The sequence below is a fragment of the Trachypithecus francoisi genome, unplaced genomic scaffold, assembly GCF_009764315.1.
Source record: "Trachypithecus francoisi isolate TF-2019V2 unplaced genomic scaffold, Tfra_2.0 Lachesis_group21, whole genome shotgun sequence".
In the NCBI taxonomy this organism is placed as follows: domain Eukaryota; kingdom Metazoa; phylum Chordata; class Mammalia; order Primates; family Cercopithecidae; genus Trachypithecus; species Trachypithecus francoisi.
The window spans coordinates 51,799,317-51,871,405 of record NW_022681467.1 but is presented as its reverse complement, the minus strand read 5'-3'; the positions used below and the strand labels follow the sequence as shown (position 1 = coordinate 51,871,405).

Sequence of the window (72,089 nt, the reverse complement as noted above, 5' to 3'; positions counted from 1 at the left end):
GAACGAGCCAAGTGATTCTTTGGACCAAAAAGTCAAACAAAATATTGGTGAGCAATACAGCACCTCTTCAGGGCTTTGTTGCATGAAAAATGGGTTAGGTGATATCTCTGTGGATGCTTCTGGCATCCTCTGTGTGTCTGCCTATCGAGTTTAAGTGATTACCGTAACACCCAGGGCTGCTGACAACACAAAATGGCATTTTGATTCTAGTTGGTTTAGCAAAATGAGATATTTTTGCTGATGGAGTTGTAGCAGTGATGACGGAGTTGTAGCAGTGATGACGGAGTTGTAGCGGTGATGACGGAGTTGTAGCGGTGATGACGGAGTTGTAGCGGTGATGACGGAGTTGTAGCGGTGATGACGGAGTTGTAGCGGTGATGACGGAGTTGTAGCGGTGATGACGGAGTTGTAGCGGTGATGACGGAGTTGTAGCGGTGATGACGGAGTTGTAGCGGTGATGACGGAGTTGTAGCGGTGATGACGGAGTTGTAGCGGTGATGACGGAGTTGTGTAGTGATGACGGAGTTGTAGTGATGACGGAGTTGTAGTAGTGATGACGGAGTTGTGTAGTGATGACGGAGTTGTAGCGGTGATGACGGAGTTGTAGCGGTGATGGCGGAGTTGTAGCGGTGATGACGGAGTTGTAGCGGTGATGACGGAGTTGTGTAGTGATGACGGAGTTGTAGTGGTGATGCCGGAGTTGTAGCGGTGATGACGGAGTTGTAGTAGTGATGATTTAGCGGGCCCTTACTATGTATCATGTGTCTTTCATAAGTAAGCTTACATAAGTTTATGATCATTGTATTTAAAAAAAATTTTTTTTGAGTTGGAGTCTCACTGTATTGTCCAGGCTAGAGTGCAGTGGCATGATCTTGACTCACTACAACTTCTGCCTCCCGGGTTCATGTGATTCGCATGTCTCAGCCTTTTGAGTAGCTGGAATTATAAGCATGTGCCACCGCATCCAGCTAATTTTTGTATTTTTAGTAGAGACACAGTTTTGCCTTGTTGTCCACGCTGATCTTGAACTCCTGACCTCAAATGATCCACCTGCCTTGGCCTCCCAAAGTAGTGCTGGGATTATAGGGATGAGCTACTGTATCCAGCCCTATCATTGCAATTTTATGTTGTGCGTGGTATTTTTCCCACTTTGCAGATGAAGAAATTGAGACTCAAAGAGATTCAGTCACTTTCCACAGGGTTTGTAAGTAGCACAGCTGATCTTTGGCTCCATTTTGACCTGAGCTGTTTACTCTGACCATGTGAGGGCACATCTCTAACCTCTGTGCTTATGCTATCTGAGAGGAGGAGCAATTGCTCCATTAAAATAAGTAATTTCAAGGTCCTGAAACTTAATGTGCCAGAATTGTGTCTGTTAGCACACTGGCTGGAATGAGATGGAACACTCAAAGGGGATGAATTAAAAAGAGTCAAAGGAAAGAACTGTTTATAAAGGTGTGGGCAGAATTAAGGAATATTAACTTGGTGCAAAAGTTATTGTGGTTTTTGCCCTTAATTTTAATACAAGCTGGGAAGCACCCCAGGGCCAGCAACAGCAGGAGGCAATGTATGCCTCTAGGCCTGACAGGTGGGGTGTGGAGGGGGGAGAGAGAGAGAGAGAGAGAGAGAGAGAGAGAGAGAAAGAGAGAGAAAGAGAGAGAAAGAGAGAGAAAGAGAGAGAGAGAGAGAGAGAGAGAGAGAGAGAGAAGAGAGAGAGAAAGAGAAAGAGAAAGAGAGAGGGAGAGGGAGAAGAGAAATGAATGAGAATGAGAGAGAATTCTGGGACCCAGAGAGACCTGAAGCTATAACAAAGGGATCAATTGCTTGGAGTTGTGGCCTTGGGTAGAGAAATGCAGTCAGTGTCAAACTACATCCTAGCAGGGAGAGCTGAGATATGCTGACACCTGTTTCTTTCTGTGCTCTGACTTTCTCCTGGTGCCAGCCATTGGCCAAACCAGACACCTGAGCACAAGGAGGCTGGTTGAGTGGCTCATATAATTCACTTCCAGGGCAAATAGAGATAGTGGAGATGGAATCTGGAGGGGTAAAGGGAGAACATACAGCACAGAAGCCTTAACCTTTCTGAGCCTTAATGACTTGCATTTGTCATCTATAGGCAGTGCAGCCCATTAGCACAACACTCAGAGGCTTGAAACAATAGTATTTATAATCTCACAGTTTCTTTGAGTCATGAATCCAGGCATAGCGCAGCCAAGTCCTTTGCTGCAGAGTCTCTTAGAGGCTGCAATTAAGGTGTTGGCTAGGGTGCAGTCATCTCTAGGTACAACTAGGGAAGGATGTATCTCCAAGCTCACATACTTGTTCACAGGACTCAGTTTCTTGCACACTGTTGTTCAGAGGCAGCCCTCAGTTCCTTGCCACGTGGGCCTATCTGATACGCATCTTGCCTCATTAAAGCATGTAAGCCAAGAAGGCAATAGATAGGATCTGCTAGCAAGACTGAAGTCATAACCTTTTGTATCCTAATCATGAAAGTGACAGTCTTTGCCATATTCTGTTGGTTAGAAGTGAAGGGATGGGCTTATACAAAGGCATGAATACCTTTGTTGGGGTGGTGGGGGCACCTTAGATGCAGCCTATGACAGTGACCTCATCTGAAAATGAAGACAATCATATAGTGTAACATAACCCAACAGATTTTCCTTAGAGGTATGTATGAGCCATTGAAAACAGAACCACACACGCAGGATACCCTCTGAAAATTCAATTCCCAGAAGCATTTTGGTGAGGGTCATGTAACATTGTTTATACGAAAGTGCTTTGCAAACAAACAATTCTCAGTAGTTACCAGTGACCTCTGTGTTACAAAATCAAAGGGCATATTTTGAACCTAAGCTTATTTTGTTTCTCTGCATAGCTTGGGACTCTTGAATACTTCTTATCTTCTTTACTGTGTCATTATATGTAGAGAAACCAAACCCTTGGCCCTATGCCCTTTTCTCTAGACAATTGTATTTGTGTGGATGGCTTCAATATGCACAATTTGCAATTTTTCACCCACAGATCCCTAGTCCCCAAGCATCACACTCATATGTCCAACTGCCTACTTGATATTTCCTCTTAGATTTTTCAAAGACACTTCAGTTTCAGCTTGTCCCCAATTCACCCCGATATTCTTCCCCAAAATGGTCCCTCTCAGTGATTTTATTCTCAGGGAATAATTTTACTTTCGTTTTGTTATATAAGGGAGAAATCTGGAGAGAAATCTTCCGTGACGTCTCTGTCCCTCACCGATGCTCATCTATTACCAGGTCCTGTTGATTTCCCTTCTAAAATAACTTTCAAAGCTGTACTCTTTTTTTCTCATTCTTAATTTTTTATTTTTGAAATAATCTTAGATTTATAAAAGAGTTGCAAAAGTGGTGCCCTCACCCAGCTTTTCCATAGTACATAACCAGAATGTCATTAGGGAAACTGGGAAATTAACATTGATACAATACTATTATCCAATCTACAGATCATTTCCATCATTTGGCCATTTACACTTCGTCTCACTAATGCTTTTATTTATTTATTTTTGAGACGAAGTTTCACTCTTGTCGCCCAGGCTGGAATGCAATGGCGCAATCTTGGCTCACTGCAACCTCCGCCTTCCGAGTTTAAGAAATTTTCCTGCCTCAGCCTCCTGAATAGCTGGGATTATGGACACATGCCACCATGCCCGGCTAATTTTTGTATTTTTAGTAGAGATGTGGTTTCACCATGTTGACCAGGCTGGTCTCGAACTCCTGATCTCAGGTGATCCGCCCGCCTCAGCCTCCCAAAGTGCTGGGATTACAGGTGTGAGCCACTGCATGCAGCCTACTAATGCTCTTTACTGTGTTCTAGGATTCAATTCAGAAGACTGCTTTGTGTTTTGTTGTCACATCTCCTCAGTCTACTCCAATCTGGAATAGTTCCTCAGTCTGTTGTTCATGACCTTGAATATTTTCAAGTGTCAAGAGTGCTGGTCAGTTACCTTATAGAAGGTCCCTCTATTTGGGTTTCTTTAACTTTTTCTTTATGGTTAGATTTAGGCTATGCATTTTTAATAAGAATGCCACAGAAGTGCTGTTGGACCCCATTGCCAGTGCTTGACATCAAGAGTTACACAAAGCCGGTATGGCTCGTTCCTGGTGATGTTAGCTTTGGTCACTTGGTAAAGGCGTTGTCTGCCAAGTGTCTCTACTATAAAGTTACTATTTTTTCTCTTTGTAGTTAATAGGTGTCTTGTGGGGAGATATTTGGAGACTTTTATTTTCTTTGAGACAGGGTTTCTCTCTGTTGCCCAGGCTGGAGTACAGTGGCGCTATCTTGGCTCACTGCAACCTCTGTCTCCTGGGCTCAAGCAATCCTCCCACCTCAGCCTCCTGAGTAGCTGGGACCACAGGCGTGTGCCACCATGCCTGGCTAATTTTTTGTATTTCTTGTAGAGATGGGGTTTTGTCATGTTGCCCAGGCTGGTCTTGAACTTTTGAGCTCAAGTGATCCACCTGTCTTGGCCTCCCAAAGTGCTGGGATTACAGGTGTACACCACTGTGCCTGGCTGAGATTTTTCTAATATCCTTTCTCATGAGACTAATTTTCTCACTAATTTTAGCATCTTCTGAGGATTTGTGCCTATAACAATCACTACTTTGGTATTTGCCAATCATTAATTTGGTATTTGGTGTATGCCAGAAGGATCTAACAGGAGATGTCAAGTGATTTTCTATTTCCATCATTCCTTCTACAATTGTTAATTAGAATTCTCTGTAAGAAAAAGCTGCATTTTTGGACATTTATTTGTTTCTTCGATTCTTTATATTAGTACGGATTTATGGATATTTATTCTGGGTTATAATCCATTACTATCATTATAACCCAATTACAAAGGGTTATAATCCATTACTATAGTTATTTATTTTTTGGCTCAAGTTGTTCTGGAATTGATCATTGGCCAAATGGCTCCTTCAAATGGTTCCTTTGTCCTTCTCACATACTTGCATTGCTTTTTGAACGTGTTGTTACTCTCTACCACCAAAAGATGTTCCAGGTTCATCTTTCCCTGCCTGAGCTGTGGGATCTCCTGTGGGCTGAACTGTGTTCCCCAAAACAATATATCTAAGTTCTAATCCCTGGCCCCTATGCATGTGGTCTTATTTGGTAATAAAATCATGCAGACATAATAAAGTTATAATGACGTTGTCCTGGATTACAGTGGTCCTTAGTGAAAGACTAGTGTCCTTATAAGACGAGGACAGTTGAGACACATCCAGAGAGAGGAGAATAGCCCATGAAGGGACAGAAGAGATATCAGGGGAGAGGCGATGTGATGACAGGGGCAGAGACTGGAGTCATGCAGCCACAAGTCGAGGAAGGCCCAGGATTGTCAGCAACCACCAGAAGCTCAAAGAAAAGGGAAAGATTTTCCCCTAACACCTTCAGGGAGAACATGGACCTGTTCACACCTTGGCTTCAGACTTCCAATATCCAGGACTGTGAGAGAATAAACTTCTGTTCTAAGCCACCCAGTTTGTGGTACTCTGTTTGCAGTAGCCCTAGGAAACTCATACAGAATCTGTCATTTCTCCCATTCATGTAAGCAACGTTACATGACCCTCACTATAATACTTCTGGGAATCAAATTTTTGGAGGGTATGCTATGTATGTGGCTCTGTTTTCAATGCCTTAAACATACCTCTAAGGAAAATCTCTGAGAAATGGCTCTTTGTGTTGGAAAATGGTCTTTGGATGCCAAAATCTGGGTACCAGGATGTTTTTCTCTGTCTTCTTTGCAGAATCATCTCATTTATTGCATTCTTATAATGTATGGGTTACTCAACTCTTGGTCCTAGGCATTCTTCTCTTCTAGCTTCATACCCTTCTAGATAACGGCATAGTGTTCTTTTTCCCAAGTTTATTTCCACTACCACAGCCCAAGCCACCATCTTTTTCTGTCTAGGCAACTGCAACACCTTCCTAACTGGCCCCTGCCTCACCAGCCCCATCCACTCTAGTCCTTCCTATGTGGATCTTGATTGAAAATATTGTCAAAACAATCTTGTTTGAAAGTGGCTTTTTTTTTTTTGAGGCAGAGTCTCGCTTTTGTCACCCAGGCTGGAGTACAATGGCATGATGTCGGCTCACTGCAACCTCCCCGCCTCCCGGGTTCAGGTGATTCTCCTGCCTCAGCCTCCTGAGTCGCTGGGATTACAGGTACCCACCACTATGCCCAGATAATTTTTGTACTATTAGTAGAGATGGGGTTTCACCATGTTGGCCAGGCTGGTCTCGAACTCCTGACCTCAGGTGATCTGCCCACCTCGGCCTCCCAAAGAAAAGTAGCTTTTTATGATAAAACAGTTTTAGATTTACAGGAAAATTGCAAAGGTGTACAAAGTATTCCCATATACCTCACACCCAGTTTTCTCTATTATTAACATATGGTACATTTTTCACAATTAATGAACCATTATTCATACATTATTATTAACTAAAGTCCACACTTTATTCAAGTTTCCTTAATTGTCACCTGGTTTCCCTTTTCTGTTCCTGAATCCCATCCAGAACACCGCATTACATTTAGTAGTCACATCACTTTCGGTTCTTCTCAGCTGTGTTAGTTTCTCTGACTTTCCTTGTTTTGATGACCTTGACATTTTCCAGAAGTACTGGTCATGTATTTTTTAGAATGTCCCTCAGTTGGGATTTGTCTGATGTTTTCTCATGAACAGACTGTGGCTATGAGTTTTTGCGTGGAAGAGCACAGAGGTAAAGAGCGCTGTTCTCATCACACAATAGCGAAGGTACATCCAGCTGACGTGATTCATGACTATTGATGTGAATCTTGATCACCCGGCTGAGGTAGTGTTTGTCAGGTTTCTCCGCTGTGAAGTTACTCGTTTTTTCTTCCTTCCCATCCTGTACTCTTTGGACAAAAGTCACTATGATCTCACACGTAAATAGTGGGGAGTTATGCTATGCTCCTCGAAGACAAAGTATCTACATAAATTATTTGGAATTCTACACAGCACGTTTCTCTGTTCTCCCGTTTGTTATTTATGTATTTATTCAATCATTTGCTTATATCAGTATGGACTCATGGACATCTATTTTCTACTTTGGTTTATAATTTAATACCACTTTATTTATTTTGTTGCTGAAATTGTTCTAACTTTGGTCATTGGGAGGTGTTTCAGTTGCCTCCTGCACTGGACAGATCCTGCCTCTGTGTGTGTGTGTGTGTGTGTGTGTGTGTGTGTGTGTGTTGAACACTTCCTTACTTTCTGTACTACAAGATGCTCTGGGCTACACTTGTACCTTCTCGATGTCAATTCTATTAGATTAGTGCAAAAGTAATTGCAATTTGGGCCATGACTTTTAACTGCAATCACTACTTTCACACCAACCTAATAGAATAGGCAATTTCTCCATAAACTGATTTTTTCAAGTGCGTCTCTGATAGTTACCCAGCTGCTTCAAAGTCCTTACCTTGGCATTCAGTGCCCGGTATACCTTGGGTCCCGTTTACCTTCTCAGATTCAACTTGTCTCCCCTGTGCAACCCTTCCTCTCAGCCACGTTAGCCTCATTTCAGTGTGTGTCACGCTCTCTCCTGCAATAGGATTTTAACTTATTCCCTTTGTTGGGCCACTTTTCCAGCAGTTTCCCCATCTGTTTTGCCATATTAATTCCTCCTCATGCTTTAGTTCTCAACTGCTTGGTTAGCTTTCCCTGACCTCCTTGACCAGGCTGTTTGCATTATTACATCTTCTCCAAATACTACTTCATGTTAACTTTTTTTTTTCAATTTTCTTTTAAGTTCTGGGATACATGTATAGGGCCCGCAGGTTTGTTACATAGGTAAACATGTGCCTTGGTGGTTTGCTGCACCTGTCAACCCCTCCCCTAGGTATGAAGCCCCGCATGGATTAGCTGTTTATCCTGATGCTCTCCCTCCCTCCGCTGCCTCCCTTCGCTGCCTCCCTTCATTGTAATTTTACACTTCTTTGTGAAACTATTGGAATATTGTCTGTCTTCTACCACACTATACCCTCCATGAAAGCAGAGTCTCTGTTCATTTTTGCTCTGATTATACCCTGGCTCAGTGTCTGTAATGTGGTGGGTGCTGAATGCATACCTGTGAAATGAATGCATATGAGTGAAGTACTCTATGATGGTTTTATTCATGTTATTATCTTACTGAGTGCCTAATAACAGCTGTGCTAAATTCTAGGAAGAGAAAAGTGCATGGTATCCATTCTCCCACAGTCAAGAAATCTGTTTAATTTCCCTAAGTGAGCATTTCTCAAAAAGTTTTTTTGAGTATAGAAGAACTTTTAACACCATGGCACAGCTATTGACATCATATGGTATTAGAGTCTGAGAAAAAAAATTAGAGATTTTTGTGTTATAATTCCCGTGACAGCATGGATCACATATCATCAGTTCATTTGTTCACCCATGCCAGTGTCCATCTGCCCAACCATCCAGCATTCTACCCAACACATATTTCATGAAGCTTGTGATGTGTCTGGTACTAGAGACTCAGAGCTGAACTAGATGAGCTCCCTGCCACATGGTGCTTACATTCAGGTGGAAATGATAGGCAAGACAGAATTAATGTTTGCGGGTAGACCACAAGGTCAGGAGTTCAAGACCAGCCTGGCCAAGATGGCGAAACCCTGCATCTCCTAAAACTACAAAAAATTAGCCAGGCATGATGACAGGTGGCTGTAATCCCAGCTACTTGGGAGGCTGAGACAGAGAATTGCTTGAACCTGGAAGTTGCAGTGAGCTAAGATCGCACCACTGCACTCCAGCCTGAGCAGCAGAGCAAGACTTCGTCAAAAAAAAAAAAAAAAAAAGAATTATATATATATGTATATATACATATTTTAACTAATGTAGATCCATATTCAAATAACAGTATACTGCTTCATGTGCCTTATAACAGAAGGCCTGTTTCTTCCCTACTGTCTCTGTGATGTTACTATAATTCATTTCTCTTTCCCATATGCTATAATCACCAAATACATTGTTGTTATTATTACTTTAGGTGGAGGCTAATCTGCTAGATCAATTAAACATAAGGAAACTGATATAGTTTGAATATTTGTCCCCACCCAAATCTCACATTGAAATGTAATCCCAACGTTGGTGGTGGGGCCTAGTGGGAGGTGATTGGATCATGGGGATACATTTTTCATGAATTGTTTAGCATCATCACCCTTGGAACTGTTGTCACAATAGTGAGTGAGTTCTTGTGAGATCTGGTCATTTAAAACTGTGCAGTACCTCCCCACTCTGTCTCTTGCTCCTGCTCTGGCCACGTGACATGTCTGCTTCCCCTTCCGCTTCCACCACGATTGGAAGCTTCCTGAGTTCTCCTGGGAAGCTGAGGAAATGTCAGCATCATGCTTCCTGTACAGCCTGCCTAACTGTGAGCCAATTAAACCTCTTTTCTTTATAAATTACCCAGTCTCAGGTATTTCTTTATAGCAATGGGAGCACTGACTTACACAAAAACCAAGAGATTTTCATTTATTTCTTTTTTATTTCATTTATTTCTTTTTTATTTCATTTATGTCTTTTATGATACTCTTCCTTTCTTTATGTGGATTCGGGTTTCTGACCTGTATCATTTTCCTTATGCCTGAAGAACTTTTAACATTTCTTCCAGGGCAGGTCTGTTGAAGATAAAGTCTTTCAATTTTTATTAGTTTGATAAAGCTTATTTCTCTTTGCTTTTGAAAGATAATTTCACTGGGTATAGAATTTTAGAATTCCACCCCCAACACTTTAAATATTTTATTCTACTCTTTTCTGGCTTGCATGATTTCTGAAGTGAAGTCTACTGTAATTCATATATTTGTTCCTTTATACATGAGATACTTTCTCCCTCTATGGCTTTTTTGAGATTTCTCTCTGTTTCTCATTTTCTGCCATTTGAATATGATATGCCTGTGTGTGTGTGTATTTGTGTGTGCATGTGTGTGTATATTTTGGTATTTATTCCAATTGTTTTCAGAGCTTCCTCTATAAGTGGTTTGGTGTCTATCATTAATTTTGTGAAGTTCTCAGCCATAATTCAATTATTTCTTCTCCTCCTTTTTCTCTTTCTTTTCCTTTTGGTATCCAATTACAAATACGTTACACCTTTCGTCATTGTCCCACAGTATTTACTCTGTTTTCTACCTTTTTTTTTTCCTTCAATTTTCTTTTGTCTTTGCATTTAAGTTTGGGAAGTTTCTTTGAACTATCTTCAAGCTTGCTGATTTTTTTTCTTTGTCTGTGTCCAGTTTACTGATGAGCTTGTCAAAGGCCTTCTTCATTTCTGGTGTTGTGTTTTTAATTTCCATTTGATTCTTGCACGTTGTCTTCTTTCTTTCTTTTTTTTTTTTTTTGAGAATAACGGGTTAACACATTAATTACAGTTATTTAACATTTTGTGTCTGATAATTCCAACATCTGTGTCATATCTGAGTCTAGTTCTGATACTTGCTTTGACTCTTCAGACCATGCTTTTCTTGGTATTAGGAGCTGACGTGAATAGGCCTTTACTGTGTGGATTTGTCATAATCTGGCTAAGAATCTGAATGTTTTGTGTTTAATGTTTGCTGTAGCTGTAGATACCAGAGGCTTCAAATTTGTTCTTGTTTTCTTCTCTTCTCTTAAGCTTATACTCCTCAGAGCGAGTCCTTGTTTTGGAGCTCTTATCTGTAACTCACTACCATTACACTGGAGTCCTGTTGGCATAGTAGTAAGTAATAGGGGAGGGGGAAAGTTCTAAAATCTTCCACTTAAATCCCAGTCCCAGACAGTGCACCTGTCTCCCTGGGCTGTGGCCTTCACAAGTTTTTCTCCATAATTTTACTCACCCAGCCCCCACTCTTTTCCCTGATTTCAGCACTCTCAGTCCATATGCTTGTAGACCTGACCCTTCATAACTGTGTTTTTCTCCTCTTAGGTGAGGCAGGAAGCTGGAGTGGGAGAATGCCCTTCTACCAGCTGGGATAAAGCTCTGGCAACATCTTTATCCTGGAGAGGAGTCCCCGCTCCCCCACTTTTTATTCCTATGTGCTCAGTTAGGATTTTATTTATTTATCTTTCCATCTTTACTGAGCTATAATTAACAAATAAGAATTGTATATATTTAGGGTGCACAATGTATGTTAATTAGCTTGACTGGGGCAGTCATTTCAAAATGTGGGCCTTTGTTTTGAGGAGGGCTCTGGATTTACTGCACAAGGATTACAGTTCTTCTCCTGCCAGAGTCACGTGGGGATGTTACTTGGATCTTCATGAGAACCTGGTGGGGTTTCCGGAGGTAAAGTCCATGGAATCGTGGGGTTCCCCTAGGATAGCAGCACCCAATCTAGATCCTACTTAGCCTCCAGCAATTCATCGAGATTACCATCTAAGTGTTCCTGTCAGTTATAGTCCCAGTGGCTTTTTTTTCTTTCTGGATTTTGGGGCTACAGTTTGCCCTGCGACTTTACTTCTTTGATGGGTCCAAGAAAAGTCTTTGATTTTCAGTTCGTCTACCTTTTTCTTGTGAGGATGGGAGTGACAGCCTCAGCTTCCCAACTCTTTCCTTGTGGTAGCAGAAACCAGAAGTTTTCACACTGACAGTGCACACTTAAACAAAGGCACTGTCCAATTTTGTTACCTCTCCACCCTCAATAGACCTCATTGTTACCAGGACTTCCTAGATGCCCCTGAAAACTTGATAAATGCTGACTAGATCGAAAGAAGCTTGTCTAACAAATTTAATCTCATACCCTGAGCCCTAGGCTCAACCAGGCTCAAACATTGCCAATGTTAGGAGGTGAGAGGGAGTCAGCATTGAACCAACTTTCCCTTGGTAACAGGGACCCAGAGAAAAAACTCAGCGAGAAATACAGCAGAATAAGTTGATTTGCATCAAAATTAGACCTTCTTAAATCTGCCCAGCCCTTCAGCTGCAGAGTGAGTATGAATTTCTACCCTCTAAACTAAGAGCTAGTTTATTGTTAAACGGGTCGACTTGGACGCACACAGCAGAACACCATGAGTGCAGAGAATGAAGAGAACTCTTTGTGTTAACATCTGTGCGGTGGCGAATGATTCATCAGTCAGCTACATGCTGGCCTCCTCCACACTCCCGGAAATCATTCACGAAGTTCTCTGAACTAGTCTTAAAGGCCCCACACTACCACGTCTCAGGGTCATGATGTATCCTAGATGTACCCCTTCCCCTCAGCCAGCCACAAAATGGGCCTGCCCTTATCCCACTTCCCATTGTTGTGTGCACATCTGGATTTTAGGCTGTTGTAAGAGCGAACACCCAGGCCTGAATCTTTTCAAAGAGCAAATTGGCAGAAGTCTCATCCTGAGGCCTCTCTTGAGTGAGGAACTACTTACCAGTCACATGAAAGCACAAAAGAGGGCTTGCACCGAGCTGAACTTCCCAGCTAAATAAAATGAATCAATGGCGCCATGTTGACCTGGTATGTTAGATGATGAGAAACCCTTTCAATTATTCTGAGAGTGGCTGTAAAGAGGATGAGAAATCATCTGTGTTCAAAGTTGGCTTTAATTTCTCTAAACGAGATGATTTGCCAAAGAACCTTGTCTATAAGACTGTTACCTGAGAAAGACATTTGGGTAATTGGGCATTTGATGTTGACTTGGTGTCACTTTTATGCATATTGATGATCATGTGACTCTAAAGACCTTGTTTTACTTTAATTGGAATTCCTGCATCGGAGGGGCTATGATGAGCTCTGGCTGGTAGCAGAGTTCTCTTAGAAGGACCAGTGTGGATAAAGAAATATCTCTGGCATTTTTCCTTTTGTGTTTTAGTGAAGACACTCCTGGTTGTAAGGAAGAAAAACAAATTTGTGATGTATTTAGCAAAAAAAAAAAAAAAAAAAAAAAAAAAGCTTGAAAAGTTTTATTCTTTTTTAAAATGAGGCTATAGTAATGTCTTCAGCAAGTTAAATGTGGGAATGCAGTCACACCTCAGAACCAGAGCTAGGAGGTGGGCTGTCATCAGGAATCCTGGTAGTTTACTCTGTCCCATCCCCTGATTTCTATGCATACCCAACTCATTTCTTTATCTCTCCCAACTGGCTTTCATGCTTCTTTACAACATGTCACAGGATGGCTGTCCCTGAAGTTTGCAAGTTTATATTACCTTATTTTGAGTCACCCTCGGCAATATGACTGGTTATGTCTGAATGCCAGTTCCAAATTCTTGAGACCATCTGATCTGAAAAGGTACCCAGTCTAATAGAAGAAGGTGCCCTGTGGGTGGCTACTTTTCAGAGAAAAGGGACATCTTCTCGAAAGACCGCCTGTAATACACTTCACATGTAGTATTGTCCCCATTTTATAGATGAGAAAGCTTAGAAAAATGAGAAAACTTGCTCAAGACCACATAGCTGCACCTATCTTTTCTTCCTGAATGGCGATTATCATGAGAAGATAATTTTATTTTGGATGAAAATTGGTGATATTCATGTTGCAGCTATTTTTGAAGGAAGGGAGTTATCTTTTGTTAAACAAGATGCATTGTTTAGCAAAAATCATTTTACTTTGTAATTTTGTTGAAAGGAAACGCTCTTTCTGAAAATAAAATGAGAGTAAATGAGAGTAAAATTTTAGTAGCAAAGAGGATTCCTAAAATAATCCAGGACAGTTATGCAATCGCAAAATTCTCCGATATTTCCGCATTCAAGAAAAATTAAATGCAGGAAATGAATAAGAAGGGGATAAAAATTCTTTACAAAAGTCAAAGCCACCCCATTGGCCAGAAGTTTGAGGCATCCTCAGACTTTTTAGAAGAGACAAGTTACTTTGCAAACCAAAACATGAGGTAAACATGGGAATTGAGCCATTAGAGAGAAAGTGAAAGAGAGAAAAATCGAGTTCTGATCTGACTTTTCTTATTCTCCAGTTTTCTTATTAGATTTTTTTTTCCTCCCAGAGGTGCAGTGTTGGGAGTTTCAAAAATAAAATCAAGTCAAATTTAGAAAAATAATTATATCAGATCAAATTTTTAAAAATTAAAAGTATATTATGTTTACAAAGGAACAGTTGGCCGATCTTGAACCAGAAAACTTCAAATGAAGATAGTAAGAAGCTCACCTTATAGCAGTTACAGCATAGCTTATAAAGCATCAAGGGAGAAGTATTTTGACCTTTTTTATGGTTGGCTGTTATGCATTAATGTTCTTGTTAAGGCAAGCAGAGTTGTTTAAGCTGATTTGTCTATAGCTGTTTGGCTTAATTTCACTGAATCATGTTGACAAGGATGTAAAGCTTACATGCTGTGTTTCACTGTGATTTGAGATAGCATCTCAGAGAAATCAGGATAACTAAGGTTTGGTTATGTGGCTACAGGTGGTTGGCCTTGAGGTACCTCTCAACTTTGGCTTCTATTTTAATATTTTGTAACGAGGACTTTCAAATTTGAGGATGCTTCCCTGTTATAGGCTAAATCATACAGTGATTTGTTGAAATCCAAAGGAAACTACTAATGGAATGGTAATTTCCAGACAGCATGAGACCAGGAGGGTTTAAATGGCTTCATTTATCTTTTCATTCCTACCAAAAGAATGCCTGAACAACATTCACACGTTGCCATCTGCCTGGAATCCTCTCCGTGGTCCCTCATTCCCTGCCCCTTCATGTCTCCATGGTCCCATGCTCCCTGGTCTGTCTTGTCTCTGTGTTCCCTGGTCCATCTCGTCTCTGTGTTCCCTGGTCCGTCTCGTCTCCATGGTCTTGTGCTTCCTGGTCCGTCTCATCTCCATGGTCCTGTGCTCCCTGCTCCATCTCATCTCAATGGCACTGTGCTCCCTGGTACATCTCGTCTCCATGGTCCCATGCTCCTTGGTCTGTCTTGTCTCCATGATCCCGTGCTCCCTGCTCTGTCTCACCTCAATGGTCCTGTGCTCCCTGGTCCACCTCATCCCAATAGTCCTGTGCTCTTTGGTTGATTGGTTCGACAATGGAGAAGTCACTTGTGATCTTCTGGTCCATTCTTTGTAGGCTCTACCAGCTTACCCTTCCAGCAAATGGTAAAGGGTGACTTATATGACTTTTCCTGGGGCAGATGGGACTACGGAAAAATCCGTCAAAACAATGGCTTATTTGCTGATAGCTCATGAGCTGTCAATAACAAAGGGTGTGCAGGAGCTTGGCCAGTGCTGGGTTTGTGCTTCAGTACTCCTCTGTTCCAAGCCACTGCTGCCCCTCGGGCTGTCCTCCTGGCCTGGACACCACCCTCCTGGCTCTGTGCCTGACTAAGGGGAAGAGTTACAAAATAGACTAGAATGTACATATCCCTTGAATATATAGGCTCCCTCGAAGTGACTGGGAGCACCTACTATCCCACAGTGTGTTGCTGTCCATATAGTCCTGCCATGGAGCTGGTTTCAGAGAAAATGAGGTGAAACACTGGTCACGGTGGAATTGGATGAGACCGACCTATATGGGGGTCCACAACACAAAGCAGAGACTAAAGAAAGGCATTTAAAAAAATTGTTGTTCCTAGCAAAATAATATTGGTAATCTTTATTCAGAGGGTGGTAATATTAATTCATTCATCAAATATTTATTGAGCATTTATTGTGTGTAGAATCTCACTGGGCAGGTTCGTAGAAATGCCAGGTTCTAGTCATTGTGTGAACTCCAAAAGTTTCTTTTAACAAAAATGAAAATTTTAGTGAATCTTTCCAATTCAGATGAAAATATTGCTTTCAAAGTTTAAATAATTTGGTTCTTTCTCCCTTTTCTTTCTATGGTTCACTATGCTCTGAATCTACAAGCTCTAAGAAATATGAGAAAAGAATTTGACTTTGGTTAGGATTTGCATTTTTAAGATGCTAGGAGCTACCCAGCTTATTTTTTTTTTAAGTATTGATTAAAATAAAGACAGGAAAGACATCTCCATCACAGTACATTGTAGTTTGCTTTTGTCTCACTTTAATCCTTTGCTCTTGAACATATTTTTATTACCTAAGTTATTGTTCTGTGCTCATTTTTCATAAATTAGAACTACCATAAGGATTTTGTTTCTAATGAATACATACTGACAGCACTTTTTGCTTAGCAGCCTGTTTCAATCTACCATACAATGCAAAGCGTACTCAAAATAACCTTTTTTGAGGAGCATGACGATTAGAGCTTTGAAGTCAATTAAAAATATGCAACGTATAAATACAGAAGAAAGAGCAATCTACTAACTGAACAAGGACCCCAGAAAATTTTCATATAAACACTGTAGATTTCAGTTCTCAGTGCACTGAAAATGGACAAAAAATAATCTTAAAAAAGGTTTAAAATTATTAGCACTTTGTGCCGGCCATGGTAGCTCACGCCTGTAATCCCAGCACTTTGGGAGGTCGAGGCGGGCAGAACACCTGAGGTCAGGAGTTCGAGACAAGCCTGACCAACATGGTAAAAACCCCATCTCCACTAAATATACAAAAATTAGCTGGGAATTGTGGTGCATGCCTGTAATCCCAGCTACTCAGGAGGGTGAGGCAGGAGAATCACTGAACCCAGGAGGCAGAGGTTGCAGTGAGCTGAGATCACGCTGCTGTACTCCAGCCTGGGCAACAGAGTGAGACTCTGTCTCAAAAAAAATTATTAGCACTTTGTATGTATTTATGAAGTGATTAAGAAAGCTTACCTTCATCAAGATCTAAAAATGCCAGTGAGACTTCCATTTTACATAAATAGACAAGTTTCTCTTTGGTCAATTTGTGGAGACATATGTATATAAAAGAGTTGAGAGAAAATGATCTCACAACAGCTGATATATGCAGATAGAATGACTGCAGTTTATATTGTTTAAGGTTAATGATGTTTGTCTAGTAGTCTCTTTTTTCATATGAGAAGAGAAAACCTTCACACGTTGGTACCAGGGATTTCTGGTCTTATTTTGATATTTTCCCGTATGTATTCCTTAAACAAATACCTACTTTACTTTTGTTGTTTGAGATTCCTCATATGAGTAATTATTTAGATTAACCTCCTGTCTTGACTGACTTAGGCAAGACCTTTGGAAATGCTCTTCCCACTATTTAATGCTTCTGGTATAACTTAAAACTTGATGGAAAATATTTTCTGAGTGATTGGGGAAAGCATAAGTAGAAACCTACAAATCTCTATGAATTGTAGAAATTGGCCAGTTATGCTACTCTAAACATCAGCCTCCAAATCTCAGTGGCTTAACTCAATAGAAGTGGTTATTTTTTCTCATGCAGACCTCACATCCCATTATCAGTTGCCAGAGGACTCTCCTCCATAGAGTCTCTCAGGGTCTTAGGCTGATAGCTTTGCTGTCAGTTTTAGCTGTAGCTGCACCATCTGGAATACGTGGCATCCCCTGTTGCTGCAGAGAGGAGGAGAATTGAATCTGGGCTTTTTGCTGTCTCAGCCAGAAGTGGCACACATCACTTCTGCCCACTTGTCACTGGCTATAACTGGTTAATGGCTCGTTGCTAGTAGGCTGGGAGATGGGGAGGAGGAAATGGGAAGAAAATAAAACATAAGAGAGTTTGTCTTTGGATCCGAAGCCTAGATAGAATTATAAATTCTGGTATGCAGACAGCTTACGTACAATTCATCATAGTATTCTTAGGCCATTGGGGTATCATTTTCAAGCATTCAAGGCTAATGATAAAGATGCAAACATAGACCCTGGAGCTTGAAATGTCCAATCTCCAGCCTTTATTTAATGCTAAAGAATTACAATAAAAAAGGCTCCAGGTCTTGCTGACCTTCCTAGTGAAGTGTGCTCTACTAGTTGGACTTATACATAGGAATAGGAAAAGTCCAAGGGTAAAACTGGCTCGTTGGTTCAAGCTATTTCAGCAGTAACTAGTGTCTTTCTGCATTTTGGCTTTCCTTGGTGTGTTGGCTTCATTCTGATGGTCCCTATAGTGGCATAACAGCTCCAGTGACTCCAGCTTTCTATTCAAGTTCAATAGGAAAGAGCAAGTGTCTTTTCCAGTAATTTTTGAAGAAGTCCTGAGATTCATTCTTGCTGGGCTGACTTAACTTATGTGCCCACTCCTGAACCACTGACCAGGGCCATGGGACATTCTGATTTTCTCTGGCCAGGATCACATGTTCCATGCTTGGGTCCACTAAGTGTGAGGACAGGGTCCTGGAGCCTCACTGTTGTCAGAAGAGGGGAATTTGCAAGTTAGGGAGGAACACAAGAAATGTCACTGCATACAAACTTCCCAGACCTTCTTTCCTGAAGACATTTCCAGGCCCATATGCTCTAGGAATAACCCTACACACTCTGAGACCTGCCCCATAGCCAATCTGCCCTGTCATTCAATTCAGGCAATTGGCATGTATTTAGGACACCCATTGATGTCTTTTATGAGCCAGACACTGCTCCAGTGTCTAAGAATGCAGACATGAGTTAGTCTCAGGCTCTGCCCTCACACAGTTTATAATCCAGTTGTGAGTAGGTAGAAGATAACTTCATGGTGTTCTGAAAGGAGAGGGTGAGAATCGGTTGTCATGGGAACTCTCTAATACATATTCACGACTGTTGGAATGCTTTTTCAAGGTTAGAGATTAGATAAGAGGGAGAAGTGCTCCCTTCTGTTGCCTCCTGTTTTCACCTAGGAAGTCAGACCAAAATGATCCATATATTACTGGATCAAAGAGACTTAAAAGCAAGTAATCCTATTTCTTCCTGAAACTGGCTTTTCTTACATTTGGTTTGAGATAATTAAAAGCCACAAAAACCACCTGATTGATAATCTGAGCCATTTAGCTGGATCTAGACAGACTCCAAGTAGATACATTATATATTTAGGTGGGTACGGTATGTTCTGTTAGTCAAATATATGTTACACAAATAGCTTTTAAATAAAGCCAGGGTGCATAATGGTATTGACTTCAGTTTTTGTTCATTCTAAGAAAAGATTAATTATCACAAAATATATGAAAATTCTCTGATTCTCACTCATATTAGCTGTGGTAGAGAATTCTTGGCTTAGGTATATCCTGCTTTCCTTTTCTTCTTGGGCATATGGGAAAATTAAACTTCCCAGCCTGCCTTGCAGTTTGTCAGGATCATGTGATGAATCCTAGCCAAAGTAATGAGAGTGGAGACATTTAAGAGTCATTGTGACACATCCATAAGAAATGAGCCCAAATTTCCAACAAGTTGGATGCCCATAGAACAGAAGCTTGAGAAACTTACATTTGTACATTGAGATGCGTGTGCTGCCTGTCAACCACGTCCTCTCTCTCACCCCTCCCTAATTCCTTTTTCCTTCACGTGGTTACAGTGAGATGCTAGACCTCTCATTTAACTACCTGCTGCCTGTTGACCAACTCCTCTTCCTTCCCTATCCTGTTTTCCTTCCCTGCTATATAAACCCCTAGCTTTGGTCAGGCAAGAGAGAAGGGTTTGAGGTTTGCCTATCATCTCTTTGGCTGATGTCACCCATAATAAAGCCTTTTTCCCTGGCATTACTCATTGTCTCAGTGACTGGCTTTCTGTGTGGGAAGCAATGGGATATAGGCTGAATGCCTGGCCTTTGTTAACACATATTCATTCTATCCTGGAAGTCATATGTTGAGATGGTAAAGTCAGAAGGTGGAGGGATCCTAGGTCCCTGAGTCACTACGTGGAGAAGAGTTTCACAGTAGAGTTGCCAGACCTGTGTTGGAATACGTTTGAGAGAGAAATCAACTTATGTTAAGCTGCTGGGATTTTGAGTGTTTATTTGTTATTGTGGCATTGCCTAATTTAACTTGACAGTATAATTCCACTTCTTGAAGGCTGTGAGAATCTTCTCTTTGTCTTCTTTTTGGAAATCCTCCTCAAATATTTCCAGAAAGAATCTGGATGGCTTAGATACAAGTTTTGGTTATACAGAAGCAGGTTAGAACAGGAGTTGGCAAACCATGGTGCATGGGCCAAATTTGACTCACTACTGTCTGTTTTTGCCTCACCATGGCAGAGTTGAGTCATTGAAATAGAGACTTCATGGCCCCCAAAGTCCAAATATTCACCATGTGACCCTTTACAGAAAAAGTTTAGCATCTCCTGGTTTTGAACAAAATTTTTAGAGTAAGACAGACCTGGGTTTGAATCTCTGGGCAAGTTACTCAATATCTCTGAGTTCTAGTTTCTTCCCGGGGTTATTAGAAGGATCACATGAGCTAGCATCTGTAGTAACTTTCACCCCATGCCTAACTCACAATAAGCACTTAATATATGGCTACTAAAATTATTGTTAGAATTACCCCTGATGTTGGACGTTTAAGCCTTTCTAGTTTTTCACAGGATGCTATGATTAAGTGACTCGTTTCTTCTGCTGCATTCATAAAGGTGGAATTCCTAGGTTGAAAGGCATATACATGTAAAGGATTTTGTTACAAAAGTTGGTAAATTAACATCTGGAAAGTTAGTAACAATAGGATCTCTCTTACCCCAGCCACCACTAGTTATCACCATGGTCATAGGTAATGGACTTGCAATTGCAACTTTACTGATTCCTACTCATTCATTAGGTAGAATGAGGCTCTCCAGTGTTCTATGGCATCCTGCTGACCCAGGCCTTCTTCCAGAACACTCTCAGCAACCCCCACTTCCATCTTCCTAGGAGACCACCAGGACTAGGTCTGCCACCCACATCCCTGGTTTTGTCAGTCACCACAAGAAGCCCGAAGCTCCCAAGAGCTACCATGTGGTTCTCATCCTCATATAAACCCATATACCTGCTTTTCTGACCCCATCCTGACTCCCCTCTGCACTGCGCCCTCTGGAGCTTAGGGTCCATCAACATCTCCTTCTTGAAGTATTGCAAGAGCTGCTTAACTAGTGACCCTGCTTCTATCTGTTCCCCTACAGCCAATTTCTTAGCAGCTAGAGAGATTTTGTAAAAATGTAAATCAAGTCAGGCCATTCCTTTTCAAATCCTTCATCTTTCCATTTCATGTGGAAGAACATCCAAAGCTGTTGTCAAGGCAGGATGAAGTTCTAAGAACATGGCCCTGAGCTCACTTTCTGGTCTCTCCTGCCCTACTAGCTCAGCCTCCTTGCTTCTTCTTGAACAAGACAAATACATTCCCACCCCAGGGCCTTGGCGCTTGCTGTGGGCTCCGCCTGGTGTGCTCTCTCTCTAGCCATCTGCACATCTGACCTTCTCCCTTCCTCTTGTCTTTGATACAATGTCGTCTCATCAGCGATACCTTCTCTGACCATCCTATAAAAGTGACAACCTCATGAAACTAGCACTTTCTATCATTCTCACTTACTTAATTATTCCTGTAGTATTCATCACCATCTGGCAGAATGCATATTAATGTGATTATTCGTTTATTGTTAGCCTCTTCCCACTAGAATAGAAGGCCTAGGAAAGTAGAGACTCTTTAATTCACGCTGAGTCTCTACCATCCAGTGCTTACATGGAGTGAATGTTTACTAGATGACCAAATAAATCTACAAAATAATACATAGCTCCTTTATTTAGTGTAACTGAGCTAATCTTTCTAATAAGTGCCAGTTACTGATATTGTTGTCTTTCTGATCTGCAGAGCCTCTATTTTTTTTTTTTTTTTTTTGAGACAGAGTCTCTGCTGCCCAGGCTGGAGTGCAGTGGTGCGATCTTGACTCACTGCAACCTCTGCCTCCTGGATTCAAGTGATTCTCCTGCCTCAGTATCCTGAGTAGCTGGGATTACAGGTGCCCACCACCATGCCTGTAGTGTAAATAATTTTTGTATTTTTAGTAGAGATGAGGTTTCACCATGTTGGCCAGGCTGGTCTCAAACTCCTGACCTCAAGTGATCTGCCCACGTCAGCCACCCTACGTGCTGGAATTACAGGCATGAGCCACTGCACCCAGCCCACAGCCTCTTTTGGATCAATGCACAGTGTTCTGATTTCCAACTCCTCCCTTCAGCACAAGTGGCTTTTTTGGCACTTGGTCAGTGAGTGGGAGGGATGGGTAGGGTTACATAACCTAGCTGGGACTGGAGGTAATGGAGCCTCAAGTCCATGGCTGCTGGAACATTTACTGGCCTCTTCTATTGAAGTCTGCAGCTGCTAGACTCATGGTCAGCTTCCTTACCTAGTTAAGTTTAGACTTGGTGGTTTCCCTTGCTGAGTCAGCCATGCTCTGGTTTTCTCTGACACTGACCTTGGTTATATTTTCCATCCAGGTCCTTGCCTGAGTCATCTATGCCATGATCTTCATGTTAAGGTAACTTGGTGGCCACCCATGGTGGTTCCAAGTAGGGTCAACTGGCTCCCACCTTCATGAAACTCACCAGGTGCACAGAATTTTTGGGTTCTTTCCATGCTACATCGGAACTGAAGGGTGTTGGACGGGTTCCTGTGGTCTCCTCTCTACTTAACTGCCTTTCCATTTTCACTGGCTCCAGCCCTCTAATATTAGTGATAGACAATTTTTCCATGGCATTCTTCTCTAAGAATTACAATTGGTGATGTAGGGTTAAAGGATTATCCATTTTCAGCATTCCTCTCAGTCCCCTCTCCAACTTTAGGATTTCATTCCCTAGGAGCCCCCTTTAAGTTCAGGATATATGTATCTCATGTCTCCTCCTCTGAGTACTCCCAAAGGGGAAGGCTTTGCCTCCTGTTAGAGCCCAAGTTCTGTCTTCAATACCACTTTAGAACCTGGATGCAGAGCTCACGTTTAGTGGATATGTTTATGGCAACTTTAGAAATTTCAAAGACAATTTCTTCTTGAGTCAATAAACTTTGAGACCATTTTCTTGAGGCCAGAGTCTCAAAAAAACAAAAGGAAACAATTCTGATAGTCAGAGGCTAAACATGGATAGCTGTCTTTGTTTTTCCTAATTCATTTGTAGAATTCCTAAACTTCCATGAAGCAAATGGGTGATGTTAGCAGAATGGGTGTGGAAGGGGGGACTGAGGTGGGGAAAAGCAACAGGAGAACATGTCACTGATATGTTTCAAATACAATTAATCTCTGTACATCATTGAAAGAGAATAAACATCTCATTGCCACTGGTGAAAAATGAATGGCTTCATGCTCTACATTTCTTGGATTACTAGCATGAGTGTGTACATTTTTGCACTTCCCTTACTCTTTATTGTGAATTGCTTTTTCATGTCCTTTGTCTTTTTTTTTTCCAATAGAGTGTTCTCTTACTAATTCATGTGTGATTTATGCACAGTAAGGGGCTAGTCCTTCCTCACTTCTTTCTTAGATGAGAAATGTCTTTCAATCTTGATCATTGTGTTTTTTGACATACAAATGTTTACAATTTTTACCTAGTCAAATCTTTCAGATTTCCCTTACACTGTCACCCTTAGATGCCAGCTTAGAGAGTCCTTCTCCACTCCAAGTTAGGTAAATATTGACCATAATAGTGAACCACAGATACAAGCACAAGGTGCTTTCCAACTCAACCCTCTCCCAGCCGTGTGACCTTGCGTAAGTCACTTCAGCCTTCCTGAACCTCCACTTCCTTAGAAGTAAATAGGATACAAATTGCACTTACTTCAAAGAGTGGTGGCGAAGAGTACATGAGAACATGCATAGAAAGCATTTAACTCGGCAGCTGGCTGAAAGCAAGGATTTGTTGGAGACAAGAAAGGTTCTAAGTGGCTGACTTGTGTTCAACTGTGTTTTAGGAAAAAATAGGAATATATGAGAACTAGAATCACTTTTAGTAAAGTGAAGGACCCTGAGGGAACACAGATGAAGGTTCTCGGCTGAGTTCTGCATTAGGCATAGAAAGCACAGTGCCTAAGGCAGGTGTGTACCTTTAGGAAACTGAAAATGTATGTGTATATATATATTTTTAACCAGAAGATAAAAGTGAACATAGTAACAATGCATATTTATTTAGAGACAGGGTCCTCTCTGTTGCCCAGGTTGAAGTGCAATGGCACAATCTCAGCTCACTGCAACCTCTGCCTCCCAGGTATAAGTGATTCTCATTCCTCAGCCACCTGGGTAGCTGGGATTACAGGTGCACGCCACCATGCCTGGCTAATTTTTTTGTATTTTTAATAGAGACACAGTTTCACTATGTTGACCAGGCTGGTCTTGAACTCCTGGCTTCGGGTGATCTGCCTGCCTTGGCCTTTCAAAATGCTGGGATTGCAGGCATGAGCCACCGTGCTTGGCCTAGTAACAATGCATGTTTAATAATGAACCCAGCCTAGATGATATTTGTCTTTATATCAGTGAATGATAAAACACAACTATTAATATGTTTTTTATGAAAGAAGGGGCCTGTGAAGGCTAAAGAGGCCAGGGCCCATGGCAGTCACAGTGCAGGCCTGGGTGGCACAGCTACGCTACTCTCACTTAGGATCACAAGCTCATTGGTGAAAGTGGCAGGTGGAATCACGCTGAAGGTTTGCAATGTTATTTCCTCTGCCCACACCTTAGCTGAGTATGTTTAAGCCTATGTAGGTTAAATGATGCAATTATTGGAATATGACATACTATTCTCTGGTATTTTGTTTTATTAGTTAATTTACTTATAGGCACAAAATCTTCTCTTGTCCCTCAGGGTAAAGTGCAGCCACATGATCATAGCTCACCGCAGCCTCCAACTCCTGGGCTGAAGCAGTCCTCCTGCCTCAGCCTCCTGAGTAGCTGGGACTACAGGTAGGTGCCATCACATCTAACTGTTTAGAAATTTTTTTTCTTAGTGACATGGTCTTGCTGTGTTGCTCAGGCTAGTCTCAAACTTCTGACCTCAAGGAATCCTCCTGCCCCGGCTTCCCAAAGTGCTGGGATTACAGGCATGAGCTTTCACTCCCAGCCTGGCATTTTGTATACGAGGAAGATTGATGCAAAACCTCTTCCTGTATAAAAGAGGGACTGGCTAAGGATGTGATGGAAATGAGGAAGAATGATTTATAAAGTTTTGGGCAAGCATAATTGTTTTCTTACAAAGATACATGCAAACAATGACTAATGTTATAATAAGATGCTAATTTTATAATAAGATGCCAAAGCACAATAAGATGCTTTGGCATCTTATTATAAAATCAGCACCCTTTGTGGTTTTGTTGTATTTCATAACTTACATTTTTCCTAATTCAGACTGGTTATCTCCTGCAATCCAATTAATATAAATTGTTTCATTAACATTGAAACATGTTATTTATTAGAAAAGCAAAAGTTGGGGAGGGGTGGAATTAGCCTGGAGAAATTAAAACTATGTTCACACAAAAACGTGTATATAGTTGTTTATAGTAGCTTCATTCATTATCATCAAATGTGGGAAGCAAACCCAAAATCCTTCAGAGAGTAAATGGACAAACAAACTGCGGTGTATTAATGCAATGGAATACTACTCAGCAATAAGAAAACAAACTATTGAGACATGCAAGAACATGAGTAATTTCAAAGGCATTGTGCTGAATGAAAGAAACAAGTCTCAAAGGTTTGATACATGGTATAACTTCAATTATATGATATTCTGGAAAAAGTATTAACTAGAACTGGTATAGATCAGTGGTTGTCAGTGGCTAGGTATAACTGAAACAGGGCAGCATAAGGGAGTTCTTAGGGGAATACAAACTTTCTGCATCCTGATCGAGCATGTGGTTATACAAATCTATATGTGTATTAAAACTCAAGGAACTGTGTACCCATATAGGTCCATCTTACTGTATGTAACTAAAAACAGTATCCTATGTGTTTTAGAAAGCGTGTGTGTGTGTGTATGTGGTATGATATAGTTTGGCTGTGTCCCCACCCAAATCTCACCTTGAATTGTAATAGTCCCCATGTGTCAAGGGCTGAACCAAATGGAGATAACTGAATCATGGGGGTGGTTCCCCCATACTATTCTCGTGGTAGTGAATAGTTCTCATGAGATCTGATGGTTTTATAAATGGGAGTTCCCCTGCATAAACTCTCTTGCCTGCCACCATGTAAGATGTGCCTTTACTTCTCCTTTGCTTTCTGCCATGATTGTGAGGCCTCCCCCGCTATGTGGAACTGTGAGTCCATTAAACATTGTTTTCTTTATAGATTACCCAGTCTCAGATGTGTCTTTATTAGCAGTGTAAGAACACACTAATACAGTAAATTGGTACCAGTAGAGTGGGGTGCTACAGTAAAGATACCTGAAAATGTGGAAGCAAATTTGGAACTGGGTAACAGACAGAGGTTGGAACAGTTTGAAGGGCTCAGAAGAAGATAGGAAGATGTGGGCAAGTTTGGAACTTCCTAGAGACCTCTTGAATGGCTTTGATAAAAATGCTGTTAGTGATATGAACAATAAAGTCTGAGCTGAGGTGGTCTCGGGTGGAGATGAGGAACTTGAGAACTGGAGCAAAGGTGACTCTTGGTATGTTTTAGCAAAGAGACTGGTGACATTTTGCCCTAGAGATTTGTGGAACTTTGAACCTGAGAGAGATGATTTAGGATATCTGGCAGAAGAAATTTCTAAGCAGCAAAGCATTCAAGAGGTGATTTGGGTACTGTTGAAAGCATTCAGTTTTATGTAGGTTTGGAATGGGAACTTACGTTTAAAAGGGAAGCAGAGCATAAAAGTTCAGGACATTTGCAGCCTGATGATGCAGTAGAAAAGAAAACCCATTTTCTGGGGAGAAATTCAAGCTGGCTGCAGAAATTAGCTTAAGTAATGGGGAGCCAAATGTTAATTGCCAAGACAATGAGGAAAATGTCTCCAGGACATGACAGAGGTCTTCGTGGCAGCCCCTCCCATCACAATCCAGGAGGCCTAGGAGGGAAACATGGATTCATGGGCCAGGCCCAGGGCCTTGCTGCTTTATGCAGTCTTGGGACTTGGTGTCCTGCATCCCAGCTGTGGCTAATAGGGGCTGATGTACAACTTAGGCCATTGCTTCATGGGGTACAAGCTCTAAGACTTGGCAGCTTCCACATGGTTTTGAACCTGTGGGTACACAGGAGTAAAGAATTGAGGTTTGGGAACCTCCACCTAGATTTGAGTGGATGTGTGGAAATGCCTGGATGTACAGGCAGAAATTTGCTGCAGGGGTGGAGCCCTCATGGAGAACCTTTGCTAGGGCAGTGCAGAAGGGTTGGACCACCCACACAGGGTCCCTACTGAGGCACTGCCTACTGGAGCTGTGAGAAGAGGGTCACTGTCCTCCAGACCCCAGAAATGGTAGATCCACTGACAGCTTGCACTGTGCACCTGGAAAAGCTGCAGACACTCAACGCCAGCCCATGACAGCAGCCAGGAGAGGGGCTGTACCCTGCAAAGCCACAGGGGTGGAGCTGCCAAAGGCCATGGGAGCCTATCTTTTGCATCAGCATGCCCTGGATGTGAGACAGGGAGTCAAAGGAGATCATTTGGACCTTTATAGTTTGACTGCCTCACTGGATTTTGGACTTGCTTGGGGCCTGTAGCCCCTTCATTTTGACCAATTTCTCCCATTGGAGTGAGTGTTTTTTCCCAATGCCTGTACCCCATTGTATCTAGGATGCAACTAACTTGCTTTTGATTTTACAGGCAGAAGGGACTTGCCTTGTCTCAGATGAGACTTTGGACTGTGGACTTTTGAGTTAATGCTGAAATGAGTTAAGACTTTGGGGGACTGTTGGGAAGGCGTGATTGGTTTTGAAATGTGAGGACATGAGATTTGGGAGGGGCCAGGAGTGGAGTGATATGGTTTGGCTGTGTCCCCACCCAAATCTCATCCTGTATTGTAATAATCCCCACATGTCAAGGGTAGGGCCAGGTGGAGATAATTGAATCATGGGGGTGGTTTCCCCCATACTGTTCTTGTGGTAGTGTGTAAGTCTCATGAGATCTGATGATTTTATAAATGGGAGTTCCCTTCCACAAGGTCTCTTGACTGCCACCATGTAAGACAAACCTTTGCTTCTACTTTGCCTTCCACCATGATCGTGAGGCCTCCCCAGCCATGTGGAACTGTGAGTTCATTAAACCTCTTTTTCTTTATAAATTACCCAGTCTCAGGTATATCTTTATTAGCAGTGTGATAACAGACTAATACAGTGTGTGTGTCTGTGTGTGTGTTTGGGGGGGCATTATAAAAATTTTCCTGACACTTAAATATATGTAATATAGTAGTAGTTAGATTTAGTTTCCTCTTTGGCTACCATGTAGCTTTCTGGCAAGCTTTTTAACACTACAAATGTTGGGATATGTGGCCAAATCCTCTGTTTTAGGAGGCTTAGGGTGATGTCCTAATTCTACATGTTTTGATTTCAAAGGAACATCCAGGGCTAAGGATGACAGACCTGAGGACCCATAAAGTTGAGGAGACCTCAGATCAGAGCCTTGTATTAACCTCAAATCAAAGGATTGTTCATTGCTGCACCATGTATGATAATAAAATACCAGAAACAACCTAAAGACCAATGAGTAGGTGACTGGTAAAATTAATTATGGCCCATCTGTACAGAGCGTTATTATACAACCAACTAAAAATGAGGAAGTAGAACCAGGTACTGTGCAAGCTTTTTACATTCATGATTTTATTTAATCCTTAACAAACCTGTAAGGTAGGCACTATTATTATCATCTCCAGTTTTTGTATGAAGAAACTGAGAATCAGAGAAGTTACTTGTTCAAAGTCACAGTACTTGATAATGTCAGAATTTTAATGCAGGACCTTGGACCCTGAGTGGGTGGGGATTTTAGTAACCACGCCCTGCTTCTCTCTGAACCAAACATGTCATCTAGTTTACTCTTCCTGGAATGGTTTTCCCTTCTCTGTCCTTTGCTTTTTCATCTCCTGTTTATCCTTAAGATCTTATCTCCAATGCCACATCCTCAGGCATGAGTTCCTGACTTTTCTGAGTAGCTTACGTACCTTTATTATTTTCTCCTAGTATGTGTACTTCTAATTACAGCCTGGATATTTCTGATGACTTACCTGATCATTGGATTATTGTCTTTCTCCCACTATGCAGGAAGCTCCCTGAGGGTAGGGTTCTTACACATTCCTATACTCTCTTCTCTCAGCACAGTGTCTGATGCATAGCTGTCACTCAATAATATTTGTTGAATAAATTAAAGAGGAACAGAGAAGTACTCAAGCCAGCTCCAGAAATGAGTAGCTTGTTGTAAGGCCGTGACTCATGAGCATCCTGGACAGGGACTGCAGAGGTCCAGGAGATGTAGTTACTCTTCCTGCCTTTCCACGGCTGAAGAGTCACAAGGCTCCTGCTTTTTCCCTTTGCATTTGCTCCAATTGTTCTTGTTCCTTATGAACAGCTTCCTTTGCTTCAGCTTGTTCATGTCCAGTAATAATTGCCCCATCTTTTCTAAACCAGGCTTTCTGCTTCTGAAGCTGCTAATGATCAACCCTTATTCCCAAGGCAGTAAACCCAGCTCACCATCTCAAGCTGAGCCACGTCAGTCATAGGCACAGCCAGCCTATGAATGAGTCACACTGGTCCGGATTGAGGTAGGTGAGGGAATGAGTCATGCAGAGAGAAATGTAGACATCCAGCAAAGCAGAGTCTGTGGCCAGGATAGCCCTCTGCCTGAAGGAGGTGTGTGTTGTTCAGATACCCTGAAATGCGGTTTATATCACCTGCTAAAAATCTCAGTCTCTTAAAATTTCTCATCCCTGTTTTGAATATGCCTATCCATTTTACTGTTCAGAGAGGAAAATAAAAGGGCATCTGAACTCAAAAGATGACGTGAGAAAGATATACATTTTCTCTTCAGTATCTTTTGGTTATTTTTGTTGTGGCTATTATTCTTTTACAAGGGTCTCTTCATATTGTGCCATCTCACTTTGCACCTGGGCTTAGAAGAAATTCATCGTGGTTGTCAGTGTTATCTTGGGGTTTCTTGAGCTCAAAAGATGATGCAAACCAAGTTACCTTTTAAGGAGAATCATGGTCTCAAGTCTCATCCTGGTAAGCTTTCCTTCTGAATGAGGCTTAAACAGGGGGATCTGTAGGGAGCTCTCTGGGCAACTATCCGGGTCAAGAGTGAAATAGTCACGAGACCTTCGTAGTGAAGTTGCAATATCAAAATGACTAGTTTGTGTAATTGACTATGCAAATTGGTCAATTCAATTAAAAATAGTCAGTGATTCTAGGTTGCATAATTGGAATCTTATTCTGCAAGACATGGGCTTCTTTAAGAATATTGAGTAACAGTTTTTTTTTTTTTGTTTTTTTTTTTTTGAGACGGAGTCTCGCTCTGTCGCCCAGGCTGGAGTGCAGTGGCCAGATCTCAGCTCACTGCAAGCTCCCCCTCCCGGGTTTACGCCATTCTCCTGCCTCAGCCTCCCGAGTAGCTGGGACTACAGGCGCCCGCCACCTCGCCCGGCTAGTTTTCGTATTTTTAGTAGAGACGGGGTTTCACCGTGTTAGCCAGGATGGTCTCGATCTCCTGACCTCGTGGTCCGCCCGTCTCGGCCTCCCAAAGTGCTGGGATTACAGGCTTGAGCCACCGCGCCCGGCTGAGTAACAGTTTTTCTGAGCGTTACTAGTTCCTTCAGCACCTCATGAAGTGGGGTGTGTGCACACATTTGTGTGTGTTGGGGCTTGAGGATAGGAAGGGTGAAGAGGAAATACCTTGTCAGTGCCATCCTGCTCCCTTGCAACTATCAGGCTATTCCTGTAATTTTTTGACTCTTTAAAATAAATTTTAGCTCATTTAAAAAAATTAAAATGTTTAAATATATTTTATAGTTGCAAAAATAATACATGCCTCTTGTAATTTCAGGCCCAAGTCCACTTCCTAGGTGTCACTTGTAACAGTTTGACACGTCCTTAAAGAACTTTTCAATGCACATATAAACATATACTAATGACATTTATTTAAAAAATAACTATACTATAGCTTTTATTGCCATATCAATATAGCATCTTCCTATCTAAGAATGTCATTCTACCTCATTCTTTTCAATGCTACATAAAATTCAATAAATTCTCCAATTTATTTACTCATTTTTCTATGGTTGCACACTTAAGATGATGATTCTTCGCAAAAAGAGAAAAAAAACCAGGTTACAACAAATGACTGGGGTGTGTGTGTGTTTACATAGACTTTTAAATTCTTCCTCATGCTTCTTATAAATGAAAAATTTCACTTTCTTATGAAAACCCCAAGAATAGGGCCAATAGTTCTTTATAGAAATTGACGCTTTCTGAATGGTTTCTTTTTCCTTTTTTGCCAGTTAATTCAACGTGTAGAGTTTATTCCTTAAGTGAAGTGGGCATTGTGTGAAACATTCCATTGCTTAATTACCTCTGAATCACTTGTCATAGACCTAATAAAAATGCACACCCATGGCCGTGAATGCTTAAACACATTTGCTGCAAGGAGAGTAAGCTGTTGAGAGAGAAGAACGGGAGGATGTTAAATGTCGGGTCTTGTTTAGAATTTAAAACACTTTCTCCACACTGGCAATGAAGTGCCTCACCTGAGACCTGTGGGTTGGGAGTTACAGAGCTGGTACTGGTGGTCTCCAGAGAATCCCAGGCCCTTGTCTGAACATGTAGGGCTTGGGGGCTGGAGACTGGAAGAGGGGAGTGTTTAATTTTATTTATAAAATATTTATAAAATATCAGCCTCTGGCCTTCTTTCAGAAAACTTGTTTGTATTAAGTTCAACAAATAGTTACTGAAACCCTACAATATGCATATTCTTGGTACTGAGATCAAGTGGTGATCAAAGTAGATAAGAAACCCACCTTCATGGAGTTTACATGTGAGCAGCAGGGCACAGATATGAACAAAGCCACTAATAAAGATACAGCATCAGTGAGGCCAAGAAATACAGTGTGTAGAGGCGAGTGACAGAGAGGGGTGGGATGGTCCATTGTCAGGGGAAGGTCCTCTTCAGAGGAACCAGAGAGTAGGGTTTAAATGAGGTGAGTAAATGGGCCAAGCAGTATCTTGGGATAGATCATCTGTTTAGGACCAAGGATCATCCATTAGTTCTCCTGGTAAAGATGCTGCCTTCACAGACTTGATCTTGGGAGTTTCTTCACTTTATGAGGAACAAAATTTTTGAGAGATTTCCCCATAAGTAATCCTTGTTGTAGCTTTGCTATCCAACGTAAGTACTCAATATCTACGTGAGGCTAGTAGATACCGTATTAGACAGCAAATATGAACCTTTCTATCTTTGTCAAAAATGGACAGTGTTGTACTAGAGAATTTTTAATGGTTAGGTGCATTATTGACAATAACAACATACTGATGATGATATGTAATGGTAATTAATGATACTGATATTATTTATCATTTACTAGGCATGTAATATATGCACTTTACATATATTATCTTATGCCAACCTCATCAAAACCCCTTTTAAACAGGTAGATTTACTCTCATTCTACAAATGAGAATTCTCAGAGTTGAGTAAGTTACCCAAGGTAGTACTGCTAATAAATGGGAGACCTGGGGTTACAACACATTTTGGCTGAAATGAATGCTCATGTTCTCAGTCACTGTAGTACGTGGCTTATGCTGCTTTTAGATCTGTGGGATAGTTCCCAGAGCTGAAAAAAATTCCCAGAAGGGACGGCCAGGATGGCTTTTAGTAGGGAGACGACTCTTCATTCTATTATGGAATAACTGGAATACTCAGTTAACATATCAACACTTTAAACTTCTCTTTAGCCGTAAGTCTAATGAAAATTTCAACTGGTGTCCCCCTTCTCAATATACTTTGCTGTTATCTGCTGATATATGTTTTATATCATATGCATGAAAACTTGTAACTGTACAAATGTACAGTGTCTATAGAGTAATAGGAGTCCCTGGAGTTGTGCAAGAAGCAATCTGAACAATGCTAGGTAGTGGCTAAGTTCTATGTGGTCTTTTGTTAAGTGTAGGGAGACTTTAAGTCTTCCTAAAAGTAAGTGACTGAAGCTTGTCTAAGAAAAAGTAAAATATTTAACAGGTGCTCGTCAGTGATTCCTGCAGAAACCACCCACACACGCTGATATTTCAGGGCTGGGACTCATTCCCACTCTACAGGCTCTTGATGGCATGACTCAGCTGTCATGAGGCCCGAGACATAACTTAAAGCATAATTTGTCACTGCAGCCCACAGTCAAGAAATATTAGGGCTGAGCAGATCCGGAGTAAGGAAGGTGGAGGCAGGGAAGAAGAGGAGGAAGAGAGAATAAGCTAGAACAAGAAATCTAGTAATAGTAATGACAACCACCATTCATTGAGTCCCTGTTGTTTACCAGTCACTGGAGAAGTTACTTTACAACAATCTCATAAGGTAGGTTTTGTTACTTCAATTACAAATGGCAAAGTAAACTAACAGAGTTAGCACAACAGCAAGCAAGTGAACCTAGGTATTCCTGATCCCAAGATTATAGTATTTCTTTGAGTCAAATCAGAGAGACAGAGGGTCCTAGAAAGTGAGTGGTCAAAGTATAGAGTTCAGTTGTTGGGAAAACCAATCAGGCGCCCTTGTTAGAAATGAGTAGAATAGGTAAAGTTGAGACAAGGACCTCTACTTCCAACTAAGATGAAAGACTTTTCTTCTTGCTTGAAATAAGCAAAAAGGAAACAAAATATATAAAACAATGGATGTTCAAGACACTGGACATCAGACAATGAAGGACAGTGATCCCTGACATACGGGAAACAAAAACCGTGAGCCCTACATTTGCTTCAGAAACCTGCAAACCTGAGAGAGTTTCCAGATTGTGGCACAAAAAAGGAACCGAGGGTGGAGCCCAGCAAACTCCTTGAATTGAGGAGATGGAAATGAAAGTTTAGAGAAATCAGGGTGGGAGAATTTGTAAGAAGTGGGAGAGCACTGAATAGAAAAGAACTGCAGAGTATTCAGCTGAATACTGATTGGCATATGCACATGATTAAACTACCCAAGGTCATGGAAAAGACCACCACCACCAAAAAAAAAAAAAAAAAAATGGTGAGAGATAACAGAGATAACAGGACCTGATATTTATATAGGGCCAGAGATGGTGCTTGCTCCCACCAGTGAGACTGGAAAACTTCATGATTTAATGAACATGGGTAGAGAATACAGAAGGGTCTCACTTCAGTACTGGGGAATAATCATCTCAAGACTGAGCATTTCTTGCATCTCATTTAACAAATCTTAAAATCCAGACGTGAAAGGATCAAACTGTTTCCAAGTAACTAACTGCATCTCAGGACAAAGCTTGAGAATATCAGAAAGAATACAAGAATAGCCAGCATTCCACAATAGAAAATTCGTAATATTTGCATCTAATAAAAATTGCCAAGCATGCAAAGAAGCAAAAACGCCTATAACCCAGAATAAAATTTAATTAATCAAAGTGGATCCAGAACTGACATAGAATTATCAGAATTAGAATGATCAGAGAAAGGTATATTAAAATAGTTATTATAACTGTAATGTATATATTCAAAAAGTTAAGTAGAGGCATGGAAGATAGTTTTTAAAACATACAAAATATATATTTTTTAGCTGTGTAATTATACTCTGTAAGTTGAAATTAGTGACCTGGAAGACATAAAAGTAGAAATTATACAAAATGAAATACAAAGAGAAAAGAAAATTTAAAAAATAAAGCATAAATGAACCATGGAACAACTTCACATGGCCTAATATATATGCAACTGGAGTGCTGGAAGAAGACAGAAATGGACAGAGAAAGTATTGGAAGTAATGATGGATGAAAATGGCTAAAAACTATAAATTCACAAATCTAATCATTTCAACAAACTCCAAACACAAGAAACTTAAAGAAAACTACACCAAGTTATATCATCATCAAATTGCTGAAAACTATTGTTAAAGAAATCTTAAAAGCAGCCAGAGAAAAAGAGCATAATGTAGAGAGGAACAAGTATAGGAATGACAGCAGATTTCCTGCTGAACAATACAAGTGACAAGGCAGTGCAGAAATATTATTAAAGTCCTGAAGAGGGAAACTGTCAATCCAGAATACTATACCTAGAGGAAATATATTTCAAAAAAAGGGCAAAATAAAGATGTTTTTAGACATGCAAAAGCTGAGAGAATTTGTTACCGGCAGACTACTAAAAATGTAAAAGGAAATTCTTTAGGCAAAAGGAATATAATAGCAGTTGAAAATATGAATGCACACAGAAAAATGAAGAGCACCAGAAATGGTAACTATATGAGCAAATACCTAGGGTTTTAAAAAATTATTTAAATGTCTTAAAAGACAATGGACTCTACAAAAATAGTAACAATGTAGCATGGGTTTTATATCATATGCATGATTAAATGTGTCATGACAATGCAAAGGTTGGGAGGGGAGGAATAGAATTATACTATTGTAAAGTTTTTATACTGTATGTAACATGCTATGATATCATTTGAAGGTAGACTGTGAGAAGATGTATACTATAAACCCTACAATAACCACTAAAATAACAAAACAAAGAATTATAGCTAATAAAATGATAAAAGAGATAATATGAAATATTCAATTAACCTAAAAAGGCATAAAAAGAGAAAAAAACCCAAGTAATATGTGGGACAACTAGAATGCACATAGAAAGATAGATTTAAATTTAGCCATATAAATTATCACATTAAATACAAATGGCCTAAATCTCCCAATTAAAAGACAGAGGTTATCAGATTGGATAAAAAAGCAATGCCCAATTGCATTCTGCCTACAGAATTGCACTTTTAATATAAAAATACAAGCAGGTTAAATGTAAAAGGATGGAAAAAGATACACAATTCTCATTTGAGGATTCCATATTTGTGAATTAGCTTACTTGGTAAGATTGACTTGTAACTTCAAAATCAATACTCTTGGTGCTTTTGGGGCCATTTGTGGAGATGAACAGAATAGCAAAAAATTTGAGTCACCTAACACCCCATTACTGGCTAAAAACAAATAAGGCAACACTTTGTGTTCTTGTTTTAGCTTTTAAAAAGAGATAACCAGAGGATAAAGAAAGTAGGGCATAGTACAGTGTAGTGCAAGAACACTCTTGGGTCAGTTGAATGAAATTTGAATCCTAACTCTGTCACTCGTTAGTGAGACAACCTCAGTTAAATCACTTAACACTTTTTAACCTTATTTTCTTTTTTTAAATATCAAGCAAATAGAATACATCATGATGAACTGCTTTTAGGATTTAAGATTATAATTTATGTGAGATATGTATATACATATTTCTTTTAGGTGCAATGGTTCAATATTTGCAGTGTTCACAGTGACTTTATAAAACACAGTTACCACAAATGATAAGAATAGACTGTAGTTTACTAACACCAGTCAAAAGAAAGCTGGAACAGTTATATTAATGCCAGAAAGGTAAGTCTCAGGTCAAAGAACATTACTAGAAAGAAAGGTTGTAATTTCATAGTCATAATGGAGTCAATTCTTTAAGAGAATATAATGGTCCTGAGGGTTTGTGTCCTTAATAACAGAACTTCAAAATACTTGGGCAATAACTGATAACATTATTTAAAAAGTACACATATGCAACTATAGTCAAATATAGTAAATAACTATTTCTCAGTAATTTCTAGAATAACTAGACAGAAAATCGTTAAGAATATAAATATCTGAACAACACTATCAACCCACTTGACCTAATTAAGTTTTATAAAATGCTCCACTGAGTGAAGGTAGAATATACATTGAACATTTATCAAGTTAGACTGTATTCTGGACTACAAAACAAGATTTAATACGTTTATGAAAGATTTAAATCATGCAAAAATATGAAACTAATTTATAAATCAATAACATAAAAATTTGTGGAAAATCTCCAAACAAAGTAACACACTTTTAGACAACCCACAGGTCAAATAAGAAAACAAATGAAAGCTAGAAAGCATTTTGAACTAAATAAAAATAAAATGCAACACATTAAATTTACAACATACTGCTAAATAATACTTAGGGTGAATTTTACAGTACTAAATGCTGATATTAGAAGAGAGGGAACGTCTTGAATTAATGACTACAGCTTCCAGGATAAGAAACGAGGGAAAAAACCCAAATTAAACTCAAGATATGTAGAAAAAAACATTAGAATAGAAATCAATAAAGTAGAAAGCAGAAAATAAATAGGAAAAATAAAAATAAAAGGTGTTTTTTAGAGAAGATTAAAAAATTGATATGTGTCTAGTGAGGCTGACTAGAAAATAAAGATAGAAGACACAAATTACCAATATCAGATGTCAGAGGTGACATTAATGTAGATAATACAATTTTAAAAGGTTAATAAGGGAATATTATAAACAACTTTGTATAAATAAGCTCAACAACTTAGATAAAATGGTCATATTCTATGAAAGACATGAACTACCAAAGTTTACTCACGAAGAAATATATAACCTGAGTATCCCTATCTCTATTAAAGGAATTTAATTTTTTGTTTAAAAACCTTCCATCAAAGAAAACTTTAGGTCCAGATGGTTTTATTGAAGAATTCTACCGAACACTTAAGGGGGCAATGATAACAATTTTATACAAACTCTTGTAGAAAATCAAAAAGGGAGAACTATGTCCCGATTCGTTAGATGAGCTCAACATTAGCCTATATCAAAACCTAACTAAAATATTACAAGAATAAAAAATTATAGATAAAAATATTTCATGAGCATGAATAAAAAATTATAAACAAGATTTTGACAAGTGAAATTCAACTAATATACACATATACACACATGTATGTGCATACACACATATACACACACATCATGATTAATTGGGATTTTTCCCAGAAATGCAATGTTGTTTCAATACTCAAACTTAATTGATGTAATTCACCATATTATAAAATAAAAAATAAAATGTGAATATCTCAATAGATGCAGCAAAAAGCATTAAAAATATTCAACATTCATTCTTGATTTAACCTCTCAGCAAACTCGTAGTATTAATAGAAAGAAACTTCCTCAGCCTAATAAAGGACGGTACAAAAAACCTACAGCTAACATCATACTTAATGTTGAAAGATCAAATGCTTTTCCCTAAGATTAGAAACAAAGCAAAGATGTGTACTCCCAGCACTTTTATTCCACATTGTACTAGAGCTTCTAGCCAATAGAATAAGGCAAGAAAAAGAAAGAAAAAAACATCCAGATTGGAAATGAAGAAGCAAAATTTTCTTTGTTTGCAGAAGACATGATTATTTATGCAGAATCTAGAAAAAAGCATCTTGAACTGGTAAATAAATTTCGTGTACTTCAGATTTGAGATTAATATAAAAAGTCAATTTGCCACAGACAATTGGAAATCTCAATTAAAAAATACAATTTACAACAGTATCACAAATATTAAGTACTTGGGAATAAATCTGACAAAAATGTAAAGGACCTATGATTTAAAACCACAAAAATAAAGGACCTATGTATGAAAACTATAACACATTTCTGAAAGAAACTAAGCTCTAAGTAAATGGAGAGAGATGTTCATGGGTTGAAAGATTCACTTTTGTATAAGATGTGAATTCTCCCAAAATTTATCTATATATCCAATCTGATCTCAATTGAAATCCCAGTGAGAATTTTTTTCAACTTTTATTTTAAATTCTGGGGCTACCTGTGCAGGTTTATTACCTGTGTATATTGTGTGATGCTGAGGTTGGGGTGTGAATGATCTTGTCAACCAGTTACTGAGCATGGTATGCAACAGTAAGTTTTTCAACCCCTGCACCTTCTTTCTCTCCCCCGCCCCACCAGTAGTCCCCAGTCTAGCTCTCCCCTATAAGTGAGAACATGTGGTATTTGGTTTTCTGTTCCTACATTAATTTGCTTAGGATAATAGCCTCCAACTGCATTCATGTTGCTACAAAGGATGTGATTTCATTTTTTTAATGGTTGCATAGTATCCCATGATGTATATGTAACACATTTTATTTTTCCAGTCCACCATTGACAGGCACTTAGATTGATTCCATGACTTTGCTCTTGTGAATAGTGCTGCAGTGAACATGCAAGTGCATGTTTCTTTCTGGTAGAAGGATTTGTTTTCTGTTGTATATATACCCAGTGATGGGATTGCTGGGTTTTGAACGGTAGTTCTGTTTTCATTTTTTTGAGAAATCTCCAAACTGCTTTTCACAGTGGCTGAAAAAATTTACATTCCACCAACAGTGTATAAGCATTTCCTTTTCTCCACATCTGTTTTTTTTTTTGTGACTTTTTAATGTAACCATTCTGATGGGCATGAAATGGTATCTCATTGTGGTTCTGATTTGCATTTCTATAATGATTAGTGACGATAAAAATTTCTTCATATGTTTGTTGGCTGTTTGTATGTCTTCTTTTGAGAAGTCTCGGTTCATGACTTTTGCCCATTTTTTAAATTTGGGTTTTTTTTTTTCTTGTTCTGTTGTTTAAGTTTCTTATAGATTCTGGATATTAGACCTTTGTCAGATACAGAGTTTGTGAATATTTTTTCCCATTCTGTAGGTTATCTGTTTACTCTATTGACAGTTTCTTTGGATGTGCAGAAGTCCTTTAGTTTACTTAGGTCCCACTTGTGAATTTTTGTTTTTGTTGCAGTTGCTTTTGAGGACTTAGTCTTAAATTCTTTCCTAAGGGCCATATCCAGAATGGTGTTTCCTAGGTTTTCTTCTAGAATTTTTACAGTTCCCAACAAGAATTTGGATAGACATCAATAAGCTGATTCTAAAATTCATATGGAAATACAAAGGATCTAGAATAGCCAAAACTACTTTGAAAAAGAAGAGCAAAGTTGGTAGACAGATTTTACTTGATTTTAAGGCTTATTACAGACCTATAATAATCAAGACAGTGTGGTACTGGTTTAAAAGATAGATAAATATGTAAACAAAAGAGACTAGAGAGTCCAGAAATGGACCCATACATATGTAGACAACTGCTTTTGACAAAGGTGCAAAGCCAATTCAGTGTAGAAAGGATATTCTTTTCAACAAATGGTGCTGAAACCATTGGCTATCCACCTGTAAAGAAATGAACTTTGGTTCATATCCCTAATTATATAAAAAATTACCTCAAACAGAATCTTAGACCTAAATATGATGCCTAAAACCATAAAAAGTCTAGGAAAAAAGCCATAGGAGAAATTCTTTGAGACCTGGATTGGGTAAAGATTTCTTAGACACTAAATCAAAAGCATGATCCATACAAAACAAATTGATAAAGTTCATCAAAATTAACATGTCTCCTTTTTAAAAGACACTGTAGAAGAATAAAAAGACAAGAAGCACATTCAAAGAAAATATTTGCATATCATACATCTGATAAAGAACTTATATCCAGATTATATCAAAAACCCTCAAAACTCATTAATGAGAAATCAAACAACCCAACTAAAAAATAGGCAAAAGATTTGAAAGGGGGTTTCATCAAAGAAAAAATACATGTGACAAATAAGCATCTGAAAAGATGCTCAGCATCATTATTCATTAGGGAAATTCAAATTAAAATTATATTGAGATACCACTGCGTCCCTAGTTGAATGGGCAAAATTAAAAAGACTGACCAAGCCAAGGATTGGTGAGGATGTGGAGAAACTGAAAATAAACACACACTACTGAAGGGAGGGTAAAATGGTATAACCATGTGGAAAGCAGTTTGGGAGTTTCTCAAAAGTTAAACCTACAGGAACTATATTTAGCCATTTGCTCAAGATAAATGAGGGCATGTGTTCATACAAAGATGAACATATGAATGTTCATAGCAGCTTAGTTTTAATAGCCCCAAACTGAAGCAACCCAAAGTCAGGCATCAGGTGAATGGATGAACAATCTGTTTCATTCACATAATGAAATACTGCTCCTCAATAACGAAGAATGAACCATTGATACATGCTACAACATAGATGAATCTCAAAATGGTTATGCTGCATGAAAAAAGCCAGACCAAGAAAGAGTACACACTGGGTGGTTCCATTTATATAAAATTCTGTAAAATGCAAATGAATCTATAATGACAAAGCAGATTAGTGGTTGCATAAGGATGAGATAGGGAAGGAGGTGACCTGTGGTAGGGATTACAAAGGAAATTTATCTTAATTGTGGTGATGGTTTTTTTTTTTTTTAAAGATATACACGTTTCAAAAGTTATCAAATTTTATACACTAAATGTCTACAAGGTATTTATGTCAAATATAACTCCTAAAGCTGTTGAAGAAAAAGACTTGAGTTGGTCAACAGGATTCTACAGCCTAAGACTGCTACTTCTGATCCTGGGAAAATTGTTATTTTTAAAAAAGTAGCAGTGATCATCATCTCTATTCATATAGTACTTATAATATGCTAGGTATTGTTCTAAATGCTTCACATGTGTTATTTAATCCTCATAACCACCCAGAGGTAGGCACTATTATGGTCCCCATTTTACCTATGAGGAAATGGAATCATCATAAGGTTAAGTAACTTGTCTAAGGTTTCAGAGCCAGGAGTGGCAAAACTGGAATTTGACCCCCAGCAATCTTGCATCCGTTTCCAGGTTCTTAATTACTGGCAGTAGGTGATACCTACCAGAAGTGCAGAGGCCTGCAGAAAGAGACATGATACTCTTTGGTGAAGCTGGAGCAGGAAGAATTTCCTTATGTAAATATGATAATAAGCTTTAGCTTTGAGAAAAGAAATGGATTGTAGAGAAAAGCCCCATTCTTAAAGCAGAAGTGGAAATTTGTACAGGCTATTGGTTATGTTTTTGTTTTCTTTCAAAAAATTTTGGTTAGGTTTCATCTCTTATTGAAAATCTTTCCTTATTTCAGTCGAACTCCCCTCCTTCCCATTTAGGCCTTCCTCTGTACTCTCAAAGGTCTAGGGATAATCAATATCATAGCATTTATCCCATAAGGTTGGAATTACTGGTTTTGTTTCTTTTCCTAGTGTGAAGCCTCCTACAAAATAATAGTAAAGCTAACATAATATGGCACTGCCACTCTTCTAAGTATTTTATAAATATTAACACATAATATTTGTCCAACTCTGTGATGGGTATTATTGTTATCCACATTTTGCAAATGTGGAAAGTTAAGTGATGTCACAGAGCAGTGAGTGGCCAAATGAGAACTTTACTGTCTGGCTCCAGGGATGAATTTCTAGTAGTAGTTTGGAGTTGTCTCTTCCTGTCTTCATATTTCAGAGCCTAGCACACAACAGGCACTCAACATGTACTTAGTAAACGCAACAGAGTAATGGGTCACCATTCATGTGAGGCTACCAGTTTTCACTGGTGTCTAGACACACAGCACCATTCAGTTGAACAGAACACAGGGTTGTGGAAATGGAAAGATAAGATCAATGAGGAAATGAAATATTGATGAATATTCAGAATAGAAGGGTTGGGGTTTTGAGAGAACATGGGCTCTTCGGGCAGTGTTTTTATTCTTCTTTTGCTGCTGTCTGGCTTTCCCTTTCCTATGAATAAAGTCTCTACAGCTGAGAATAATTCATACTTTATTTAAAATCTATTCTCTATGTATTGGCTGCGGCAGTAATTCTCTCATTACGTTCCAGGTTTCTTTTTAATCATCTTCTAGGTAAATGAGTAAAGTTCTTCACTGGGGCCAAAGGTTGGATTCCCTATCTAAGGATAAGATTTCCAGGTTACATGACTGATCTCCAGCCTGTAAGCGGTGGCCACACTTACTTTTTGTTCCTGTATAATTGAAATCTATCAATTAGATACTATTAAAGAGCCCAATGCAAATTGTAAAATTTTTTTACAGAAAATGAGCCTTTTCTCTGAAATAAAGAGTCTCCTCCTTTAATACTGCTGCTTTGTACTGTAATGATCCAGCCTTAGCTGCAAGAAGCCATTTGCTGCATTACTTAGAGGCAGTTTACAAAAGGGTTTTGATCTCTGCCTTACAGCTTTTAAAGCCGAGGGAAATCTCAGTAGAATGGAACCAACTTAGAGATAGGGTGGTTTGAAACACAGTCCCCCTCTCCTCTCAGATTCAAAATCTGCCCCAACGTAGGCTTGTTTATTTTTATCACACAGGACCTCAGTTAGACTCCTCTGGTTGTGTTGCAATATTCCCTCATCTTCTGTTACCACCAAGCAGAAGCACCTAGATATCTTCAGACTTCCTTGAAACTCCATTAAATGCAAATTCATTATAAATGGTCTCAGGAACAAGAAGGAGGCAGAAACCCAACAGACAGAGCAACCAATCAACCAAAAGCCAAACAAATAAAATCAACAGAAGTATTTGAGGGGCAGGATCTGACCTGAAAAGGCTTTGCTATTTACTTCCCACAGTGCAGTTTGATAGTCTCAGACATCATGATTTTAGACTGCGGTAGCGCTGAAATGATGAATTATGCAGGTGTTCTAATGCAATTAAGCCTCATTTACTTTGTACTTTACATTCATTCACTGGAGCTGAGGCTCTCTAAGCTCTCTAAGATACAGGATTATTTTAGATATGTATAATTTCTATACATGTCTCCTTTGAGAATATTGCAAAACCCTAGATATGTAGAATTGTTTAAAACCTTCTTGTTTATTTCAACTGGGGAATTTTCTTCATGATGAAATGATTCATTTTATTCAAGGCTTATGACCAAACTTAACTAAGATTTCTATGTTCCAGTTATTAAAGCAGAAAATTCAAGCATGCAAACAGCTAAAACCCAGCCAGGTATTTGCAGTGGTATTAGAATATCTTGTAGCCATCAGTAACTAAAATGAGAAGCTGGGAAAGAGAAAGCCAAAGGACTCTGATTATCTTTTCCTTGCAGATTGAGGTAAAATTTTCTGCCTCTGTACCAGGAAGTTGTACCGGTTTCCCAGAATGCATCACTTAGAGATACTATCTTTGTTTCCATTTCTGACATAACAGCTATTAGAGGGAAAGGTCTGTTTTTGGAAGCCAGGAAAGGATATCCCATCACAATAGAAGAGGATACAGACCCTGAGACCCTCTCTGAGACCCTTGCAGCTCAGCAGCAGCAATTAATGATGCTTCTTATTAGGGTGGCTGCCTTTTTTCTTCTTTCTTTCATCCTTCTCTCTCTTTTTTTTCACTCCCTTCTTCCCCTCTCTTCCCCATCTCCTTCATTCCTTTTGCTCCCTTCTCCTCCTCTTCTCTAATTTCCATTCATTGCATACATAATTAAGCTCCTATTACATCCCAAGAACTCTTTAAATGCTGGGATATAGTTAGTGAATGAAACAAAGTCCCTGCCCTCGTGGAGCTGACAGTCTGGTTAGGGAAACAGATAATAAGCAAACAAACAAGTCAACACATAATAGAATGGCAGGTACTATGAAGAGTGAATTAAAAAAGTACGATAAAGTGGGAGAGGGACGAGGTGCTCTTTTAGATTAGTGTTTGCAGAAGGCATCTCTGATGAGGTGAAATTTGGATAGAAAGACGTGTTAGTCCATTCTTGCATTGCTAAAAAGAAATACCTGAGACTGGGTAATTTATAAAGAAAAGGTTTAATCGATTCACAGTTTCCCAGGTTGTACAGGAAGCATGGTGGCTTCTGCTTCTGAGGAGGCCTCAGGAAACTTACAATCATGGTGGAAGATGAAGGGGAAGCAGCATGTCTTAAATGGTAGGAGCAGGAGGAAGAGAGATGGGGGAGAGGTGACACACACTTTTAAACAATCATATTTATGAGAATTCACTCACTATCATGAGAACAGCACCAAAGGGATGGTGCTAAACCATTCATGAGAAACCTGTCCCCATGATCCAGTCACCTCCCACCAGGTCCCATCTCCAACATGGGATTACAATTCGACATGAGGTTTGGATGGGGATACAGATCCAAATCATATCAAATGGAATGAGACATTTTGCTGTCTAAGGGAAGGACATGGGAAGTAGGGAGCAAGGACATAAATGGGAGGAGAACAGAGTCAGGGCTCAGATTATGTGAGTCCTTGGAGGCCTTAGGAAGAGCTTAGGCTTGTATTCTAAGCATGATAGAAAGTCATCTAAGAGTTGAGGGAAGAGAAGTGAAATGACTGGATTCATGTTTTAAAAGGAACAGTTGGGGTGTTGACTATCAAGGGTGCATTATAAGCATGGTGCCCCATGCCATTCAGTCATTCAATCCTCCAGCCTTTACTGGGTGTGATGCTACTTCCAGTCAGGCACTTGGCTAACACAGGGGCTGTAAAGTAGACAGAACATGATCTCTTCCTTCACGAAGTTCAGAATAGGAAAGATCTCTCAACTATTTAAGTGTATCCTCAAGGTCTACTGTCCACTGTCCACATGGTGATGTCTCTGATTTTTTAATGTATCAATCTAGACACTGACTCTGGAACCTCTTTGCATTCTCCCAAAACAAGCCATCTACAACAGAAACATCGGCAAACCATGCAAAACTTACTTAAGATTTCATAGACTAGATTTAAGAAAGTGTTTATATCACGCACTTTCAAGATCTTTGGATCTCATTATACTTTTGTGTGGCCTGCCACAGTTTCGTGGATGCTAGCAGAAGACATGAAACTCCTGGGTCAGAGACAAAGGGCATTTTGTTATTCACAGCAATAATAATTGTCAGAGTATCAGCATTTGCTTTGGTTCCCTGAGCCAAATCCCACAGGGTGACACAAAGAGAGCCAGATGACATCTGCACATGCAGCACATTGATTATAAGAGAAGAACCCCAAATTTAGGAAACTTGAATTTTTTAGAATTTAATTTTTAAATATTTTTTTAGAGATGAAGTCTCACTTGTCACCCAGGCAGGAGGTGGTGGTGTGATCATAGTTCACTATAGCCTTGAAGTGATCCTTCCACATCAGCCTGCCTAGTAGCTGGGACTACAGGCTTCACCATGCCACCATGCCTGGCTATTTTTTTTTTCAGTTTTTAAGAGAGGAGGTTTCCCTGTGTTGCCCAGGCTAGTCTCGAAGTCCTGGTCTCAAGTGATCCTCTTGCTTCAACCTCCTGATTAGCTGGGATTATAGGCCCAAGACACCATGCTCAGCTGAAACTTGAATATTTTCTAATGGGCAATAAGCCTGCCAGATATTTGCTCTGGGGGAAACATTGTCTTTTTTATATTAGAAATGAACAAATCTGCCATTTGCTCTGGAAGGAGACACTGCCTCTAACTTCCAAAGCTCTTTGCTATACAAGTGTCCTTGGAAAGACAGTCTGAGACAAAGGTCAGTGCAGAAACACAGGAGACCAGTGGAGAGCTAGCCTTCCATCACATGCTTGATAATAAGTTCCTCAAAACCTTCACTGCATTTCATTGAGTTCCATAATTTCTCTCTCCTACATCCTCACTGGCCTTTTTCTTTCTTTCTCCTTCCTACTTCCTCTACAGAGCATTCGGCCTTTTTTCCTATTATCTGAGCAATTCAGCTTTACTACCAAACTTGAATGGCCATATTTATATGAATCCAAAGTCTCCCATTTTCCTCAGAAGGTGGTTTCACAGTCTTTTCTTAGTAACCTAGAATGCTCTTTGGGGTTCATTGTTTATTCAAGTGGCTTATGAAAGTATCTCATCCAAATCTGTCCGGAGCCATGAGGCCCGGAATTAGCCGACCTCTGTTGCTTGATCTCCGCAAAGCGGAGACAAGATGGCACATTTCCGGGTTCTTCATTACAAATCTTTCCCGCGCGCGCCTAAACCTTTCCCGCGCGTGCCCAAACCTTTCCCGCGCGCGCGCAAACCTTTCCCGCGCGCGCGCAAACTTTTTCGCACCCAGGAAGATATGCAGCCTACGGCGCATGCGCGATTGTAATTTGAGTAAACCCAGCCTCCTGTCACCGCCCTGGCCCAACCTCTTCCTCTGCCAGCCTATATAAGGCATTGCACCGCCACCATTAAACGAGACTTGATCAGGCTATTTGTCTTGTCTCCATTTCTCGTGTTTTCTTATCTCCTCCATTCCCACTCCCCCTTCCAGGGTCCGTTCGACTGTCCTGCGGGTCGGGACACAAATCTATACTTCTCCCCATAAGAACATAATTTTAGTGTGCTGTGAATGCTCTTATAAAAAGTCTGTCCTGGGTATAGTGAGGATGTGAGTTGAGAGAAGTCAGTTTTTCCAGAGTGAAGAGTATGGGAATTGGTGTGAATGATTTGCAAGAGGAGAAGGAGCCATAGTGTTTGTAATGATTGCTTACATGCTTCCTAATTTTCTGCTTCTTGATGTATCTTAATCTACTTTACCATTCTTCTTCAGTGGTTGGGCTTTGGATGAGTTCCAGTGTCTTATAGTTGTAGAGAGCAAAGTAATCATGTCTTCAATATTACTGTGTTCTGAACATTATTGAAAATGTGCTGGGTGCCTGACCTGGTGTTATTCTGGAGTTAATGAGGTAAATAAGGCATACTTTTATTTTCAAAGAACTTATAGTCTAGTGGAGCAGACAAACTTATGTGTGCAAACAGATCACTGACTATCATAGAGAGAACTTAGTACTTGTTGAATTAATAGTTGCTCAATGAATGGGCCAAACTTCTGTTCAGTGTCTATTGGATTCACTGGGGTGAGCTCCCATGGAATGATGGGCTTCAGATAAGTGCTGAGTCTGGAGGATGAAGGAGGGAAAGGGGAGGCCCACTAGGCAGGATAAATGGAGAGAGTCAGATGAAGAGGTGAGAATATGTGGGGTGGCTTTGAGAAACAAATTAGTAGTTTGGTTGGGTTGTGGAGAGAAAAGTTGGGGAGTGTGGTTTGAGATCGAATAGTGGTGGACTTTGAATAATAGGCTTTGGTCTTTTGAACGATGTGAGGAGACCCTGAAAATTATTTTTTTCAAAGAGGCATGACATATTTTCTCAGATGTGGTGCATATTTGATATCAAAAACTATTTATCTAATGGTTTAAAATACCAAATGGTAAATTCTTGGGGGCGTGATTGAAACGACATAGAGGAAGTTCAAATTGTATGTGTTTTAAATCTTTCTGGAAAGCAGAGTAAATAATAATTTAAAATAAATAAAAAACCCTTAAAATAATTTAAGGATTCTCTTAAATAATCAGAGAACCCTTTTTGGGGGGTGAAATCACAAAATAATTTCCCTTCACATAATGTAAATCAAACCTCTGTGCTCTTGGGAAACACTGGCAGAGAAGATATCTGGGAAGAGTCAGAGAGCAGCTCTTCTCTCATTGGCTTTGTGCTTCCATCATAGTGTTTGTCTGTGTGTATTTGTGTGCTTCTGTTCAGGTGCAATCTAGAATTGATGAAGATGTGCTCATTAATCAACGAGTCTCTTTGGATTTCATAACCACGTTTGACTTTTACCAAATTTGTTATTTCAAAGCAGTAAGCCCAGTCTGTCACCACTTTCCGCATTGGCTTCTGTGATCAAGAATGAGTTAAGCATAGGAACGATTCTCTAATGTGGCATCTTATGGTGTGACAAAGCTAAAAAAAAAAAAAAAAAAAGGAATTTATATTCAGACAGACTGGGTCCAAATTCCAGCTCTTTTATTTACTAGGGATGGGACTTGGGCCAAGTTACCTAATAGCTTTGAACTTCATGTTTTCCTTGGTACAAATTACACAAAACACAACCCAATTACAGGATTTTGAGAGTTAACTGGGACAAAGTTTTAGTATGCAATGGCCTCCATCCCTCCCTTCTTTGTATTCTTTTTCCATTCTTTCTCCTTCAGTAATTGTGTTAGTAACACAGTTACAGAGAATTTTCTGGGACACTTACAGACTGGCCTGAGCCTTTGCACCATCCTATGATAGTTTTTCTTCTCAGGAGTGGAACGTACGTTCTTCAAACAGAGCATAACGCTGTTGTGCTCCACATTGTTTCCTACAGGACAGTCAAAGGTCTGCATTGAGGAAAATGAATGCCCCAATTCCTCTGGTGAAAGCCTCTTTTGTTTAGAAATATAACGTTCTTGCATCTCTGTAAATAGTAGAACCAGGTCCCAAATAATCAAAATGAAGTTGGAATCACAATCCACCCTGGGCTCACAGTTACTTTCCTTAAAAGACTAATCAAAAAAGATCAGATCATCACAACCCTCTTGGCTGGAGGGTTTGCCTGGTTAACCCTAGACCAGTTTCTCAGCCTCAGCACTGTGACATTGTGGGCCAGATAAAGCTTTGTTGTGGGGACTATTCTGTGCATTGTAGGATGTTTACCAGAATCCATGGCCTTTACTTGTCAGATGTCGGTGGAACCCTTTCTAATTCTGACAATGAAAAATGCCTCCAGACATTGGCAATGTCCCCTGGCAGGCAAAATAACCTCCCTGTTGAGAACTACTGGCTCAGAGGTTTAGCTGCAGATTATGGGGAAATCCCCTTGGTCCTTGTCCCCACCCTACCTCCACCAATTAGCAACTGGATTTCAGACCACTGTGATCATAAGGAATCTCACCTATGTGAGGAGGGCTAAAAGCAGTGTACACTATACAGAAAAATGAGCAAGTGTACTTCTGTGATCAGTCTTTGCCTCTCTGTTTTTTTTTTTTCTCCCATACTGTGTTTAAATTATTCAAATTCCAATATGGTTTAGAGAGAGGGATACTTAAATTTGGAATACCTCAAATTAGTATCTTCTTTGCTCAACTCAATCTTATAGTATAGAGTTATGTATTTTGGTTGTCTACAAAGACAGAAAGACCAACATGTACACATACTTCCATTGTATAAAATAAATTGCGTTGGTGGCGCACGATTGCTTCTAATGTATACAATTTATTCATCTTAATTAATTATCTCCTAGCTTATCTTGTAAATGGCAATGGACTTCTCTGTCCCCAGTCTCTTGGAAGCACATACTTACTTTACCTTCACATCAGGATTTATGGCAGAAAATATTAACTCACTGTGTGGATGGTTCCTTCCGAACTCAGCAGTAATGGAATGTGATCTCCTGATCCTCACATAAGCACTGAATACAGATTCTCTAAGCTGCCTTGAACCTTTAAGAATAATGCCAAATTATACCTAGTCTGTACATAGAAGATGAGAGTTGTTTTCTCCCTCCAGTTGCTTTCCACAGACTTTAATATACGAGTGAGTGATTTATAACACTAGTGACAAAGCTGCAACACAGCTTGAAATTTTATATAACGGCTGTAATACCACATCTATCATAATGAAAAATGTCTATGAAATCATTTTCTGCCAAAGAACATCTTCCTAGATTCTATTAACAACTTGCTATCTGCATGAACACCACATAGTGCTGAAATACATTGCTTTAAAATGGCCCTTGGGGGCGGGGCCAAGTGTAGCCTTTGGAGTGACTAAAGTTCCAATCAGTCGTAATCAATTAAGATGTTGTTGGTGGAACTCTCCATAGAAGGAAAACTAGGAGGGTAGAGAATATGGTGGGGAAATGCATTCTTTTGTAAAAAAAAAACCTAATTTTGTCAGGATATTACTGTTCGGCAGTTGGATGGATTTAGATTCTATTGTGCTTTCAATTCTTGTCACATTTACCTAGGAGCTATCAACTTCTTGCTGTGCCCAATTTTTAAAAGAATATAATAGTCCCGCCTGCCTATTATTACTGTGTTCTATTTGTAGTCATCTCTGCTTCAAGGAAAGGAGAAGAACTTCACCTTGATTTACACCCTTGTTCAAGAAAATATTTTGCAATAGCCAGAGTGAGCCACGTTTCCTCAGGAACCAAGAGAGTTTGAAGCCGTTCCTCATCATTAGATGATCAGAAATTCCTTTCCATTCATGGAAGCCTCTCACACCATTGTGTAGAAACTTCTATAAAGTCTGTTTTCTTTGCCGCCACCTGCCATCAAAGAGCTCTGTATAGAAGCTAGTGGTATGCAGACACATCTTCTAAAAAATCACAGCAAAAACGTTCATGGACTGGCTATTGTTTGACACAAGTTTCCATTCTCTTCTAGTTTATGATGCAAACTAGTTTTAAAGTACTGATTTTAGATTGTTTTCTTGGTAATTTTTAATCAGATACATTTGAAAGAAGGAATTTCTAAATCGTAAGTTTTAAAACTATGTTCATTAAAGTTGTTTATTTTTTAAAAGAATATCTCTGCCAGGTATGGTGGCTCATGCCTTGTAATCTTAGCACCTTGGGAGGCTGAGGCAGGAGGATTGCTTGAGGCCAGGAGTTTGAGATGAGCCTTGGCAACATAGTGAGACCTCATCTCTACAAAAATAAAAAAATTAGCCAGACATGGTGCATGCCTGTATTCTTAGCTACTATGGAGGCGGAAGTGGGAGGACCACTTGAGCCCAGGAGTTTGAGGCTGCAGAGAGCTGGGATTGCACCACTGTACTCAAGTTTGGGCAACAGAATGATACCCTGCCTCTTATATGAAAGAAATATCTGAAGCATATGGAAAATTGCATAGGCATGCCAGTTTAGCATATTTCAGCTCAAAGTATCGCCCGTGTAATTCTAAAATTATAAAGGTCTGGGTTTGGGTTTAGTGTGCAGTACAACCATTTTGGTAGCTCTCTCTCTTTCTCTACAACTCAGTTTTCTTATCTGTAAAATGAGATATCTGCATTGCTTGCCTCGTACTCCTCGACAATGATAAAGTATTTGAAATGGTTTGAAAAATATGAAGTGCTGTTTTGATGCGAAGTATCATCATGAGGATGATGTGTAAAGAATTGTTCTCAGTGTTCCAGCATCCTGTCGATGCAGACCTCAGTATATTTGACCAGAGTTGCCCTGTCCTTGGTTCTGAATAGCATCTGCCAACAAGCACTGCCAACAAAATGCATTTTTACAAGCATGCTTTTAACTGAAGACACCAGTAAGCCCCATGTTTTTTGTTTTGTTTTGTTTTGTTTTCTCCCTGGAGAAAGTTACTATAGTTTTTTTCCCCCATCTTGATTTTTGCATTTCCATTTATTTAATAAAGGTTTGAAGTAAATAGAATTATGAGATATTTCACTATTGTATATATCATATTCACTTTTTGGAAGTTATTCCTTGTTTTTAACAGTTACAGATTTTTGCCTGAATATTTGGGGACATGTACCTCCCTCTTCATCCATCCCCAATCCTTTGCTGACTTCTGAATGTAAAAGGGACTGTCACTGAGTGTCACTAATGAGAGAAATTTCTGAAACTCTAAGTCAAGAAGGAGAGTGAGCATGCATTTGGTACATAATCTGTGCCATAGGATCTGTTGATAGTCAACACATTCTATTTCATATATACCTCATAACAACCCTGGGAGGAGGTTTTAGCATTCTCATTCAATAATAGATGCAACTGGGGCTCAGTGAAATTAAATAATGCATCACTTGTCATGTAGCTGATGATTAAACTTAGGTCTCTATTGCTTAACATGCAGTAGTCTCTCTAGTATACCAGCTTGGGGAAGGGTAACGTTTTGGGATGGGGTCCTGAAATTAGTCCATCTACTTTTGTGGCTGTGATTACAGATCTCTTGGACACTGTCTGGGGAGAGCAACTAGTAGTAGATAGTTTACGCTGTGAGCTCCAGATATTTCCTATTTCCTTGCCATGAAAGCATTTATCACAGTAGATGAGAAACACAGTGAAGTTACTGCTAATTATTAATGGCCCCAAAGTCCCATAATAACACTGCCTCACCTTGGACTTGTGATTTGTAAATTAAAAATTGATTTTACATATGTTACCTCCTTTGATTTTTGCCACACCTGTGAGGCAGGGAGCATGGAAAGCATTGTTCTCCATTTTCCAGAAAGGGAGGCAGAGCTCAAGTTAAGTGACTTGCTCAAGTGGCTATAAATCCTCCATACTCCTTTATGAAACCACACTGCTTCGTAGTATGAAGACTGTTAGTGTTCTCAAATCCCCAAGTTCCTAATATATGCTTTCAAGTTCATTTTCATACTCATTCTGGAATATTTGTACTTTCTTTAGTCTCAATGTATTGTTGCATTTGTTGTATTGTATGAGAGTCCCCTGTAAATGGGTACTGTGGACACGGCCTCTGCTGTAAGTCTGACAATGAGATTATTGAGCCAGTAAGACTCCTCACCCCTCAGAAGAGAAGGACGATCAAGTTAATTTTGCATGACCTCGTTTCATATGTTAATTTTCTTTCAAATGTCAGTTCTAGAAACTTCTTGGCATTTTTACATTGATTGGGTAACATCGCCCTGTTTTAGAACAAAGAAATCACACCATTCTATGCATATATTTATTTATACATTGTATATACAAAGACACACGAATATAAAGTATTCTCTAACTTGTTGTGTACTTTACATTATGGCATAACTATTTCCATGTGTCATTACAAATTGTATGAAAATGTGATTTTCACTGGCTACAATAATATTACCTTGAAGGGATGTGTTATTTGTTTATGTTCATGTTGTTACATATTTTGTTTCCAATTTTTAATGAATTTTTAAACTCTAATATGTTGGTACATTTCTGATTATTTCTTTAGGACAAATTCCAGGACATTTAGTGTGGAAAAAAGAGATCGGAAGAAAACACACTAGAAATGTTCACAATGGTTAGGTAGTGAGATTGCAAATATATAACTATGAGGCCTTCACCATGGTCACAACATGAAATACTTTTATCCCCAAAAGCCCCCATTTGGAAATCCCCTACTCTCAGCCACAGGTGATTATGAATTTGGGTTTTTGTCACTACAGTTTTACCTTTTCTAGATTTTTGCATCAAGGTAATTACACAGTATGTATCTTTTACACCTGGCTGCTTTTACTTAGCATGATGCTTCGGAGCCTCATGCATGTTGGTGTGTGTATGAGTAGTTAGTTCTCTGTATTCCTGAGTAATACTCTGTTGAATGGTTACCTTACAATGTATTCATCTGTTCACCCATTGATGGACATTTGAGTTGTTTTCAGTTTATAGTTATGAGTAAAGCTGCCATGAACATTTGAGTACACATCTCTGTGTAAATATATGTTTTGATTTGTCTTACGTAAATGTCTTAAGATTGCTGGATTATATGGATAGTTTCTTTATAAGAAACTGCCAGTCTGTTTTCCAAGGCAACTAATATTTTGCATTCCCACTAATGCTACATGATAATTCGAACTGTTTCATAGTCTTATTAACACTTGCCATTCGCCTGTTCAATTTAAGTCTAAAATTTTATTTGGCATGAAGTGATATCTCACTATCATTTGGTATTTTAAATTTATTATCTTTTTTTAGTAGTATTTTTTCCAATGTACAATTTAGTGAGTTTTAACACATTTCCTTAACGAGTAATGATGTTGAATATCTTTTTATATTCTCCTTTTTAATTCATATGTTGTTTTTAGTGTGGATAACTATTTAAATTTTGGGCCCATTTTTAATCTGTTTTTGGTCTTATTGTGGAGTTGTAAGAGTTTTTAAAATATATTTTGGAAATAATTCCTTTCTCATATACGTTTTGAAAACATTTTCTCTTAATTTGTAGTTTGCTTTTTCATTTTATTAATAATATCGGCTGGGCACGGTGGCTCAAGCCTGTAATCCCAGCACTTTGGGAGGCCGAGACGGGCAGATCACGAGGTCAGGAGATCGAGACCATCCTGGCTAACACGGTGAAACCCCGTCTCTACTAAAAAATACAAAAAACTAGCAGGGCGAGGTGGCGGCGCCTGTAGTCCCAGCTACAGGGGAGGCTGAGACAGGAGAATGGCGGGAACCCGGGAGGCGGAGCTTGCAGTGAGCTGAGATTGCGCCACTGCGCTCCAGCCTGGGCGACAGAGCGAGACTCTGTCTCAGAAAAAAAAAAAAAAATCTTATGCAGGCCAAAGTTTTAATTTTGATGAATTCAATTTATCAATATTTTTCATTTCCAGTTCATGCTTTTGTCCCATCTGAGAAATCTTTGCTTAACTCAATATCATAAAAATTATTTCTTGTGTTTTTCTACTTGAAATTTTATCATTTTTGCTCTTACATTTAGGTCTGTGGTCCACTTTGAATTTTTTTTGGGTGTGTTATGAGGTAACGAATGAGGTTTTTTTTTTTTTTTTAAATATAGGTATCTGATTGTTACAGTACCATCTTCAACCGAAGATAGTTGAGAATTATCTTTTTCCATTGAATTGTACATTTGCTGATAATCAATTGGCTTTATATATGTGAGTCTATTCCCGGAATATCTATTCTCCTTCATTGGCTTGTAAGTCTATTATTAAAGCGATGCCACACTATTTTGATTATTTAATTCTATAGTGCATTTTGTAAATTCCCTAACATTTTTACTTTTACAAATTATTTTGACTATTTCAGGTCTTTTGCATTTCCGTATAAATTGTAGGATCAGCTCATTCATTTCCATAAAAATTCCTGCTAGAAATGTGATTGGAAATGCATTGAATATATAGATCAGTATGGGAATAACTGACATCTTAACAACATTGAATCTTCCAATCCATTAGCATGGTGTATCCTTCTCTTTATTTAGGCACTCTTTACTTTCAGTCAGCAATGTTTTGCAGTCTTGTATATGCGTTCTTAAATTTATTATAAAGTATTTCATATTTTTGATGTCATTTTAGTTTGTACTTTTACATTGTCAGTTTGCAATTGTTTAGTCCTACTACATAGAAATTTGAGCGACTTTTGAACATTGGCCTTGAATTCTGAAACCTTGGTATTCTAAACTCACCATTATTAGTTCTAGTAGCTCTTTCTGGTAGATTCCTTAGGATTTCTACTATGTAGTTTGCCAATAAACAGATTTTTACTTCTTCCATACACATTTTATTTTTTTGTTGTTGTTAGGATTGTCATCAACATTAGGATGACAAGAATCTCCAGTAAAATATTGAGTAAGGGTAATGAGAGAAGATGTTCTTGCCTTTTTCCTGAAATTGAGGTTAAATGTTCAGTCTGTCAACATTTCAGTATGATGTTTGTTGTACATTTTTCACATGTGCCTTTTATCACGTTAAAGAAATTCTCTTTCTCAATGGACTCAATGTTTTTGTTCCTTCCTTCCTCAAATTCATATGGTGAAACCCTAATGCCACTGTGATAGTATTTGGGGATGATGTTTTGGAAGGTGATAGATCATTAGGACAAAGTCCTCATGAATGGGATTAGTACCCTTAAAAGAAGATGCCAGGGAGCTAGCTAGCTCTCTTTCTGCCATGTGAGAACACAGTAAGAAGATGGCTGTCTATAAACCAGAAAAAGTCAATTCTGCTAGCACCTTGATCTCAGACTCCCAACCTTCAGAACTATGAGGGAAACATGTTTGTTGTTTAAGCCACCCAGTTAATGATATTTTGTTATAGCAGCCCAGGCTGACTAAGATGCTGTGATGCTGTCTATTTCTCCTTCTCCTTCTCCTCCTTCTCCTTCTCCTTCTTCTCCTCCTCTTTCTCCTCCTCCTCCTTCTCTTCTTCCTCTTATTCTTCCTCTTCTTTCTCTTGTTCTGGGATACATGTGCAGAATGTGCAGATTTGTTACATAGGTATACACGAGTCATGGTAGTTTGCTGCACCCATCAACCCGTCATCTACATTAGGTATTTCTCTTAATGCTATTCCTCCTCTATCCCCCCACCCCTGCAACAGGTCCTGGTGTGTGATGTTCCCCTCCCTGTGTCCATGCGTTCTCATTGTTCAACTCCCACTTACGAATGAGAACATGCGATGTTTGGTTTTCTGTTCCTGTGTCAGTTTGCTGAGAATGATGGTTTCCACCTTCATCCATGTTCCTTCAAAGGACATGAACTCATCCTTTTTTATGGCTGCATAGTATTCTATGGTATATATGTGCCACATTTTCTTTATCCAGTCTCTCATTGATGGGCATTTGGGTTGGTTCCAAGTCTTTGCTATTGTGAACAGTGCTGCAATAAACATACATGTGTATGTGTATGTGTTTTTATAGTGGAATGATTTATAATCCTTTGGGTATATACCCAGTAATGGAATTGCTGGGTCAAATGGTATTTCTGGTTCTAGATCCTTGAGGAATTGTCACACTGTCTTCCACAATGGTTGAACTAATTTACACTCCCACTAACAGTGTAAAAGCATTCCTATTTCTCCACATCCTCTCCAGCATCTGTTGTTTCATGACTTTTTAATGATCACCGTTCTAACTGGCATGAGGTGGTATCTCACTGTGGTTTTGAATTGCATTTCTTTAATGATCAGAGATGATGAGCTTTTTTCATGTTTTTTGACCACAGAAATGTCTTCTTTTGAGAAGTGTCTGTTCATATCCTTCACTCAGTTTTTGATGGGGTTGTTTGTTTTTTTCTTGCACATTTGTTTAACTTCCTTGTAGATACTGGATATTAGCCCTTCGTCAGATGGATAGATTGGAAAAATTTTCTCCCATTCTTTAGGTTCCCTGTTCACTCTGATGATAGTTTCTTTTGCTGTGCAGAAGCTCTTTAGTTTAATTAGATTCCATTGATCAATTTTGGCTTTTGTTGACATTGCTTTTGGTGTTTTAGTCATGAAGTCTTTGCCCACGCCTATGTCCTGAATGGTATTGCCCAGTTTTTCTTCTAGGGTTTTTGTGGTTTTAGGTCTTACATTTAAGTCTTTAATACATCTTGAGTTAATTTTTGTGTAGGGTATAAGGAAGGGGTCCAGTGTCAGTTTTCTGCATGTGGCTAACCAATTTTCCCGACACCATTTATTAAATAGGGAATCCTTTCTCTTTGGTTGTTTTTATCAGGTTTGTCATCAAATTGTCTCTGTTTGCAGATGACATGATTGTATATTTAGAAAACCCAGTTGTCTCAGCCGAAAATCTCCTTAAGCTGGTAAGCAACTTCAGCAAAGTCTCAGGATACAAAATCAATGTGCAAAAATCACAAGCATTCCTATACACAATAACAGACAAACAGAGCTAAATCACAAGTGAACACCCATTCACAGTTACTACCAAGACAATAAAATACCTTGGTAGTACAACTTACAAGGGATGTGAAGGACCTCTTCAAGGAGAACTACAAACTGCTGCTTAAGGAAATAAGAGGGGACACAAACAAATGGAAAAACATTCCGTGCTCATGGATAGGAAGAATTAGTATCATCAAAATGGCCATACTGCCCAAAGTAATTTATAGATTCAATGCTATGCACATCAAGCTAGCATTGACTTTCTTCACAGAATTAGAAACAACTACTTTAAATTTCATATGGAACCAAAAAAGAGCCTGTATAGCTAAGACAATCCTAAGCAAAAAGAACAAAGCTGGAGGCATCATGCTACCTGACATCAAACTATGCTAAAAGTCTACGGTAACAAAAACAGCATGGTAGTGGTACCAAAACAGATATATAGACCAATGAAATAGAACAGAGGCCTCAAAAATAACACCACACATCTACAACCAGATGCTGTCAACTCTTAAATTGTTGACAATTTTAATTGTGAAGAGGTGTGGAATTTTGCCACTTTTTCTGTATCTTTTAAGATGATCATGTTTTGTCATCTTCAGCCTGTTAATATATTGAATTATACTGATTGCTTTTCAAAAGTTAAAACAACCTTACATTATTGGAATGAACTCTACATGGCTTACATGTTGTTGGATTCTGTTTTTAGATTTTGCTACTTGTTACTTGTTACATCCACGTACATGAGGTATGCATGCTTATGGTAGTTTTCTTTTTAAAATAATATCTTCACTGGTTTTGTTAATAGAGTAATGCTGGTTTTCTAAAATCATTTGGGGTGTGTCACCTCACCTCATGTTTTGTGAAGAGTGTATAGATTTCACCAGTGAAGCCACCTGGCCTAGAGTTTTCTTTGTGGGAAAATTTTAAACTATGAATTTAACATTAATTGATGTAGGGTTTTAGGGCTATTCAGGTTATCACTTTCTTCTTGAGTGCTTTTTGGTGTTTGTATCTTTCAAATAATTTGTTCATTTTCTCTAAGTTGTTAAATTTAATGGCATCACATTGCTCAAAATATTACTTTAAAAACATCTCTTTAGGTACCGTAGCGGTGCCACCTATTTCATTTTTAACATCAGAAATTTGTGTCTTCTCTTTTTTTAATGATTAGTCCAGCCAGAGGTTTTCAATTCTTAAAAATCTGTATTGTCACAGCACCTACATGAGGACCTGCTATGATCTAAGCCAACATTAGTATTATTCACTAATAATAATACTAAGTCTTTGAAAAAATTATACCAAAGTGGAAGGATAAACGCAATGATCAAGATGTGCTTAGGGAACTTTGGGATGACACGGGGGGATGCCTATGCCTATTTCACTGTGGGCTAAAAGAAATCAGGGAGGGGGGAGGAGGGAGGGATTGCATTGGGGAGTTATACGTGATATAAATGATGAATTGATGGGTGCTGACGAGTTGATGGGTGCAGCACACCAACATGGCATAAGTATACATATGTAACAAACCTGCACGTTATGCACATGTACCCTAGAACTTAAAGTATAATAAATAAAAATAAAAAAATAAAAAAAAAAAAAGAAATCAGGGAGGGCTTCCTAGAGGGGAGGATACCTGAGCCTCTTTGGAGAATGAATAGAAGTTTGCCAGATGATGAAGGGTGAACTCCTTGTATGACTCTTCAATAAGTGCTTGTTGTATTGTGTCCGACTCTGGTGTAATGTTTGCTATTTGAACTTGCTGGCTCAGTAATGACAGCCCTTAAAGTTCTTGAGACTATTTCTTCAGAATTGTTTTCTGTTCTATATTTTAAGTTGAAAAATATATTAGCAGAAATAGGCCAAGATTTATTTTGGTGAATTTGAGAATTTGAGAAAAAGTTATGAAGAGTAGAGATGCACTTGTAGGAGCTTGCTAGGATGAAACATCATTCCAAACACTTTAATAAAGGGAAAAATCCTTCTATTGCCTTACGTTCAGCTCTTTTCAAAGCTTTGCACGTTATTGGAACACATGCCCAAGCTGACTCTCTATTAATATTACTGCTTAATTATAAGCTTACTGCTAGGGGTTTTGGTCATGTAATAAACCTGTCTCAAATCAAGATTGTGCATTTATTACAGGATCTAATTTAGAAGTATGAAGGAGACCTTTCTTACCTGTCAAAAAACTGTGATGAAATAAAGAAATTTCTATAGTGACATTCTAGTAAATGTATCTTAAAAATAATTCAAATCAATCTTACTTTAAGAAAATCTATAAAATCTTTAAACTTGCAAATTTCTGAAATTGTTTCAGTACATTAGATTCATCTTTAAAATGTGCATAGCATTGGAGGATTTTAGTGTAGATGTGAAATTCCAGATCTCATTTTTATTAAATATAGGGGGAATGAAATGCTTTCAATTAGCACTTGGATCTTTCTCATAAAGTATTATTTAGAACAAATGGAGTTCAGAGACCTTTTCAAAGAAGAAAGACCAAATTCCTTTTCACTGATTCAGAGGCATAAAAATGGTTATCTCTAAGAACTTGTATTTTTCTATGATACGATTGAATTGACTAAGAATTTGATGAGGTTGAGGTGACCCCAGATGACCTCTGTCAAAATGAAACCAAAAGATTAAAGGGGTCTGCAATCAGAGAATTTAATAATGTTTGACTAAAAATATTCAGTGGTAAAGTAAGAAGTACACGGGTCTTCTGGTGTCTCAAAACGATTAAAGAACGAGTTTTAAATCTAACACAAGAATGAACAATAATAGCAATAACAATAGCTGGTTTGCTGAGTTTTCAGTGGTTCCAGGGATTGTGCTAAACGTTCTATAAGCATTAACCTTTTTGCTCTCTGAGGGCAGCATGCTGGGTCACAGATAAAGGCATTGCAAAGTGGTTAAGATGCTCACCCACTCCTTTAGCTCGTAAGTGGTACAGCTGGGATTCAGACTCAGGTTTGTAGAATTCCAAAGGTGTGCTTGTGATCACCACACTGTTCTCTACTCACAGCTCACATATGACTGTGCCAGGTACAATGTAGGTACTTTATGTGTATTGACCCAGTTGATCCTCACCAGTACCATAAGGTAGCTATTTTTATTATTCCAATTTTTTAGATAAGAATACCAAGCTCAGAGAAGTTAAGTAACTTGTTTAAGTCTCACAGCTAATGAGAAGTGGGACTCGGATCAGAAATTTGGTTCCAGAGTTAGCTTGGTTTTTTTTCTACCTTATGTGGCCTCTGAATCTATTAAAGAGCCACATGACTGAGATTCTCTTATGTGTCAAGGTAAACGACAAGAAGGTGCGGCAGCTATTGGTAGAACTGGTGAGGATTTCACTCCGCAGGCAACAATGTAGATGGGAAATAACAGTGGCTTACACAAACGAGATGATGTTGGGAGGCGGTTCTCCATGTTCTGGGAGCAGAGGCACTGACAGCTTTTGTTCTGGAGTGTCGTCTCCAGAATATTTGTTGCAAACAGCTTTAGAAGATAGAGATAGTGGCTCCCTCTGAGGCAGAGAATAGACTTGTTTGCTGTGTAGTATAATAAAGATAGTGTGTTCTTACAAGGTAAGGGTTGGACACATTTGCTCACAGTGCATTATAAAAAATCAGGGTTTTCTAAGTGGTTGGTTCCTCAGCTATGAGGCAAGGCTGGCTAGGCACAGAATCCCCATGGCTGCTCCTCACTGGCTCCTGGGACCTGGGAGGCAGGGGGCAACTGACCCGACCACAGGACTCATGCTGCTTGCTACGCTGTAAGTAATAAACTCTTCTGTCTTGGACTTGGGAATCTCGTGTCTGCGGCCAGAATCCTTGAAACTGTGGCAGGCTCACTTGTTGTGTTACAAGTAAGGTGACATTGAGCCCTGCACAGTTCTTGACAGTAGTTTTTTTTTCCCTCCTCATATAAAAAAGGATAGGAGGTAAGCAGATTAGGGTTAATGTAGCAGCTTCCAAAAGTCAGCAGGTACCCTGGATCCTTCAGGTTTTGACTCTGCCATCTTTAATATTTCCTAAGGCCACATGTGCCTGTGGACACTCCAGCTATCATGTCCCATACCAGGAAGGAAGATGGAAAAAGATGGCAAGAAAGGGCTTTCCCAGATACCTTACAAGGTCTGGAGCCATCCCTATCTACAAGGAGAGCTGGGAAATGTCATCTTTTGACTGGGCACAATTTCACTCAGAATATAATTGGTGTTCTGTTACAGAGAAGAAACAGGGAATGGATTTGGGGTAAGCAGCAAGCCATCCCAACTGTGGTGACACAGACCTTGTACTGGGTATATGCAGAAGAGGACTTTTTTTGTGAAGATTTCCAGCATAACTATACATTTGATTTCAATACTAAGTCCCATTCTCTTTGCTTAGAAAAATGCAAACTGCAGTGTGTGAAGGCAAGTCTTGCTCCTGCATGCATTTCCCAGCTGCTAATGGAGACCCTCGTGTGCATGAAGCATTTGGTAGTTGAAACTGTGGGCTAACAACCAATTGGAAGGAAACAGTAACCCCTGGAAGTGTCTTTGCACCAGTAATGACCCTTGTGAGCCATTAATCTGCAAGAGATGCCCTATCTCTAAGTCACTGCTTTGTAAACCAAATATCAATAAAGGTTGCCAGACACGTTAATTATTTCTATGGATGAAGCCTTGCAGTTGGTCTGTGCAAGAAACTTTTTGATGAGAGAATGCCTTGGTTCACTGAGTCTGTGAGAAGTAAGATCCCTTAAACGGGAGGAATTGTCTACGCCCCTCTCTTGGATCCCTCTAAGGAGCTCAGGACAGTTGGTCAGCACCAATGTCCCCTGGTAGCATTGTAGGGCACTTTTCTGGGGGTCTGATTGGAGAGTTTTATCATCATTTGTTTTCTTTACTACAGGTTAGCACCTCAGATTTTATGATTATAAAATGATGTTAATGGTAATATTAAAAGCAATGACTATGATTAAAAGCAATGATTATGATTGCTTGTCTATTATGTGTCATTCAGGGTGCTTTGCATAAATTATCTCCATGATGTTCCCAAGAGGTTGGTACTGTTAGTGGCTCTATTTAAAATCTGTGCATTACACGTATGTTTATTGCGGCACTATTCACAATAGCAAAGACTTGGAACCAACCCAAATGTCCATCAGTGACAGACTGGATTAAGAAAATGTGGCACATATACACCATGGAATACTATGCAGCCATAAAAAAGGATGAGTTTGTGTCCTTTGTAGGGACATGGATGCGGCTGGAAACCATCATTCTCAGCAATCTATCACAAGAACAGAAAACCAAACACCGCATGTTCTCACTCATAGGTGGGAACTGAACAATGAGATCACTTGGACTCGGGAAGGGGAACATCACACTCCGGCGCCTATTATGGGGGGGGGGGGAGGGATTGCATTGGGAGTTATACCTGATGTAAATGATGAGTTGATGGGTGCTGATGAGTTGATGGGTGCAGCACACCAACATGGCACAAGTATACATATGTAACAAACCTGCACGTTATGCCCATGTACCCTAGAACTTAAAGTATAATAATAATAAAAAAATAAAATAAAATAAAATAAAATCTGTGCATTCGATTTAAAAGAAGTTACTGACTTTGTCCAACTTGTCCAGGTAGGCAAAGGACAGGAGTAGCATCTGAGATTCAAATGTAAGTCCCTGCAACTCTAAGATCTAGGTTTTTAACCATTATGTTAGAGTAGTTTTCAATATCATAAACAGAAGAGCTTTAGGTTTGTTCTGCTTCCTTCTCTCCCTCATTCCCTCTCTCTTTTCCTTTCTCCCTTCTTTCCTTCTACTCTTTTTGTTTCCTCACTCCATCCCTTTCTTGTCTTCTTTATTTTTAACAACAGAAACAAACAAAACTTGCTTTAATACCATCATTACCATTTTCATACATTTGTGTCTCACTTTTCAAGTCTGGTCCACATGTTTTTATATTCCATTCAATGCATATTTACCCAGCACTTATTCTGTACTAGGTGCTGGCTATGTAGTGGTGAAAGAGACTGACATAGTCCCTATTATCATGGAGCAGACACGGCATTTTGCATTCTACTTCTCTTGTATAATATTATACCAAAACCTATTTCCATGTCACTATGCTGTTTTCATAATTATCATTTTTAATGTCATCATAATATTCTATCATATTGATATTCCATAATTACCTTCAATATTACATTACTGTTGGGCAATTAGTTTGATTCCAGTTATTTGCTATTATAGATAACAAGCATCTTTCATCCTTTTCTAAAAATAAAAGAAATATGGATGATCCTCCAAGGAATATCTTTGTGCCTGTAGTTTTATTCTTTTGTTTTTTTTTTTCCCTTAGGAAAAGAAATCCCTAGAGTGCAATTACGGACAAGAGGGAAAGTATATTTCTATGACTTTATGGAAGTGTTTAAAACTAAACACTATGTGCAGGTCCCTAGCAAGTATTTTACACATGTTATTTCAAATAATCTTCACAAAAATCTTAAAAATCAGCTAAGATCACACTCACTTTACAGATGAAGAAACTGAGTCACAGAGAGGTTAAAGTAATTATCCTAGAGTCACGATCTGGTACATGGAGGAAGCATCCAAAACAAGGTCCATGAGGGCTCAAGTCCATGTTCTTCACAGTTTCTGACTCACTTTCTGCTTCTGAGAGTCATTCATTCGTCCTTCTTCACAAGCCAGTGGTAGAGTTGCTTCTAAACTGTGAAGCTGAGAAGCAGGGCGGAGGACCTGTCTCATAGATGTTTCTATCTCTATATTAACCACCTCATGCCCTCTGTGGTTGAGCAGGTGTAGGGTTTACGGGAGTTAATCCATGAATGAATATCATAAGCATTAAATAAATGTTAGTCATTTATTATTGTCACCACCCTTATTGACATACTGCAAAATTTAAGCTTAAACTTTTCTACCCAGATTCTTTTTCCTTACTTTGGCCTTTTCACTGAAGATTGTGACCAGATACTTTGGGGAAATAGATTTGATGTAGTTATCAAGGGATAGCACATTTGCCAGGACTTCCTTCCTCACTCTCTCCCCTCTCTCCCTCTTTCTCTATTCCTTCTTTCTCACTGTCCCTCCCTTCCTTCCTTCTTCCTTCCCTTCCCTTCCCCTTTCCCTTTCCATTCCCTTTTCCCTTTCCCTTTCTCTCTCTTTCTCTTCCTCTTTTCCTTCCTTCCTTCCTTCTTCCTTCCTTCCTTCCTTCCTTTCTTTCTTTCTTTCTTTTCTTCTTTCTTTCTCTTTCTCTCTGTCTCTTTCTTTCTCTCTCTTCTTTCATTTCTCTCTTTTCTTCTTTTCTCCTTCCTTCCTTCCTTCGTCCTTCCCTCCCTCCCTCCCTTCTTCTTTTGAGTATTTCCTATGGTGAAACACTATTCTAAATATCTTTAAATATACTAAAATTCTTTATTCCTTACAATAACCCTATAAGGTAGGGTAGGTACTGTGGTAGTTCTCATTTTACAGACAAGAAAATGAAGGTACAGAGAGATTAGCTCTAGGCAGAGGCAAATTTACATGGTAGCTAATAAAACTTAGGCATCAGGCTCCTCTCTTGTATGGACCATTGTGATTTGGGAAATTGCTGTGTAATTATAGAATGTCCTAGGGAGAAAGGGAAGTCAGAGTGCAATCAGGACGCTTTCTATGTAAACATTTCTCATATTGCTGAAGAGAACTTAGGAGAAGGGATGGTGAATCTCTGAGTATCCAGTAAATTGTTGTGATTTCCTTTCTTATTCAAGGTAAGTATTTGCTTTGTCTCCAATTTTGTATTTGCAATTTTGTCTTTTTTTTTTTTTTTTTTTTTTTTTTTTTTTTTTTTTTTTTGTAAAGAGAGTCCTTCAATTGTGTAAGTTCAGGCTCCCATAAAATTGCTATCCTTTTCTAGAGTCTGGCTATGCCAAATTGGCATCATGTACACCGTAGCATCTTGGAAACACAGTATTTCTCATGGAAGGTGATTTTGGGCAGAACAATTCCTTGTTTGCAGGATTATCCTGTGCTTTGCAAGATATCCAATACTTGTGAGCCCTTTTCACTTACAGGCAGTGTTTCCAAGTCCTTGTAAAAATCCCACATCTAAATAGTCCCTTAGGAAGGTGGACAAGGAAGAAAGAACAGGGCCTTGGGTCCAGAGTGATTACTTAGTAGCTGGACAATTTTCAGCCTCAATATTTTCTATACAGTTGGGTATTTATTTCCTGTAGCTGTTGTAAAAAATTATCACAAACTGGGTTGCTTGAGAACAGGATTTTTTTCCCCTGAGTTCTAGAGGTTAGAAATCTGAAATCCAGGTATCAGCAGGAACATGTTTCTTCTGAAGGGTCTCAGAAAGAATCCTTCTTGTGTCTCCCAGCTTCCAGTGGTTGCTGAGAATCCCTGGTGATTTCTGGCTCGTGGCTGCATCACTCCAATCTCTGCCTCTGTGTCGCATGGCCTTCTGCCCTGTGTGTTTTGTGTGTCTGTTTGCTCTTCTTAGAAAGATGCAAGTCATTGGATTAGGGCCTATCCTAATCCTGTATGACCACATCTTAACTAATAATAGATCTACAAAGACTATTTCCAAATATGATCACATCCAACATTTTGCATGGCCATAAATTTTGGAAGGACATTAATCAATTCAGTTCAAATAGAATAATATCTTTCAATTTTGGGGGGGGAATTAATTATATTATATGTAAACACGCACAGTGCCAGGTGCATAGAAGATACCTTTTAAATAAATATATATATATATTTGAGGCAGGGCCTCACTTTGTCTCTCAGGCTGAAGTGCAGTAGTGCAGTCATGGTTCACTGCAGCCTCAACCTCCTGGGCTCAAGTGATCCTCCCATCTCCGCCTCCCAAGTAGCTGGGACTAGAGGCACCCACCACCACACCTGGCTAATTTTATTTTTTAAATTTTTGTAGACATGGGATTTTACCATGTTGCCTAGGCTGGTTGCAAATGCCTTGAGCTCTTACTCTCTGCCTGCCTTGGCCTTTCAAAGTGCTGGGATTACAGGCATGAGCCACCGTGCCCGGCCAGCAGATACTTTTTAAATGGAAGTTTTTACTGCAACAAGCTTAAGATGGGCCATAAGATGTGGTTCCATAGAATTGTCTGGAAATTGCAAGCAACAGATGGTTGGATCCTTTTTTCCAACCAAACCTGGGATGGGTTGGGCTGTTTTGGCACCTGAGGCTCTAATAAGTTCCTTTTCTCTGAAATCAACTATCCCACAAAATGAAACTATAAACTGTTGTCTATAGATTGCATGAATAAAAAAGATGGGGAGCAGCTCTGCTGGCGAAGAATGGAAAGAGGAAAAGGAGAGGGCCAACGATAATTTAAAAAGTCAATTAACATAGAGCTTAGGGGTTTAGCATGTGGGGTCTTCTTGAATTTGAAGCCCTGTATTCACGTCTCCTTGCTCTGTGACATTGAACATGTCACCTTAACTCTTCTGAGTCTCATTTGCCTCATCTGTAAAATGGGGATAAAAATAGGGCCTACCTTACAGGCTGCTGTGGGTATGAAATAAGATGGTTCATGGAAAGCATTGAGCAGATGGTAGGTATTCCAGAAATGGTCGTTTTCATCATTTTCCCATCATGTTGTAAGACAGCTTCCTCATATGTGTCCAAGCCTGGCTGACTTGCTAGGAAGATTTTTGGGGGGCTTTGAAAATACTTACTTTCAGCTAAAAAAAAAAAAACTAATTCATTCATTTGTTCATTTATTCAGTTCATGTGCTGGACACTGCTGCTGTGTCCTGGGGATAAAATAGTAACTAGAGGACCTTGATGCTTTGGTATCCCTGGACAAGCACCAAGGTACTCCATTTTGGAGGTGTTATGAACTGAGTAAATATTGATTGCATTGCTGGAGGTTGGGTTTGGTCACTACAGACATCCTTGGGAGATGAACTCCAGGGACCAACTGGAGTCAAGTGGATGCTGTGCCTTTCCTTGGTATTGAAAGTTGAGAATATCTTGGAATTGGCACATAAATTTTCTTTTGATCAGATTAATGAAACGTACTTCCTATCAAATAAGCATGAGTGATATAATTACAGCACAAAATGAATTCTGCCATGGAAAGGGCTGACAGCCTGTTGGGGTGGGAGAACCAAGTTCTTACTTCTTTCACCTGTTAGAGGGAATGTTCTTGGAAACTCAGCCCTGTTAAACTGCATGACCCTTGCCAGAAGGTGCTAAGTCTCATGGTTGTGCTGGCATTGGGCAGATTTATTGCAGCTCCTCCGATTTCCCAGAGGAGATTTCCTAAGAATGTGTTTTATATTGTTGGTTATGATGATAGTATAAGCATCTCAAACTCTGGGCAGAATATACTCTGCATTTCAAAAGACCTAGACACTAGAAAATATCTGCCACGGCCGGGCGCGGTGGCTCAAGCCTGTAATCCCAGCACTTTGGGAGGCCGAGACGGGTGGATCACGAGGTCAGGAGATCGAGACCATCCTGGCTAACACGGTGAAACCCCGTCTCTACTAAAAACTACAAAAAAACTAGCCGGGCGAGGTGGCGGCGCCTGTAGTCCCAGCTACCTGGGAGGCTGAGGTAGGAGAATGGCGTGAACACGGGAGGCGGAGCTTGCAGTGAGCTGAGATCCGGCCACTGCACTCCAGCCTGGGCGACAGAGCGAGACTCCGTCTCAAAAAAAAAAAAAAAAAAAAAAAATGTGTATATATATATATATATATCTGCCACAATAAAAGAGTAAAGTAATATTTTTTCCATAAACTTTTCTCAGGGACAGTTTGGGCTACAGCCTGACCAAGAGTCCTAAGGGCTGTTTTGCTAGACTTCGGCTTTTATCTGTGAGCTCAGGGAAGCTCAGGCATTCATGGCTGTTAACTTGGCAACACAGGGTTCCAGTCACTTCTGGTTCCTGAACTTGGCAACTTAACGGTAGTTTAACATTCACTTGTACATTTGTGGAATCTGGTTTTATCATAAATAAACTTTTGAATTTAACTTTTGAAATGATAATCCAATAATTCCCATCTTATTTACCTTGAAACAGAGCTTCGGCCCCACAGAGGTAGGACATGGGTCACTTTTTGGTGAATACTTAGAGAAATTTGGGCAACATTGAGATATCAAGGAAAATAATTACATTTGGGACTTTTCTAGGGTGAGATTGGAAACATAGTTAAAAGTTCATTCTCCAGAATCCCAGGGGCTAAGGACCAGGTCCTAGACCTGACATCTGTGGTCATATGGCCTTATGTATGCATTTAACGTCTCTGAGTTTTTGTTTCTCTTCTGTACAGAGTTGGAATAGTCAGATTAAATAGAAAGAACTTAAATCAGTTGGGGCACAGAGGAAGCTTTCAAGAAAAAAAAAACCAAACTATTGTGAGTGAATGAATGAAAAAAATTAATAGTAATAACAATAATGAATTGTTATTCATTACAGGTGGTGGCTCACACCTGTAATCCCAGCACTTTGGGAGGCAGAGGCGGGTGGATCACTTGAGGTCAGGAATTTGAGATCAGTCTATCCAATGTGGTGAAACCTTATCTCTACTAAAAGTACAAAAATTAGGCAGGGGTGGTGATGGGCACCTGCAGTCCCAGCTACTGGGGAGGCTGAGGCAGGAGAATCGCTTGAGCCTAGGAGGCGGAGGTTGCAGTGAGCTGAGATCGTGCCACTGCACTCCAACCTGGGCGACAGAGTGAGACTCCATTTCAAAAACAAACAAACATGAATGAATAAATGAATAAAAACAGTCCCATAATACCTTACATCAAAATTGCAACAAGGAGATTAGAATTGAATTACATTTAGCAATTTATACATTCAGGTTTGGCTACGTAATTGTGAAGCTCAGTACAAAATCAAAATGCAGAGACCTTTGTTCAAATATTATTAAGAATTTCAAGATAGCGACAGCTGAGCATGAAGCCTAATACAGGGCTCTTCTAAATGTGGGAACCTGGGTGACTGCATGGGTCACATGCCCGGAAGTCAGCCTTGCCCACATTCTAAAGGAGTTTCATTCATTGGTTCACACTTTACAAATGTTTCCTGATTTCCTTTTTAATCTGTGTAGTGACCTCCAAATCAACAAGTGTGATTAAAATCTTTGAAATCTCTGGTTTTCTTCCTTCATTTTTGGAGACCTCTTCTAAAAAATAAGTTTGTTTTTATCTACATTGAGGATATGTATAGCTGGTGGGGGGAAAAAAGCATAACCATCTTGTGAATTCTTGTATCATCTTTTCATTTTCATTTTCTTTTTTTTTCTTGGTACCTTTTTTATTACTGTAAGTCCTGGGATATATGTGTAGAACATGCAGGCTTGTTACATAAGTATACACATGCCATGGTGGTTTGCTGCACCCATTAACCTGTCATCTACATTAGGTATTTCTCTTAATGCTATCCCTCCTCTACCCCCAACCCCATGACAGGCCCTGGTGTATGATGTTCCCCTTCCTGTGTCCATGTGATTTCATTGTTCAACTTCCACTTATGAGTGAGAGCATGCTGTGTTTGGTTTTCTATTCCTGTGTTAGTTTGCTGAGAATGATGGTCTCCAGCTTCATCTATGTCCCTGCAAAGGACATGAACTCATCCTTTTTTTTTTTTTTTTTTTGAGACGGAGTCTCACTCTGTCGCCCAGGCTGGAGTGCAGTGGCCGGATCTCAGCTCACTGCAAGCTCCGCCTCCCGGGTTTACGCCATTCTCCTGCCTCAGCCTCCCGAGTAGCTGGGACTACAGGCGCCCGCCACCTTGCCCGGCTAGTTTTTTGTATTTTTTTAGTAGAGACGGGGTTTCACAGTGTTAGCCAGGATGGTCTTGATCTCCTGACCTCGTGATCCGCCCGTCTCGGCCTCCCAAAGTGTTGGGATTACAGGCTTGAGCCACTGCGCCCGGCCAAACTCATCCTTTTTTATGACTGTGTAGTATTCCATGGTGTATATGTGCCACATTTTCTTTATCCAGTCTATCGTTGATGGGCATTTGGGTTGGTTCCAAGTCTTTACTATTGTGAATAGTGCTGCAATAAATATACATGTGCATGGGTCTTTACAGTAGAATAATTTACAGTCCTTTGGGCATATACCCCATAATGGTATTTCTGGTTCTAGATCCTTGAGGAATCACCACACAGTCTTCCACAATGGTTGAACTAATTTACACTCCCACTAACAGTGTAAAAGTGTTCCTATTTCTCCACATCCTCTCTAGCATCTGTTGTTTCCTGACTTTTTAATAATTACCATTCTAATTGGTGTGAGATGCTATCTCCTTGTGGTTTTGATTTGCCTTTCTCTAATGACCAGTGATGACGAGCTTTTTTTTCATATGTTTGTTGGCCGCATAAATGTCTTCTTTTGCGAAGTGTCTGTTCATGTCCTACACCCACTTTTTTATGGGGTTGTTTTTTTCTTGTAAATTTGTTTAACTTCCTTGTAGATTCTGGATATTAGCCCTTTGTCAGATGGATAGATTGCCAACATTTTCTCCTGTTCTTTAGGTTGCCTGTTCACTCTGATGATAGTTTCTTTTGCTGTGCAGAAGCTCTTTAATTAGATTCCATTTGTCAATTTTGGCTTTTGTTGCCATTGCTTCTGGTGTTTTAGTCATGAAGTCTTTGCTTATGCCTATGTTCTGAATGGTATTGCCTAGGTTTTCTTCAAGGGTTCTTATGGTTTTAGGTCTTACATTTAAGTATTCAATCCATCTTGAGTTAATTTTCATATAAGGTGTGAGGAAGGGGTCCAGTTTCACTTTTCTGCATATGGTTAGCCAGTTTTCCAAACACCATTTATTAAATAGGAAACCATTGCTTGTTTTTGTCAGGTTTGTCAAAGATGAGATGGTTGTAGATGTGTGGCGTTATTTCTGAGGCCTCTGTTCTGTTCCATTGGTCTATATATCTGTTTTGGTACCAGTACCATGCTGTTTTGGTTACTGTAGCCTTGTAGTATAGTTTGATGTCAGGTAGTGTGATGCCTCCAGCTTTGTTCTTTTTGCTTAGGATTGCCTTGCCTATACAGGATCTTTCTAAATTCCATATGAAATTTAAAGTAGTTGTTTCTAATTCTGTGAAGAAAGTCAATGGTAGCTTGATGTGGATAGCACTGAATCTATAAATTACTTCAGACAATATGGCCATTTTGATGATACTAATTCTTCCTATCCATGAGCATGGAATGTTTTTCCATTTGTTTGTGTCCTCTCTTATTTCCTTGGGCAGTGGTTTGTAGTTCTCCTTGACGTGCTGCTGGATTTGGTTTGCCAGTATTTTATTGAGGATTTTTACAACGATAGTCATCAAGGATATTGGCCTGAAATTTTCTTTTTTTGTTGTGTCTCTGCCAGGTTTTGGTATCAGAATGATGCTGGCCTCATAAGATGAGTTAGGGAGGAGTCCCTCTTTTTCTCACATCCCTTTAAGTTGTATT

General features: G+C 39.4%; 2 long non-coding RNA genes across 2 annotated transcripts; one reads left to right on the top strand and one right to left on the bottom strand.

Annotated features, from left to right (window-relative positions):
* Nucleotides 1-29,447: 29,447 nt before the first annotated feature.
* LOC117068957 lies at nucleotides 29,448-35,320 on the bottom strand. Its single transcript, XR_004431326.1, has 3 exons — nucleotides 35,063-35,320; nucleotides 32,903-32,905; nucleotides 29,448-29,458 (listed from the first exon to the last, which is right to left on the bottom strand). It is a non-coding gene; the product is annotated as an uncharacterized LOC117068957 (long non-coding RNA).
* Nucleotides 35,321-39,280: 3,960 nt separating this feature from the next.
* Nucleotides 39,281-57,353, top strand: LOC117068956. Its single transcript, XR_004431325.1, has 3 exons — nucleotides 39,281-39,528; nucleotides 51,705-51,711; nucleotides 57,312-57,353. It is a non-coding gene; the product is annotated as an uncharacterized LOC117068956 (long non-coding RNA).
* Nucleotides 57,354-72,089: the final 14,736 nt, after the last annotated feature.